The sequence below is a fragment of the Nycticebus coucang genome, chromosome 14 (assembly GCF_027406575.1).
Source record: "Nycticebus coucang isolate mNycCou1 chromosome 14, mNycCou1.pri, whole genome shotgun sequence".
Classification (NCBI taxonomy): Eukaryota; Metazoa; Chordata; class Mammalia; order Primates; family Lorisidae; genus Nycticebus; species Nycticebus coucang.
The window spans coordinates 5,833,975-5,904,194 of NC_069793.1; the positions used below are offsets into that span (position 1 = coordinate 5,833,975).

The following is a 70,220-nucleotide window of genomic DNA, read 5'->3' on the forward strand; positions in this document are numbered from 1 at the left end:
CGACAGCTAAAATTTACTGACCAGGTCCAGTGGCCCTGGTGTTGTGAGCTCTTCCCTGAATCTTGAAACCACCCTGGGGGGGGGGGGGCGCAGAGCCACTGGGAATGACACAGGCAAGGTCCTGCCTTCATGGGGCCTGGGCCCTCACGGTCACAGACACCATCTGTTCAATTGGGAGCTGGCAGACTTTCCTGCTGGGGATGCCTTACGCCTTTGCGAGACACATGGTCTCAGCCACACCTGGTGGGCCCCCCCACTGCAGCACCAGGTGCGTGCCTGAGTACATGATAAAAAGCTTCATCTGCAGAGGCAGCAGGCTAGATGGGGGCTGATGGTGGTCATTTGCCAAGCCCTGTTGAGGATGAGTAAACAGAGACCCAGAGAGGTAAAGTGACCGAGCCAGGGTCACACAGCCAGTGTGTGAGCTTGCACTGCTGTCACTGGGCAACACAGAGAAGCCAGGGCGCAGGTCTTCTAAAATGGGCCTGAAGAAAATCCACAAGCCTTATGGACTGTTTTCCCACAAAGGCTGGTGCACACAACTCAGGCCCTTCTTTGGCTGGGCTGACCTGAGGGCAAGAACGTGTCTGGGTCGGTTGGCCTGGCAGTGGACGTCTGAAGGTGATCAACTGTTTAAAAAGAAAACTCATGACTCATATCAATGCACATTAAAGGCTGAATCTCAGCTCTGCAGCCTTCGGGATGTGCAATGTCACCTCCCTAAGCCTCAGTTTTCATATCTGTAAAGTGGAGAAGACCTGCAAGAATGTGAGCTCATGGTGCAGGGTAGGAGGCCTCTCCATCCCTGTCACCAACATGTCTTTAGTACCTAAGATGATGCTGGGAACAGAACACGGGCTTGATGAAGCTCTGTGCAAAAAACGAATTCTTTGGGGGGTGTTGAGTATTAAATGGCTCAATGTGCATGAAGCACTTAGCACAGAGCCTGGCACGTAACTGTCACTAATAATGTCACTGTCATCTCATCTCATTGGTATAACTACCATCATTCCATGCATTCTCCAGGTCTGGAAGACCAGGCCCCAATATGCTCACTGGAGGGTGGCATCGGCCATCCTTCTTTCCCTCCTTTGGCCCATCAGGCAGACAGCTCTTAGTTTTACTGCCAGTGACAATTCCCCCTCCTGGTGAATACATCTTCCAGATTTTGCTCTCTGGGAGCCACCATTCCCAGCCCTGTAGGTCTTGGGTAGGACCATTCTTATCCTTAGCTTTGGCTCAAGCCTTTACAGGCTCAAACCCAACAGCACATCTGTGCCCACAGGAAGAGCCGCAGGTTCCAAGAGGGGTGTGAAATCTAACAGAATCAATGAGACTTGTAGAGACATTTTCCAAGTCTTCTGGACGAGAGAGCTTTCCCCCTTCTCAGGGCCCCTGGTGGGGGAGCAGGCCAACCCCTGCCGGAGAGCAGAGAGCAGGTAATGGGTCTCCAGACAAGCTGCGGGATCAAGCCTTTCCTGAAGTTCTCTTTTGTTCCAGGAGCTAATCATTGTCCTTCATTAAGTCTGCATCATTTAGTTTTTAGAGATCCTTAAGTGTTACAGCTTATGTGTGTTTTCTACATTCTCTAGATTTCACACGTTATTGGTATGAATAATGGGAGCCACTGATAAAACTACCCTTTGATCTTGGATTTTCAACATATCTGTCTTGCTTAGCCGGGGGTTCCACGTGGTCAGGGAATGGACTCATCTCTGGACCACAAGTGTCTGGCACAGAGCCACCTCAAAAGATGTGTGGAACTGCTGTAATTCTACTCCCGGGCCAGCATTCTCCTCCATGGCACACCGTGCACGCATAACAGAGCCCATGTGACCACGCAGACCTGGAGAAACTGCCTGACCAGGCCCATCACCCCAGGCCCCAGACACGAAGCCAGATGGTGCCTGGGGGCTACAGCTGGGGAGAGGCTCAAGCCAGCCTTCTCTCATGGGCTCTGTCTCAGTCCCTGGTTCAGGGCCAGAGCCAGCTGAGCCCCAGAAGGCGGCAGCCCCTTGGGAGAGGGGCCGAGTGCACTCCTGGTACCTTGAGGTTAGAGTCTTTCAAGGACACAGGTGCCCCTTCCACCTGTTCCCCAGGGGCAGCAAACAGCAGGGGAGCTGAGGCAGATCCCTCCAGAAGCCCTGCATGGCAGGCCGTAAGAATCTGGACCGCATGAGGCCTGCAGACGAACAAACAGGGAGAGGGACATTGCACCAGTTTCCTGGGGCTGCCATAACAAATAATTGCAAACTAAGTGGCTTCAAACAACTGAAATTTATTCCCTCCCAGGACAGAAATGTGAATCAGGGAGTGTGCAGGCCTGCTGTCTCTCTGGCTTCTGGTGGTTTCAGGCAGCTTTCCTCAGCTTGCGACCAGGCGACTTGCACCTCCGCTTCCACGTTCACGCGCCGGTCTGCCCGCTTACTCTGTGCCTTCACGCAGCGCTCTCCTCTTTCCAGGTGGCTCCTCCTCTTCTTAGTTCCAGCACTTTGGGGCACCAAGGTGGGAGGACCCATTGAGCCCAGGAGTTCGAGGCTGTAGTGAGCTGTTATCCTTCTACTGCATTCCAGGCTGGGTGCCAGAGTGAGACCCCATCTCAGAAAAATAAATAAATAAAAAGACACTAGTCACAGGAAGGGCCCCCCTGCTCTAGTACAACCGCAACTTAACTAATAACTTAATGAAATCTGCAAAGACCCTAGTTTCCAAATAAGGTCACACTCACAGGAACTAGGGATAGGGCTCAATACTCCTTCTGGGGGAAACAGCTCTCAATACTGGGCAGCAGGCACCTGTGTGCCCTGCTATTTTAGGGGTGCACAGCCACTGGGAACAGCAGAGGAACACAAAGGAACGTGAATCCTTACTGTCTCAGTGAGCATCTCCAGGCCACTCAGGCTCCACTGCCCACACACTCTTCCGTGGGCAGAAGCAAGACTCAAGTTCAGGCCCATCCAAGAGAAACTCCACCCCCTGAGGCCCAGCTGATCTGGCAAACGGCATTAGAAAGACCAGCCAAAGACACTGTCATAACAGGGGACACCAAGGCCGTCAATACCAGCTGAGGAGTTTATCATCCATGAAGAGGTATGGAAAAGTCTACTCACGAGGAGGGACCTTCCTTCCTGGAAAATTCATCTGAGCAGCCCATGCTAAGCCACTTAGCCATGCTGGCTTGGACAACTCACTGTACCTTTTAGACCCGTGTCCTACGAAGCACAGAACAGTGTCTGCTTTTCTCTGATAAATCATGGTAACTCGGTGACTTCAGTTTTCTGAGTTGCTAACCCGTTCCTCACCTCCCTCATGAAGGACCAGAACACGGCCAGGAATATGGCCTTACCTATTACTCACAGTTCCTGGTGTCTCCAGGTAACGTCGGTGTTTTCAGGTAGGATGGAAGAGACTTCTCCATGGTGGTGTGAGGTCAAATGAAAGCTCACAAAGCGATGGGGCGAAAGCCACCTCCTCGGGGAAGCCTTCCCTGCTCACCTTATTCCTCAGGCACAGCTGAACACCTCACCCCGCCTCTGGGCTCCCCGAGTGCTGTGTGGATCCCTGGGTGGGACCTGCTCACAGGGTAGGGGGCAACAAAGGGCCCATTCGGTCACTGCCACTCCTGCAGGCAGTTGGCACAGGCCCTTTTCCATCCATTCATCTGCTTCTGTCTCAGCCCACCAGAAGCAAGACTAGAGATGAAACCTACAGATTATCAGGAAAAAGTAGCTCTGATTTGGCAGAGAAGATGTAGCTTAAAAAAATGGCCTCAGGAAACAAGTCATTTAAGCAAACTGCCCAAGCCCTGCTGTGCCAATCAGGCCTGAGGTTGGCCACTCCCTGTGACCACTGACGTGTCACTCAATGGGCATGCCACTCCTGCCTCTCAGCATCAGCGGGTAACCCAGTGACCGGGGACAAAAAGCACTGGCCACCAGCAGCCACTCAGCACACAGGACATCTCGTTTTCCCAATCTCATTATTTTCTTCCCAATGGGCAGAGAAAAACAAAGAGAAAAACAAAATTTTAAGGAGTATGAAGTAAAGGAAAAGTTGTAGTATGTGCCTTGTTTTAGGACAACTTGGCTTTGGGTAGGTATTCACCTATGGCCACCAGAGTGACTCAGAGTGCGATTCTGAAGTGGATGCTTCAGCAGAGGACTGATTGATCTTGCTTGTGCCCAACTGCTAACATTCTAGAAAAACTGAAGTAACTTCAACTTTTCAGGGAAATGGCTTCCCTCTCTCTCAAGTCCCAAGGTAACCTGTCCCAGCAGCCACAGACAGGGTGCCTGTTCTGCTACAGGCCAAACTGTGTCACTGAAAAATTCCTCAGAATGCCACTGTGTATGGAGATGGGGCCTTTAAAGGGTAATTAAGTTAAAAAACGAGGTCTTTAGGGTAGGCTCTAATCCTCATCATTATGTCTTAGAAGGAAACCAGGACACAGACGCACAGAGGGACGACCATGTAAGGACACAGAGAGAAGGCTGCCGTTTGCAAGCCAAGGAGAGAGGCCTCGGGAGCCAGCCCCATGCCACTGTGACCTCAGACTTCTGGCCTTCAGACCATGAGACAACTGCCTGGTGGTTAAGCCCCAGTCTGTGGTGCCCTGTTGCAGCAGCCCCAGCAAACGGACACAGAGGCACAAAGTGTGCTGGGAGCTTCTGATGTGAAGGAAGGAACACCCTGAGCCTTGGAAAACCTACCAGAAGGGGTGAAATCCAACGCAAGGAGCTCCTAAACTCAGAGCCAATCTGCACAGAGGGTGATACCCATGGGACTGGATGGGCTGGGGAGGGAGCAAGGAGGGCAGTCTGCAAACAGTGGAAACCCAACCCATACAGCCTTGAACAAGAATGACACACTTGTCTGCTCCTAGAGAGTATCTGTAAGCAAGATGCTCAGAGCTGGTGGGTTCAGCACTCCAGGGTGACATCAAGGACCCAGGTTCTTTCTCACTCTGCCATGCTTGGCTGGTGTCATTCATAGCTGAGCAGCAAGCTGCCAGTGGTAGTTCCAGGTATCATATGCCCAAGGATGTCATCCAAAATAGAATGCTAGCACCCTTCTATGGAACAAGGTAACGTTTCCCAGAAGCCCCCTGCTAACAATTTATTATCCAGCAGAGACATGCTCATTCCTGATCCAACTGCTGAAGACAGCATCTCCTGGAGAGAACAGAAGTGACTGTTATGATGGCCTGGTCTACTATCATCTAGGTCACAGGTGCCCCTTCCACCTGTTCCCCAGGGGCAGCAAAGAGCAGGGGAGCTGAGGCAGATCCCTCCAGAAGCCCTGCATGGCAGGCCGTAAGAAGACCAAGGGATCCTGGAAACTGGGTCTAGTCCTCCAAAAAGGGGCCAGAGGAATCTTGAAGAAGGTGATCAGTGAGGCAGCTCTGGCTCCATGTGATAGGAAAGAGGAGAACTGGTAGCCTGATGCTCGGACATCTGGTAGTGAGAGGCAGAGGGAGAGGAGAGCAGAGAAAGGGGAGAGCAGGGGAAGGGGCAGGGCCAAGGGAGGGGAGAGGACAGAGAGAGACAGTGGTAAGGAGTCTAGGGGAGGGGAGATTGGGACTAACTGCGGACAGGTGTCTGGGCCAGAGTCAGCAGGAACTGGCCAGTCCCCAACATGAGGGTCTCCTCTCTCCCAGCAGCAATGGCTACTCTGTATTAATGGGGCATGTGGCAGAAATGTAACAGAAGGCAGCCCAGGGGCTGACCCAGGCACATGCCTTCCTTTGTACCCAGGTCCAAAACACCTTGAGAAAGAAATGAACTGGGTAAATACCATGTTATAAATGGTCCCATATAAACTTTTGCTCTAAAATATGCTATTTATTTTTTTCTCCAATTGTAAAAATAATACATTATCAAAACAGATAAATAACATAGAAAACACAAAAAGTCGCCAAAGAAAACCACAAGAAAAGCCCCTCTAAGCCCCACCCCAGCCCCACTGGAAGTCTGGCTGTCAGGTACAGGTCTGCTGGCGACACTAGGGCCTCCCTCACCCAGAGGCGAGGTGCAAATGAGGAGCACAGGTAGCAAACGCACCCTTATCACAGTTTAGGAGGATAAAGCCTAAGTCTGTTCCTCAAAAATGAAAAGCCCTTCTCTCCTCCTGAGTACACTCTCAAGGTCAGCCAGATTTGGGTGGGGGCAGCAAACGTCACCACCGTGACTGATGCAGGGACGCTCCTAACTGGCTCTCACACCAGGGCAGCATGATCCACTGAGACCCTCCAGAACTATTCTGGAAACTTGAGTGGATCTGTGGAGACCCCCTGAGTAATCTCACTCACTCCTTTCAGACTTGCCTTCCAGAACAGAAGAGGGGGAGCCAACAGCGTGTGGGGCCTGCAGTGACTCTGGGGACACCCTGGGGAGGGTGTGTTAACACGTGTCACCAAATTTGTCTACTTAACTGGCACAGAACCAAAGAAACACCCGTTCCAATGATCTGCACCTCACTGCCTATGTGTGACGTCTTTTAAGTTCTGTCAAAAGACAGGAATTCCATTGGAAGGAAGAATGCAGAGTCCCAAACACGAGGCTCCAGAAGTGTCCAAATAATGACAACAGCTTGACATTCAGTCTTTGGTTCAAGATATTTTCTCCATTAACCATTTTTTAATGCTACAAAGCTCATCTCTCATTTGGGGACATGGTGAAGGGCATACCTGGGCCTCCGGGATCAGCTGGCCTCTCTTCCTCTCAGCCAGGTGCTCCCGCTAACTGGCCCCAGTGGACTCCTGAGCTGCACCCTCCACTGTGGTGGTGACAGACCTGAGTCTAGGGAAAAGTCCTAGCTCTGCTGCTGGGTGACCTCAGACCAGAGAAGCCCTAAGGGTCTTAGCTTCCTCATCTGTAAAATGGGAATAAGACCTGCCTCATGGGCTCCTGAGGGCTTAAACCAAACATGGGCAGCACCAACACAGTGCTGGTGCAGAGTAAGGCCCAGCACATCAAGTAGCTCCTCATGACTTCCCATTAGCCTGGCTCACACAAGCCTGGTCTCTCTCATTAGAAAAAAAAAAAAAAAAATGGTTGCTCTGAGTCCAGGTTTCGGTGATCCTATCCAGAGCCAACCTCAGCCTAGGAGCAGCCAGGCCGACCCTATAGGAGAGGATGGGTGAAGGCCCCGACTGGCCAGCAGCATGCAGCCTGGCAAGGGCCCTGCCAGGGGCTCCTTCAGACAGCAAAGCAGACAGAGCCCAGCAAAGGGCAGCCTGTGTGCAGAGGCCCCACAGGGGTACTGCGGCAACACAGGCAGAAAGCTCAGGGGAAGGAAGCCCTTTCACTGGCCAAACTGGATCCCTCCTTACGGAACAATGAATACTCCACCATTGTTTGGCCTTTAATCACATTTTTAAATACTTAACATACGGACATCTGTTCCTTGATGTTTCGTCTTTGTTCATCTGTCATCCTCAAAATGAAAGTCCAGAACCTTCTGCACTAATTTTAAAGTCTGGCTGAACATTGAGTAATGAACAAAACTGAAAACACAGAAGAAAAAGAAAAGAGATGATTTTTTTTAAGTTTTGCGCATTTTTACTTACAAATTAGAACATGACTATCTCTAGCTGCAGCTTTTCTCGTCTGCATTGCCAATCTGACCCCTGCTCTCTAGACTGCTTCAGTGTCCTACTCGGGGGCACAAAGACGGTGTGCTTGTGCTGACCACTCCTACCCTCAACACAGTGAAACCCCCAGGGACTGCACCAGCAGTGGCTCAGAAAAGGAGAGGACCTAGCGCTTGAACCACGAGGAAACACGCAGTACACAAACCTGTTTAAATTTTCCTCTAATTTTGTCTAAGTCTTCATGGAGTTTATCATAAGTAGGGTCATCATACGGGAATTTCTGAATCATTTCAATCAATGAATCTAAGACTTTCATCTTCCTGCTGCAAAGCAGAGAAATAAAGACTCTTAGTCCACTGTACACAACAGGCTCTACTTATGTAACAACTACGCTGATTACTTAAGAGCTAAGAATGTCTTAGTTCAGACGCTGGGTGATTATTTTCTCATTACACTAAATAATATTTATTTACCTAGCAACATGCTTTTGCCCACACCCAGTGCCTCGGCAGCTTACAGGTGTGCCTCTATCCCAGCCACAGGGCTGAGCAGCTGAGACAACCCACAAGCCACTCTGGCCCTCGAGGTCACACATGGGATCAGACAGAACTAGACGAGAAAGAGAGTGACTGAGACGTGAGCAGGCCTGCTCTGGGTCCGGGGATTTTCCGGGATTTGGAATCTGTGCTTGCGGCCTTTGGGAGCTCAGCTGCAGATAAACCAACAAGCGCCCTCCCTCCAAAGAGCAGAAATCAGTGTCTGGTGTCTGAGGCTCCCTTCCCAGGGAAGACAAAGAGCTCTGCTGGGAAGGTGAGGACGTGCTACAGAGCGGGCGCATAATTAGGAGATGGGCAGCTGGGAGCACGACTGCTCTAAAACACTGGTTGACTTGGCTGAACCTGCGTCTTCATAGGTAAAATGCGGGGAGTAACAGCAACCTCACAGGTTTATAAGAGCATCAGACAATCTGTGTGAAGCCTGGGCTCGTGCACGGAGTAGGTGCTCAGTTAACATTAAGTCTCCTGGCTCCTGCCAGATCCTGGAGACCAGGGCTTGCACCAATGGGGGCTTAGAGATAATCCCGACATGTGTACACCTGGGTGGTCTGGGGATCCTGAGAAGCACACCTTCCTCATGCCACACTTGACTATCTGAGTGGCTGGAGTGTGCTAGATATTTGACAAATGGGAATGTAAAGAACTGATCATAGGGATAAATCAAATGCAATTCAAAGCAAGCACAGCTAGCTGCTAACAGTCCTTAGTGCTTTTAGACACGCAGATAAATGAGTTCCCCAATGGCAAACCACTTTTTAAGAACTCTTTGACAAACTTAAAATTGTGAAAGGTCAAAGCAGGTTAATTTAAGCAACAAAGCTCTGGGTTCCCAGAGAGGCTGAAGACAAATGCCAATATGTAGAAAATGCCACATTGTACCCTGATACAAACAGCCCCACCCATTTCCAACTTTGCAAGTAGTGACTTAACTCTGCTCTGGTCAATGACGCGCCTCCAAACACACCCAGCCCCCAGCTAGGCACAGGCAGTTAGAGGGTGTGAGCAGCTCATGGCCAATGACACAAGAATCATGGTGCCAGAGCCCCAGAGCCCAGTCTTAACCAGGTGCTATCTGTAGAAGGGCCCCACCAGACTACTGAGAAGGGGCTGGGAGCACCTCACACAGTTTTCAAAACACTAGTTACTCAGTTGAAAGCCCATCTTTTAGTCTGAGATATTTCTCTCTGCGGTTTCTTTGGTGTTAAAATAATCTTTTCTTTCTTTTTTTTTTTTTTGAGACAGAGTCTTAAGCTGTAGCCCTAGGTAGAGTGCTGTGGCATCACAGCTCTCAGCAACTTCAAACTCTTGGGCTTAAGCGATTCTCTTTGCCTCCCAAGTAGCTGGGACTATAGGCACCCGCCACAATACCCAGCTAATTTTTGGTTGTAGTTGTTTGGCAGGCCTGAGTCGGATTCAAACCCGCCAGCTCCAGCGTATGTGGCTGGCAACCTTGTTGCTGAGCTACAGGCATTGAGTCTAAAATACTCTTTTACTGAATAACAAAACAGATAAATGGCAGGTGTTTTTCTTTTAATATCCATATCTGAAAAAACTAAAAAATAGATCCTATATCAGCTCTTTACCATTTTTCAAAAATCATGCAGACTTATAAAATCTAAACATTTGTACACTATTGCTCTAGCATAAAGGCCTTAGGCTCCAAAGAAACCTCTGTGTACTGCTAGGTGGGTGGGGGCAGCAGCAAGGTGGGTCTGAGAGGGAGTCCACCAGCCCTTCTCTGCCCGTTAAAGAGACTGCAGGCACCACTTTAAGAAGTTAGGACATCCCTCCTCTATCTAATGGATAGAGAAAGACTGGTGGACAGCCTGCAAGGCCTGGCACCATTCACGCACAAGTGGAACACTTCTCCATGAGCCAGACTTTGAGAATGGGCAGAAGGGGAGGCAGGGGAAGAACTCCAGGGAAGGGCTTGGCCCTCTCCACCTCCTCCTCTCCTGGCCCAGGCTGAGCAGCGGGCTCAGCTCTGACTGCCACCCAGTGGTTGCTCAGGGGCCAACAGCCCTTCCATCTGCATCCCCAGCTATGCTGCACTCCAGCGACTGAGAGGAAAACCCCCTCCAGTGTCCCTCTGCTAACATGAGATTCTGGTCAGCTCCCAACTGCTCATCTAAACGGAGTGGACAGAGCCAGCCATGCTCAGCAGTGGGGTATGGCCTATTTTCTAGAAATTAAAAATATTTCAAATATAAGGACAAGTCCTGTGGACAGGGGTATGCCACCTTCCCTGCTGTTTGTCATCCACTCTCCTCATGCCCCTCCCATACTAGGCAAAACTACCAGGAGTCAGGATGATGCAAAGAGCCAGCATAAGTACAGTTTTCTGTCTCCCACAAGCAGCAGAGTGGCCAGACCTCCTATGCCTTTTACCTAAAGGATCCTTCTCAGCTTAAGGATGAAGATGGATGGAAGAATGTCACAGGGACTTTAAGTAGGTAGACATAGTAAGGACAGTGTTAAAGGACTAAAAATAATTCAAATAACATTTACTTAGTGATAACAAGTACCAGAACTGAGTTAAACACATTTTTTTTTCCTTGAGACAGAGGTTCACTGTCACCCTGGGTAGAGTGTGAACTGTGAGCATCACAGTTCACAGCAACTTCAAACTCTTGGGCTTAAGTGATCTTGCCTCAGCCTCCCAAGTAGCTGGGACTACAGGCGCCTACAACAACACCTGGCTATTTTTTCTTTTTAGAGACAAGTCTTACTCTGGCTTGATCTGGTCCCAATCCACCTGCCTTGGCCTCCCAGAGTGCTAGGATTACAGGCTTGAGCCACTGTGCCCAGCCGGGTTAAGCACCGGGTTTAAAAAGCATTGTCTCATTAATAGACTTAGTTGACTATATCAAAAAACTGATGACAATGGAGTCACCATTTCCAAGCCCACATCATCCCAAGACTACTGTAATCTGTTTACTAGAAGCTCAGGGGAACAATGAATGAGAAGATATAACCAATTTTAACACAGTTTTATTGGCAGGGTATCTAAAAACCACTTGGTACGCTCATGACTCCAGCTAAAAGGCAAGAAAATATAAGAATTTTTTGAGAAGTAACAACCTAACACCAAAACATCAACCTAACACCAAAACATCAAACACCTAAAATGTGCCCAGCACTTTCTAGGTATTATTTCCTTTAAATCTCCTGACAATATTCAAGTTTGACATTTTTATTTTCTCCATTTTCCAAATGAGAAAACAGATGAATTTCCCCAGGTCACTGTTAATAAGCTATGGAACTAGAACTCTTGGCTGAATACTACAGAAGTCTCCAACTTTACCTGTCTTTTTCAGTGGCACAACTGTGCAAGAGGCATTTCCATGCAAAAGCAAAGCCTTGATAGCACCCAATCTGTGAATTTAAAAGATATTTAAGAGTGAAATTAATAAGCAACTTGCTGTACTTTGTCTAATTACCAAGATCTCAAAACAAAAGGTTCGGGAAGCTGGGTGCCATAGCTCAGTGGTTAGTGAGCCTGCTCTGCACCATAGCTCAGTAGTTACCGGCAGGTTCGAACCTTGTCTGGGCCTGATAAACAAACAAACAAACAAAAAAAAAAAAAACCCACAAAAGGTGGGGACAGAGGGCAGTGGTGCTCCTTATATTGTTGTTCTGAAGTACCCACTAAGCACCAGGCAATGGAAGTTAGGTGTTCAAATCATCAGTGGGCCAGCCATCCTCCAAAATGGCTTCAGTGATCTTAATGCCCTGGCACTTATATCCTTGACACTCTAACAGGGGTAGAGGCTTAACAACCAACAGAATACAGAGGAAGGGACAGCACATGACCTCTGAGGCTAGGGACAGAAGACAATGTCACTTGTAGCTGGCTTGCTCTCTTGGACCACTTGATGCAGAATGGCATGAGAACACCCCCACAGGAGAGGTCCAGGACCACAGTCATGTGACTGGGCCACCTCAGAGGCAGGCCCTCTGGCCCCAGATGACACAGCCCAAGTTGACATCCAGCTGCAAATTCTTTTTTTTTTTGGCCAGGGCTGGGCCTGAACCCACCACCTCCGGCATATGAGACCGGCGCCCTACTCCTTGAGCCACAGGCGCCACCCCCAGCTGCAAATTCATGAGACACCCTGAACCAGAACCACCCAGAGAAGCTGCTTCTGACCCTCAGAGATGGTATGAGATAACAAATATTTGCTGTTTTAAACCCATACATTTTGTGGCAATCTGTTTAACAGCATCAGTTATCTAATATGGTCTTAACTGCCTCAACTTAAATCTTGCCACTTAGGGCCAGTTATCCATAAGTGAAGGCCACTCCAGGAAAAAAAAAAGCAAAAGAAGAAAAATGATCATACTTTATGGAATTTTAAGGTAAAAGTAAATGGAGTATCTTCACATAACAGAGGGCACTGATTTTTCAGGTGAGGATTCAGCTGGCCTAAGACTTGAAACAGCACCAGGATACTCCAGGGAGACCAAAGACATGTTCTCTCATTCTCCAGCCTGCACAATTTAATCATCTCCATATAGTAACCTACTGTTACTAAATTTTCCCAGGAGTTCAAGGCTGCAGTGAGCTGTGACTGTGTCACTGTACTTCCAGCCTGGGTGACAAAGTGAGCTGTCTCTTTAAAAAGAAAAAAAAATAATAATCTATTAAGTCCCATGCTGCAATTTTGAAAGGCTTGACATTCTGGCTCAATCATATTGAACATCAAAGTAAATTATAAACTGTACCTGAAAATGATTCATTTCCAAGTAGGGGGTTCCTGCTTACCTCAGATCCAATTTTAGCTCCATGTAAAGTGCCATATTGTCTTCCTTCAATTACACCCAAACTACTGCCTTCTTCATAGCCTTCTTGATACCCTTCCCCACGAAACCTGTGAAGAAAAAATACACTTCATCAAATAAACAGGAAAAAGAATATCCTTTCTAGAAACATCTTTCTCTCTTATATTACCCTGACTCAGTAAGACAAGGCAAAGTATAGCAGAAAAAGCCTCAAACTCAAGTCAGAAGACACAGGCTCCAGTCTCAGCTCCACCACTTCCTGAGTCTCCCCTCTAACAAGTCACTTTACCTCTGGAAGCCCGGTTTTCTTTGTCTACAAAAAATGGCTAGTGATTCTCAAACCTGGTGAAGTACTAGAACCACACATGAAAAATTTAAAGATATAAACTCAAAAGGCTCATCCCCTTGATATTCAGTAAGCCTGGGGTACCACCTAGGAATCTACTTTTCACAATCTTCTGGGTGACTCTGGTCTGCAGCCAGGTTAGGGAGCTAAAGTTCTGTGAATCCACAAGCAACACTACTAACTCCAGCCAGTAGTTTCCAAAAAACCCCTCTGTAACATACACAGGGCTCTTCATCATATTTCAGTAGAATAACTGAGAGAAATTTCCATCAGATCCTCCCAAAATGTATGATGATTGGTACTGGAGTAGCTCAGCGGTGGAAACAGCACTATCTTAACCTACAGTCACCAAAGATGAAAGGAGTTTTTTCCGGCACAACATGAGGCTGAGTGTACAGCTCCCCACTTGTTAATGTGTGACACTGAAAACTGATTGTGTTTCCTCATCTGCAAATAAGAGAACGGGGATCTACATCCTAAGAATGGCTAAAATAGAAAACTGGGTTAGAAAGAACATTTAGCTCAGTGTCTGACTCACAGTAAGTGCTAAATAAATGTCAGCGATCATTACATGTTCACTTGCTTTCTCAACTGACATCTATTGTCATTTCCCGTGGACCGGGTGCTGGACCTCGCCCATAAAGCCACTCACACGTCCCCCGCTGTCACAGCCCTAAGTGCTCCCCAGGGGCTCTCGAGGGGAAGGGGATGACGTCTGTGTCGCATTCATCAGCATGTCCATGAATACTGCCGTATGTGCTACGATTAAGGAACAAGAAAAAGTGGCAGCTCCCAGATGGCAAAGGTCTGTCCCACCAGAGGACAGGGCGTCCCCAGAGGAATGGAGTCGTCAACCAAGCAGATGCTAGGGGCAGCCCCCGACAGAAGAGGCGGGTCTGAGAGAGCAGCTGGGCACGTGGCCCAGCAGGAGCGGCCGAGGAGTAAAAGAGAATCAATACCATCTCAGCCCCACACTTGTCCCGTTTTCAGGGCCACAGGCGCTCTCCCAAGGCACTCGCTCGGGGACGCAGGGCACAAGCAGCTGCCCCAGCCCGCAGCCAGCGGCAAATCAGCCCAGCGAGAACCAGACCGCGCACGGGCGGCGGTGAGGGGTGGTCCCGCCTCGCCACGCACCTCTCATCAGCCATCACGATGGCGTCGAACATGTCCTGGCTTCCAGCCATGGCGGCAGCCGGCCCGCCCCCGCCTGCCACCCTGCGCCGCCGTTGCCAGCTCCCGAAGCTCAGTCACCGACTCACCGCTTCTAAGGAGCCCAAGCCCACTTCCGGCAGCCGCTGCGCTGAGCAGGCCGGGTAAGAACGGCATGCGCGAGGGTCCAGAAGGAGCCGGCCTGGAGTCGGGACGCATGCGCGGATACGGCGGTGGGCGGGACTGAGCGCCGATGAAGCCCCCGCCCCCTGGTCCATTCACCTCCGGGCTCGCTCCCACGAAGGTGCAGTCTCCCCACCCCCACCCAGGGATGTCCTCTGGGCAGGGTGCGGGGGTGGGGGGAGCCGACCCATATTTTTATCTTTAAAAACCCAAACCGAATTACCAAAAGTGGTTCGGAAAGAACCAAAGAAGAAATCGGAAAAGTTGTCCAAGAAAAGCACGTAGGATTTTCGGGGGGAAAGGGCATCTGGGGTTTTAGTTCTATTTTGTCATCTGCGCCGGAGATATTTTCTGAGCATGATTCTTAAAAAGCTATTTCAAACTGTCCGCGATGACGGAATATACATGTGAAACACCTCAAGCCTTCCCATGAAAATCAAGAGTAAAACAGTCTTTTATCAAATGACCATTGACTGTATTTACAAGACGTAGTCAAGGCCATAAAACACGAAGCAAAAAGTTTTACGTGTCAAAAAGAAGAGGCAAAGCATCTTGTGCAGGTGTGATGGCCCACCCAGAAAGCCCAAAATAATCGTCTAAAACAGTCTCAGAATTCGAGTGCAACAAGTAGCCATAGACATAGCAAAACAAAAACATTAAAAAAAACCCAAAAACTTTCTTCCTCTTAACCTGGGCAGGGGTGGTGATGGGAAAATCGCTTTATGATAATCATAACAAATTGTTTAACTGTAAGAATTTCTAACAATTTGAACAGGAGCTATCTAAAGAAAACTTCAGGGGCACCGTGATCCTGGAAGGAAGACTGCACTAATGTACCAAGCAAAATTCCATGGGATCTGGGAAAATGTGTCCAAATCCTACATTTCATCTGCATGAATAAATTAATGAGAATAACTAACACAGTTTTGAAAAACAAAATGATAAGAAGAAGTTGCCAGGCCAAGCGTGAAAAGATAGTGTCAACATGAATACTGTGGCATATTGGTTTAAGAAGAGACAGATGGGTTTGTAGAGTAGATTGGCCCACTCTGGCAGTTATAAAACCTTCTCACATGATTAAAAAAAAAAGTCACAAATTAATGGGGAAAGGGAATATTGATAACTATAATGGAAAAATTGAATGTTTAGGAAAAGTTGAATTTAATTTACATTTCATGCCATTTCATAAAAATAATTTCAAATGAATTAAAGAGTTAATTGTTTAAAAGAAGACATTAAAGGGAGGCACCTGTGGCTCAGTGAGTAGGGCGCCAGGCCCATATACCAAGGATGGTGGGTTCGAACCCAGCCCTGGGCTGCTACACAACAATGACAACTGCAACCAAAAAACAGCCGGGCATTGTGGCAGGTGCCTATAGTCCCAGCTACTCCGGAGGCTGAGGCAAGAGAATCACCTAAGCCCAAGAACTGGAGGTTGCTGTGAGCTGTGATGCACAGCACTCTACCGAGAGTGACAAAGTAAGACTCTGTCTCAAAAAGAAAAAAAAAAAAAAAGACATTAAAAAATGTAGTCAAAATATTCAGATGAGTGTAGCGATGCTTTTAACACACAAAATCGTAGTGGAATCACTGAGGGCAAAACCAATGTATTGACCATGAGAAAATGCAAACTTGTGTGTGCCAAAGTCGTAATAAACAAAATTAAAACTGAAATAACAATATGGGGGGATTTTTGTCATAAACATTGTAACTAAAGGAATCATATTTCTGGTTTATAAGGAACTGATTAAAATAGATAAGAATAAATGCATCCTAACAGGAAAAAAAGAAAAATGGGCCAAGGACTCAAAGACATAATTCACAGAAAGAGCAATGGCTGGCTGAGAAGGTACAGCAGAGAGCACCTACCAGTAACCAAAGAAATGCCAAAAAAGAACAAAGAGAGAGTCCACGCCTGTACCACCCTGAACGCGCCCGATCTTGTCTGATCTCGGAAGCTAAGCAGGGTCGGCCCTGGTTAGTACTTGAATGGGAGAACAAAGAGAGGCATTTTTTACCAAAACTTTTGTTTTGTTTCCTCTTCTTAAAAGTAAAAGAGATCCTAGTTGCCAACAGATGCATAAATTAAAGCCACCTATTGGTTGGGCTGTTCCAAAGGACAGGAAAGACATTTTAGATGTTTTTGCCCTTTGACCTACTCATTTCACTTCCAGGAAATAACCAGAGAAAAGTGAAAATTTTATGTACAATGATGTTCAATGCAGCATGATTTGTAAAACCAACATGGAAAGCAACTCACATGGACAAAATGGTCCAATAATGACAGGTATTATAGGATATTCGCATCGAAGGCTCTTGAGCAACCAATACAAATAATATTTGACAGAAAAATAATATCATGGAAGATGCTTATGATGCTTAAGGAAAAAGGAAGAAAAAGCCACATATACTTGGATTTCAATTATATTACACAATTATTCATTTACAAAGAGTGAAAGTAAGCACCCCAAAATGTTAACGGTGACTAGGTGTATTTTTTGGAATTACAGTAATTTTTAACTTCCTCATTTACATTTTCTGGAGCATCTCATGTTTGCACGATGAACTTGTTACTTTCATAAGCATAAAAAAACTATTTTTGAAAGATGAAAGTAAATAAACTTTGTGCTATTTGTAATTATAATGTCTTTTATTTCTTGGGAGGTTTTTTCCATAAGCAAATAAAATCATGAAACACTGATACAGGAAAAAGGGAAAAATAATTAAGCCAAAAAAAATCCACCCTCCCACTGGCTACTAATTAGATTTTGCTAATTTTTTTTTAGAGACAAAGTCTCACTTTGTCGCCCTGGGTAGAGTGTTGTGGTATCACAGCTCCACCAAGTCTTGGGCTTAGGCGATTCTCTTGCCTCAGCCTCCCGAGTAGCTGGGACTACAGGCGCCTGCCACAACACCCAGCTATTTTTGGTTGCAGTTTGGCCGGGGCTGGGTTTGAACCTGCCACCCTCGGTATATGGGGCCGGCGCCCTACTCACTGACCCACAGGTGCGGCCCGATTTTGATAATTTTGTTACATTTCTTCCTTTGAATTTTCACACAACATTATCTTTTTTTTTTTTCTTGAGACAGAGTCTATGTCGCCCTTGACAGAATGCTGTGGCATCACAGCTCACAGCAACCTCAAACTCTTGGGCACGAGTGATCCTCCTGCCTCAGCCTCCTGAGTAGCTGGGACTACAGGTGCCCACTGATGCCCAGCTAGTTTTTCTATTTTTGGTAGAGATAGGGTCTCACTCTAGCTCAGGCTGGTCTTGAACTAAAGTGCAAATTAAATTCACCAATGTTTAATATTAAAAAGTGGTTACTAATAAAAATTGATTTTTTTAAATTCTTATCTCTACAGCAAAATTCTAGGCAGCTTCCAAAACTAACCAAACCAAACCTAAAAATACATATCTACAGTTGTTAACCTGGGAACACATCCATTTTATTAGTACAAAAAAAGCAAATTAATAACAAAATACCCTTTGGTCTATTTTGGTTCAAGAAAACGTCTCAAGCACATCAACAGGTTTTCATAGATATATGTAGGAAAAATCCACAGCATGGGGTCCTTAAGTGACAGCGGGCATTTTGGGTGGTAGGATCTATTATTATCTTTATTTTTTCCATTAACTGTTTCTGTATTTTGTGACTTGGGTTTATTCATTTTCCTGTTTTTTTTTCAAGCAGGAAGCAAATATGCCTTTCATAATCAGGAAAAGAAAAGCTATTTTATTTAAATTCTGAAGAGAAAGTCTTTAAATGACAATTCACTTCAAGGAATTAAACCTTCGTGTTGTTTGCCGGGTCCTCCGGCAGTCGCAGTTGAGGGCCAGCCAGATCTCGTCCCAGGGGCTGAGCGGGATGGTGAGCGTCCACGGCCAAACAGGAACACACGGATCCGTGAATCTGTCAAAGCAGGAACTCAACGTTATTGCAACAAGCAGCCGCTTATATAGGGCGTGTGGAAGGGGCGGGGAAAGGAGGCGGGGACTGAGGTGGTGTGATGGGTGGTAACAGGGTTGGACCAATGGCATGATGTTACGTTAGCTGTATCTAGGTAGAGGCAGTTTCAGGCCGGGCCTTGCTGAGTCATTGCTACGCGGAAGTAGCTCAATTGATCTACTTCTAGTCAAGCTGGGGAAGTTGCACTAGGCCTCAGGCACATGGCAGGGCCCAACAGTTGTTCAGTAGTCATCATAAATAAATGAGGATACAGTTGGAAAAAGAGGCATTTGGGGGGGCTTTAAATCCAACTCTGACACTGTAGGGCAGGGTGAGGGGAATCCAAGATTAGTCTCGCTCCTCTTTATGGCTGAGTGTTCCTTCTGCTCCTTCCCTAACAGATGTGCTTACCGGGAAGTGTTATTTTCCACTTGCTTCTCTGAGGACCTTGGCAGCCACAGTACAGGAGTCTTGGGGGGAAGGGGTAGGGAGCTTGATGCTGTAGCCAGTAACCAAGAGCATGCCTCTGCTGAGCCTTCCCCTGGCTGCAGAAGGGTCCTGACCAGCAGGGGTCAGCTGCTGCTCTGTCTACCTGCAAGGCAACAGAGAGCCTGGGGGCATTAGCCAAGGTTATGTGAGATTTGGGCTAACCCTTGTGACCCAAGTTCCTAGCTCCTACTTACTCCATTTTTCTGACTCCGCTTTGGAATCCACAGGGACAGAGCCATTGCTTGTGGGCAGGTATTCCTAAAGCATAGGCTGGTCCTGGGGGGTAGAGGGTCTTCCTTATGCTTCTGTAGAAGTAGAGAATATTTGGGGAAAGCAGCACAGAGATCTGGCGACAGGACGATACTTCCACTGGGAGGGGACTGGAAGTCAGAGAGGAGACTTACCTTTCACTGTATAGCCTCATATTAGTCAGGTTAGGTGAGGCTGTGCTGCAGTAACATATAAACCCAGCCATCTCAGTGGCTAAACCAGGAAGGGCTATTTCCCACTTACACAAAGTCCCTATTGATCAAGTAGCTCTCCTTCACCTTGTAGGAACCAGGGCCTCCCTGGTTGCCCCACTGGGGGAAGAGAGACATGGAGGAAGCAGGCTGGCTCCTAACTGCCTTGTGCCAGGAGAACGCTTTTTCCAACCTTCTGTTGGATACATGGCCCTGAGCAAACTGCTAGGGATCCTGGGAAATGGACCGCCCACCAGTGTCTGCCACAACACTTTGGTGCAACTGGGATGGTTTTTTAACTTTGCGAATATGTAGTTTCTCCAATTTAAAAAGAAAAGGAGATGAGGGAGTTGTTATCTAATATATATGTATCTAACATATCTGATATAATCCGTGGAATATATTCATCATCTCTCCTTACCCAACTGAACAAAATAACATAGATGCTTTCAATAACTGGTGCCATAACCACATTTTACCAATAATCATTTTAAAAACTAGTTTTAAAAATGGTAATTTCTGAAGTAAATAAAAATTTAAACTAAATGATGAAAGTTTAAATATCGGCAGACATGAAAAGTGCAGAGCTTACTTTGCACAGGATCTAGCACATAGCAGGTACTCAGTAAATGGTTAGTGAATGAATAAGTGGGAATGTAATGTAGCAGGTGGCACGGAGGGCCCCTCTGGGACCTGGGAGAAGGAGAGGCTATGTTTGCCATGGTATTTGGTGATGGCCTTCCAGGGTCAGCCCAATAGAAAGGGAGACCAGATAGATGATTTTCTTTCCAGAGATCAAAGACCTTTTTTTTATTGAGACAGAGTCTCACTATGTATCCCTCAGTAGAGTGCTGTGGCATCACAGCTTACAGCAACCTCAAACCCCAGGGCTTAAGCAATTCTCTTGCCTCAGCCTCCCATGTAGCTGGGACTAGGTGCACTGGGTAAGTCTCCTCTCTGACTTCCAGTTCCCTCCCAGGCACCTGCCACAACACCCAGCTGGGTCTTTTTTTGCAGTTGTCATTGTTGTTTAGCCGACCTGGTCTGGGTTCCAACCCGCCAACCTGGGTGTGTGTGGCTGGCACCATAACCACTGTACTATGGGCACCGAGCCTCAAAGACCTTTTTCCAAAAACCAGACCCAGCCCTTCAGAGCTTAGTCCATTTCCTTGTTTGCAGTTGAGGAAGCAAATGTATATAGAAATGATTGGTCCAGGCTTGGCTTCGTTCTGTCCCGGTGATGCTCAGAGGTGGAGATCCAGCCCAGGCCACGTGGTAGAAGCAAGGCCCAGCTCTGCTCCATCGTGAGGTATCGTTCCTCTATGTGGGGATGTGTAGGGCCTCCTTGGGAAGGCTCTAAAAGGGTCTCCCCACATGACTGCCAGGCTTCATTTCCTCAGAAGCCCAAGCTGTGGGCCTTCATTGTCTACTTTTGGGGGGTTGTGGCCTTCCTCTGGCCTGACCCTGACCTGCTTTTACTCTTCTCTGCCCTCTGCCTGCCAGGTCGCAGCCCTCCTGGGTCCACACAGCCCCTCGGACCCCCCAGCCTGGGGACACCCCCTCTTTTCCCACCTCTATGGAGCAGAAATTCTTTCTGGGCTCCTCTGAAGCACCAGGGGCTGTCAGGGGCTGGCTTTACCATTTGCTTCTTTCTCCTGCTCTGGCCATTGCTCCTCCCAGCTGGACAGCAACATCCAAAAGGCACGGCTGTGGCTCCTACTAAACTCCCCTGTCCCAGTCGGCCTGGAATGGGGTCCCCCGCACGGAATCCGTTGCAGTAACGCCCGGCAGTGCTGCTCATCAGTTCCCACCTCCTCCTGAGGTCCAGGAAGCCACTTTTTGTGGCATCTGAAGTGTAGTCTGGCCAGCTGGACATGTTTCTGGAGGGCATTGGTGGAATTCACCTTCTGGCGCCTGTGTTTGCTTATCTATAAAATGAGAGTGATGCCAGCCCCCCCATCTCAGGACCCATCTGAGGAGGGGCACCTGAAATGCGGGAAATATGAGATTAATAATTATGAATATAATAAATTTTCCACACATTGTTAACATCAGGTTGTGGAAAGGATGGGGCCTGCCTTTCCCCTCCCTCCCCGGTTTCCAGGCACACAGGGAGCCTTTGTGGATGCTTCCTGGGGTGTGGGGGGTGTGCTGTGTGCAAAAGTGGGCAGGTGGTGGCAGCTGCCAACCATGAGATCCGCCCGCGTAAAGGGGCGACTGTAACCGCACAGCTGCAGGATTCGCTCAGGAAAGCCCACTCGGGACCCCCACCCCTCACCTTTCGCCTTGCGCGCGCCCTCTCCGAGCACCTGACACCAGAGGGCGCAGTTGCGCTTCGAACGGGCCGCGCCTCGGGGACCCGCCGCCGGGTCTCCCTCCGAGGCCGCTCCTGCCCGCTGCCTTCCTGAGGGTGTCTGGCTGCTGGGTGGAGCTTCTGCACCTCCACTGCCCTCAGCCCGACCGCAATAAGGCTAATTAGGACCTGCGGGGGCGGGAGGAGTTAGACTGTTTTCCTCCCGTTATCAATTGTAATTCTTAAAATCCTGCTTTGGAGAGGACGTTGCAGCACCACTTAGGGGAAGACACTGAGGGTCTGGGAGGTGTCAAGGCTGGGCCCAGGTGGCCCCTCCAGGCTGCATGGCTCTCTCAGTGGACAGCCCGCCCAGCCTCTGCCTACTCTGCCAAGGTTGGTCATCAATTCCTGCTCACAGCACTCAGGTTGCATATGGGGAGAGGGTGGCCTGGGCCCAGGAAGCAGGCTACCCAGTTCTAACTAGAGAAGCAAGATTATGGAGCCCTGCCTCCCAGGACCACCAGGGAGGACAGCCCTCACATTCTGGATGCTTCCCCCGCAGCAATCTGCTGCTGGATCCATCTGCTCCCTGAATTCCAGTCTGGCATGGCGTCCAGGCTTCAGCTAGGCCTGGGCACCCGTGTGCCACCTGGGCACCAGGAGCCACAGGGCAGGACCACTGACAAGGGAAGGGGCTCCCCATGCTCTGAGAAGGCCCCAGCAGCTGCAGGACTCCTTGAGGCTGGGGGCTGCCGGCCAGTCGGTAGGGGCACACTCTTGGCCTGGCTCCATCACAAGGAATTCTCAGTCCTCCCCAAAGTGAACTGAGTTCATGTGGTACCTGTGAGTCTGCCTCCGTGCCCAAGTGTGAGTTAACACTTTCCCTGAAAAAACTGAGTGCAATTTGGCAGCTTCTGGAGAAAGTTAAAATGTGTGGCTTTCCCGTCAGTGATGGAATGGTGTCCCCCCAAAAGATGTGGCCTTAAGCCTGGCAACCTGCAAATATGACCTTTTTTGGAAAAAGAGTCTTTGCAGATGTAATTGAGTGAAAGATCTTGAGATGAGATCATCCTGGATCACCTGCACAGGCCCTAAATCCAAGGACCAGCATCCTTGTAAGAAGACAGACAGACAGAAGAGGCCACATGACCACAGAGGCAGGGGCAGGAGCCATGGCCACAGCCAGCAAGTGCCTGGGGCCACCAGCAGCCAGGAAAGTCAGGATGGAGCCTCCCCTAGAGCCTTCGGAGGGAACATGGCCCTGCTGACACCTGACCTCAGGTTTCTGGCCTCCAGACTGTGAAGGTATACGTGTCCATTGTTTGAAGGCACCTGGTTGGGGGCTTAATTTGTATGGCAGCCCCAGGAACTTAATATACCACCCTAGAAGACATGCTCAAGGACATTTCGAGAATGTGATTGGTATGAGTGAAAGCAGCATCCTGTGTGCCTCCGACCAGGCCCTTGTGCCTGGAGCTCGTCTGCGGTGGAATGAAAACGGTGGGGGCCATGCCGGGCTACATTAGTCAGTGTGGTCAGGAAAGACTGGAGAAGTGAGGGAGTTGTGTGATGTTTGGGGAAAGAACATTCCAGACAGAGGGCGCCAAAGACCCTAAAGATAAGAGGTCAGGTTGGAGAAAGAGGAAGGAGCCCTGAGGGCTGCAGTGGAAAGATTGTGGGCTGGGGAGAGGGGTCAGGCCAGAGGAGAAGGGATTGTGGGTGCCAGGGACCCCTTGGTACCTATGTATACAGTGATATGCCCCCCTCATGGGGCAGGAAGAGTAGTGGGAGCCAGATTTTGCTTTGTAAGTGGGATTTGCTCTGTCACGTGAGAGTAATTCATTTGTTGGTGGTTATTAGTATAAATCAAATATACATCCTTCTAAAAGGACGCTGGTCCTAAATCTGATGTCCCATTTTACAGATGGGAGAATGGAGGCCCAGAAAGGGTCACCTGCAGGTTGGTGTCTGAAGTGTGGCTGCCAAGGACACCTCCTTCCCTCCGCTCACCTACGTGGCCTGGTGGAGGTGGGTTTGGTGGGCTGGACTTCTGTGATGATGTCCCCTCATTCAGTTCTATACCTCAAGGCAGGTGCAGCTTCCCTAGGACCTGTGAAGAAGCTTTCTACAACCCCCCAAGACTCTCGGAGATGAAGTTAAAATCCTTGGTTGAGCTAAGAGCAGCCCTCCTCACTTAGGCTTTCATTCCTTCCTTCCATGTGGGGCTACCCTCTGGGCACCAGGCCAGCTCTGGGCCAGGATACTGAGCAAGGAACAGTCCCTTTCTGCCTCCAAGAAGCTCAGGGTCAGGCAGAATTTGCAACTCTTCAGAGACCTGATAGCAGAAGGGCACACACTCGTTCCACTGACATGGGGTTCTGGGGCTGCAGGTTCTGGGCCTCGGTCTAGCAGGGATTGGACATTAGAACCTGCCTCTCAGTGCTTGTGTTCTGGGAAAGATGGGGCAAGTACAATCCATTCTCCATTTTAACAGATTATATGGAGAAAGATAACATATTAAAGTTTGTATGGGCTGCTATAACAAAGTACCACAGACCCGGTAGCTTCAACAACAATTTATTCTCTAACATTCTGGATGCCCGAAGTCTGAGATCATTGTGTCACAGGGCAGGCTCCTGCTGAGGCCTCTTTCCTTGGCCATCTTCTCCCTGTGTCCTCATGGTCCTCACGTGGCCTGTTTATTGTCTGTCATCTTCTTCTTTTTTTTTTTTATTCCTAGAGACAGAGTCTTGCTCTGTTGCCCTGGGTAAAGTGCACTGGGGTAGAGTGCAGTGGCATCATCACAGCTCACAGCAACCTCAAACTCCTGGGCTCCAGGGAGCCTCCTGCTTCAACCTCCCAAGCAGCTGGGGATACAGGTGCCTGCAGGTGCCAGCCATGACGCCCAACTAATTTTTCTATCTTTAGTAGAGATAGGGTCTTGGTCTTGCTCTTGCTCAGACTGATCTAAAACTCCAGTTCAAAGGATCCTCCTGCCTGGTATTACAGGAGTGAGCCACTGCTCTGGACCACTGTCTTTTTACATGGACATTGGTTATATTGAATTATAACCCTACTTATATGATCTCATTTAAATTTAACCAGCTCTTTGAAAGTCGTATCTTCAAATATAGTCAGGGAGTTAAGACTACAACATATAAACGTTGGGGGACATAATTCAGTCCAACATATTTATGTGTGTGTGTGTATATTTGTGTGTATACACTAGGTGCCAAAAAATGTATACACATTTTAAGCTAGGTAAAAAAAGCATATTAAATTTGTAATACTTGGCTCATTGCCCATAGCTCATGGTTAGGGCACCGGCCACATGCACCCGGGCCTACTAAACAACAAAGACAATAATAATAACAACAAAAATAGCCCAGTGTTGTGGTGGGAGCCTGTAGTCCCAGCTACTTGGCAAGCTGAGGTAAGAGAATCGCTTAAGCCCAAGAGTTGGAAGTTGCCATTGGCTGTGACGATGTGGCACTCTACCAAGGGGACATAATGAGATTCTGTCTGAAAAAAAAATTGTAATACTCAAGTTTGATTTCTGCAATTATAAAGGTGCTCAATGTGACTTGTATTCATCTCTTGTTATTGGTATATATTATTACAATTTTAATGCAGTTTCTTCCTTTCTTAAAATGTGTGTACATTTTTGGTATCCTCTGCGTGTATATATGTATATATACAGATATGCATATTCTCTGCATACATAAACATGTAAGTGTACACAACTTTTGAAACTACAAACTGTATCATACTACAATGTCCTGAACTTGCTTCTTCTGCTTCAACATACTCTGGAGATTTCACTTGCTAGAATGGGCCAGACTGTAGTAACAAACTGACCAGGAAATCTCTAAGATACCAGATAACGAAGGTTTGTTTCTCCACTGTGCTCCTCAAGTCCAGCACAGGCCACTGGGAAGGAGGTTCTGATACACATGGTCACGCAGGGGCCCGGGGGTGGGAGGGCCCACCTGTGTGGGGCATGCTCATTGCAACATTTTACAGAGAAAGAGAATGTGAAGAACACAGTCCGATTTTTTTATTTCTTTTTTAGTTTTTATTATAGACATTTCAAAAACATCTGAGTGTGGATGGTGCAATCAACCCCCAATACCCTGTTGTCCAGCTTCAGCATTGATCAACTTTCTGATGTTCTTTTTCCAGCTGTTCTCCCACCCCTTACCCCTTTTTGCTGGATCAATTCACCTTTAAAGACTTGAGTGCATATCTCCAGCAGATAGAGATTTTTTTTTTTTTAACAAAGTCTCACTATGTCGCCCTCAGTAGAGTGCTGTGCTGTCACAGCTCACAGCAACCTCAAACTCTTGGGCTTAAGCAATTCTCTTTTCTCAGCTTCCCAAGTAGCTGGGACTACAAGCGCCTGCCACCACGCCTGGCTATTTTTTGTTGCAGTTGTCATTGTTGTTTAGCTGACCCGGGCTGGGTTCAAACCCGCCAGCCTCAGTGTATGTGGCCAGCGTCCTAACCACTGTGCTATGGGCGCCACCAGATAGAGATTTTTTTTTTAACATAGCCATAATAGGGCCCAGTGCAGTGGCTCATGCCTGTAATCCCAGCACTCTGGAAGGCTGAGCTCACGAGTTCAAGACCAGCCTGAGCAAGAATGACACCCCATTTCTAAAAAATAGCCAGGCGTTGTGGTGGGTGCATGTAGTCCCAGCTACTTGGGAGGCTGAGGGTGGAGAATCGCTTCAGCCCAGGAGTTTGAGGTTGCTGTGAGCTATGATGCCACGACACTCTACCAGGGGCAACAAAGTGCGACTCTGTCTCAAAAAGAAAAGAAAAAAAAAGACATAGCTATAATACTATCATCCCATCTAGCAAATTGACACTATAATTCCATACCCAGACTGTTTCTATTTATTTTAATAGTTAAAAACTGTCTTTTTATGATATTATGTTGAGCTGGAAATCATACCAGGTCCATGCATTTATTTCTTTGAAATGTCTCTTAGTTCTCTCTGATTTCAACTTCGACAAAGAGTATACCTAAAGAGGAACCTAGCCCGGGGGGCACACCGTAGGCCTGGGACGGATGAAAGTTGGTGACATTTTGCCTTAATCCACAGATGAGAGAAAAAGGAAGGCAGCAGGCAAGCTTAATGTCAGTAAGGAAACTGAGGAAGATGGAGGGAAGGGAGAGAGGAGGAGGAGGGAGGAAGAGAGGGAGGAAGGAAGGAAGAGAGAAGGGTACAGCAAAAAAGTCCCAGGTCAAACCAAAAACGAGGAAAGTTCCAACCTCAGTAAGAACAGACAGTACAGAAATGCCAATGCTGGGATGAATCAACGGCAGAATGAAATTATCAGACAAGATTTTTTTCTTAATTTTTTTTTTGGGGGGGACAGAGTCTCTCTTTGTCATCCTGGGTAGAGTGCCCTGGCATCATAGCTCACCACAATCTCAAACTCCTGGGCTCAAGCAATTCTCCTGCCTCTGTCTCCATAGTAGCTGGGACTACAAATGCCTGCCACAATGCCTGGATACTTTTTTTTTTTTTGGAGATGGGGGGTCTCACCCTTGCTTAAGCTGGTCTTGAACCTGTGGGGTTAAACAAACCACCTGCCTCAGCTTCCCAGAGTGCTGGGATTACAGGTGTGCTGACAAAGATTTCTTTCTTTTTTTTTTTTTATTGTTGGGGATTCATTGAGGGTACAATAAGCCAGGTTATACTGATTGCATTTGTTAGGTAAAGTCCCTCTTGCAATCGTGTCATGCTCCCAAAAGGTGTGGCACACACCAAGGCTCCAACCCCCTCCCTTCTTTCTCTCTCTGCTCTCACCCCCCACTGTGACCTTAATTGTCATTAATTGGCTGACAAATATTTTAAAGCAGCCATCATAAAATGCCTCAACGGCAATTATGATTTCTCTTAAAACAAATGAAAACGTTGAAAAAAATCTCAGCTGTGAAAGTTGGTCATACAAATTGGGTTATTTTTGTCATACTCAACGAAAACAGAGTTGAGAGGCTGGGGAGAAAGCACTCAGGACACAAAACATTGCTCCAAGAATGTGGTTCTCTGAAACTGGCTGCTGTACCCTGTAACCAGTGTCATCTAATCACTACCAAAACAACCTGCTAAGTCTGAGACTAGCCTTCCTCCCTGAGAGTCTGCCAGCCCCCCAGAAACTAACTAGTGCCCTTGAACTTTCTTTCAAAACAGTACATGGCATTTCTCCTTAACATCCAACCTTCTCTTTGCTCTTTGGATGTACTAAGGGCCACCTTTGGTTTCAGAGATTTGTTTCTGTATTTTATTCTGTATTTCAACACAGCAAAGAAAAGGAAGTTACAAAAATTAGAACCAAATGGAAAATATAGAACAGAAAAATACAATGAAAACAACCAAAAATGTCTTGCTGGACGGGCTCAATATTAAAGTAGAGATGACAGTAGGTAGAATCAGTGACAGAGTGACAGAATTTATATAATCTGAACAATGGAGAGAAACCAGACTAGAAAGAAAGTGAACAGCCCTATGGGATGATACCAAAGAGCCAACTCTTGTCATTCGGGTCTCGGAAGGAGAAGACAGAAGAATGGGACTGAAATAATTCAGGAAAAATAAAGGGTTAAAAACTGAACCAAATTTGGTGAAAGACATAAGCCTACATATTCAAGAAGCTGGATGAACTCCAAACAGGGAAAAATTAAAAAAAAAAAAAAATGCATGCCAAGACACTCATCATTAAGCTTATAAAAACTAAAGACGAACTTTCGAAAACAGTCAGAGACTTAGCTTAACCTTCCTAATGCCACGGCCCTTTAATACAGTTCCTGTGGGTCAAGACACACAGATTGAGAACCGCTGGCTTAGAGGGAACACCAATTCAAATGAAAGTGGGCTTCTTGCTGGAAATCACGGAAGCCAGAAGGCCCAGGGTGGTGGCTCACACCTCTAATCCTGACACTCTGGGAGGCCAAGGCAGGAGGATGGTTTGAGTTCAAGAGTGCAAGACCAGCTTGAACAAGAACAAGACCTTGTCTCTAGTAAAAATAGAAAAATTATCTGGGCATTGTTGGGGGCACCTATAGTCCCAGCTACTCAGGATCCTGAGGCAGGAGGGTCGATTGAGCCCAGGAGTTTGAGATTGCTATGAGCTAGGCTGACACCATGAGATTCTAGCTTGGGCTACAGAGTGAGACTCGGTCTCAAGAAAAAAATATATCTAAACGTAGAAAATGGATAGAAAAAACACAGTATTGTAATCTTATGGGACCAGTGTCTTAGATGTGGTCTATCATCTGGCAATTGTAATACCCAGAACAATGGTTGCTACGAAAACTCTGTGCCTGTCTGTCTGTCTCCTCTCTCTCTCTGCCTCTAGTGACCAAAGAAAAAGACTTTCTCTTCCCTCTGCCCTAGTCAGGCTCCTTTCTGCTCACCTGGACAGTGAGATAGGGAGTCTAAGTCCAGAGAGGAAGGATGCTGTCTCCTGCCCTCCACAGCTGGATGCCCAATGTCTGGGTCTGGCCTTGTGCACACCCATGCCTCCTTTTGGGTCTTCTGGAACATTTCTAGGGAGCATTTCCCAATCCTGAAGGGGAAAGCTTGTCCAGAGGATGGTGACAAAAGTAGCAGATTAGAGGGACTTTAAACTCCCTGGGTTTTCCTCTGGGAAACCATCCCTCCTCCCTCTCGGTCCACAGAGTCCATCTGGGGCTGACAATTCCCTGGGCTGCAGGTGGTGGCACAGGTCTGGCCTTTCAGAGCATCCTGACACTGGTTGGGATGAGCAAGGGACAGAGGAAGGATTCATGAGAGCCGATCTGGGACTCCTGCTGAAATTGCTAGTAAGAAAAGGGAAGTGTCCACCATCTGGACTGCTGGAAAATCAAGGATGAGCCTGAAGCTTCTTGGGCCAGATCATCATCATGAAGGGAGAAGATGTCTGAACTCAGACAGAGGGACCGATGCCTGGCATGGTCTGAGTTCCCAGACCCAGCATGCCCAAAGCCAGCACCAGCAGGCCTTTTCAGTAGGGTGAGCCAAGAAGTTGGCTTTCCTTCTTTCTTTCTAAGTCAGTTTGAGTTGGGATTTCTGTCACTTGCAACCATGGGAGTCCTAATACCAGGTCTTGGGTTTCACCCCTTTTGGGATGAAAGTGTCACAGAGCAGGCCTGTCACGAGTACTTTGACAGAATCCCCATAGTGACAAGCACCGAGGCAGTGAAAGGATTCTCACTTTACAAATGGGGAAACAGGCCCAAAGAAAGCACAGGTCTCCCAATGCCTCCTTGCCCCTGGCATCTTTTGGATTCTGCTTCTGGCCTCTGACCACTGGACAGCCTTGTCCAGGTGAATTTTTTTCTTCCTGGTCTTCTCTCGTTATTTAAGCCCATGTCAGTGGTATGGGTCTAAAGCCAGCTTTGCCAGGCCAAACACTTGATGCCCAGTTACATTTCAGATGCCTGATGAATTTTTTTTTAGTAAACAATGTTTGGGACATACTTATGCTAGAAAATACATTGTTTATCAGAAATTCGAATTCGATGGGGTACACTGTATTTCTTGCTTAATTTGGCAACCTTTTCTAATGCAGCAACTGGAGATATGGCAAGAGGGCCAGGTCACCTTCTTACGAATAGCAGAGGAAGGGTGGGTTAGGATGGGTGCTAAGATGTAGCCTTAAAAATTAATCTTCCCCACTCTTGCCAGAATGTCTGCACCATCCACTGTTAGCCAGCACAGCTTTGCGCTTACCAGACCAAGCAAAAATGCAGCCTCAGAGACAAAGCCAATCAACCATCAAACACTCTAGTTGAATCAGTTTGCTCATTATCAATTGTACTGAAGGGAGGAGACTCCAGAGAGGAAGGTACTGATAAATCTTTTCCTCCATTTATTCCCTGAAATGTTTGTCTTCAGAGCACAAAGGATGGAATTTGAACTGGTCCCCTGAAATTCTCACCCTGGGCCTCAAGTGAGAACCACAGGGTGCTTGCCACGCCCATTCCAATTAAACCAGAATCTCTTAGGAATGGAGTCCAGCCATCATAATTTTCCCCAGTAATTCTAATGTGCAGCTAAATTTGAGAACCAGTGGAAATAACAGTTCAGGGCTGGCTATTCCTTCCTTGGTGAGGGCTGCTGTGGACAGCAGCCTGATCTGGGCCAGGTGCCCTAATACATCATTTCAACAGGCTCTTCCAACACAGACATTGTTAATCTCCTTGTCTGCAGGAGGGTGCCGGCTCAGAGAGGTGATCTGACTTTCTCAAGGTGACAAGAAAGTGAAGGGGCCCTGGACCACCCCTCCCGCCCACAAGCAAACAAACGCTTGTGGTTTTTTTGTTGTCAGAGACCAGGGTTGATTTTTGTTTTTTTAACATTGTGTTTTGAAATAATGCTAAATTCCCAGGAAGTTGCAAAGGTAGCATAGAGAGGCCCTGTGTCCCCTCGTCCTATTTCCCCCAATAGTGACATCTTTGTAGCTATAGTATAATATGGCACCAGGAATTGGTGTCAATTCAGTGTGTGCACACTTGTTATTGTCACACGCATAGATTTGGTGTGACCCCCTCTGCAATTGAGACAGAGCTGACTATCAGCACAAAGATCTCTCTGCTGCCCCTCTGCAGGCACACCCACCTGAACATCCCCACCACTCCCCTATCTTGTCCTCAGCAGCCAGGGACTTAGAATCCTTACAGTTAAGGTACCGTAAGGTGTCCAATCGCACCCACGTGTACTTGCATGTAGCATACGGGCCCACACTTAGCCCCCAACCCGGCATCGTCACTGCCACACCTTCCTTGCTTACAGAGCCCCCAGTGTGGCAGTGTGACCTGCTTAACATTGATACTTACTTCCCCAGCCTGCCTTGCCACTGGGAGTGGAGGGGGACACCCTGTGATGCAAGCTGTCTTGTAGGATGGAACCGGCATTTGACAAAAGCCTCTGAAGAGAAAAGAGCCCAGCAGCTAAATGACTCCCTCTCCGTCTTCAGCTGAGGGCATGGTCCGATGGGAACACCCAAGAAAATCACAGAGGACACAGCCCAGGCATCCCTAGGCCACCAGCAAACCTCAGTCTCCCCCGGATTTGTTAGTTAGGCCCATGCTTCTCCATCAGGACTGATTCTACCCCAAAAGGACATGCAGCAACTTCTGAAGATACTTTTGGTTGTCACAACTAAGGGGTTGCTACTGGTATCTGGTGGATAGACACTGCCGAATATTTCATAATGCTCAGTAGCACCTGTCCCCCAACAGTTATGTGGCCCCAAAATGTCAACAGTGCTGAGGGTGAGATGTTCTGATTTAGGCCCCAGTGAGCTGACTGTTTCCTGTAGTTGGAAATGCTCCTGGCAGAGGCTGTTCAGCCACTAACATTCCTAGCAGAAGTGACATGAGCAGCCAAGCTCTCCGGAATGGAGACAGAGCAGGGGGCAACCCAGCCCCCACCAGTAGCTAGTTAGCCAGAGCTTACTATTTAACCCACCCCAAGTCTCTCTCCCCTAGCATGGTTGAGGGCTGTCGCAACAATTAAGACCAAGGTACTATGGCATCAAGGACAAACGGGCAGACAGGGTTTCCTCCTGGGGACAGTGCTGCCACCTCTGACCCCTGCCCCACAGTCCACTTGGATAACAGAATGCGACTTTTGATACAAACATGTTCATACAAACAAACTCCATTTTAATGTACAAAACAAACCTCACTTACATACATAAATATAATCTGGGGGCATAAATAACATAAGAAAATAAGAGATGTACATATCAAAATAAATTACTCATAAATATCAAGTTGGAAACTAAGTGCTGGGAAAGGGCTCAGAATCTCCCCTGCTGCTGCCCCCAGCCAGGTCATCAGAAAGACTTGGGCCTTTCAGATCTTTCCTTTTTTGGTTTTTCAATGATACATACAGGTTGACATAGGGCGGGAGGCTGGGAAGCTTCAGTGCACAAGATGGCAAGTGAGGGGGGGCAGAGGGTTAGGCCAGCCGGGGAAATGGAGGCAAGTACACAGGAGGACAGTGGTCTGTTCTCAAGTCAGTACCCATAGCCCTAATTAAGGGGAAGAGTATAGGAGATGAGGAAGAGGTGTAGGCCTGTGGGTTTTCATGTCAAAGGGCCCTCTATATCCACCTGGCCTGGGCAGATATGATTCCCTGGACACGACCCCCCCCCCCCATGACTGGGTCCAGGATGAGCTGCTGGAATTGGCCATCTCCGCTACTTGTCCCTCTGAGCTGGGGGTCGAGGTGATAGCTCAGCCATCTACCTTAGAATAACCAGCCCTGGCTATCAAGAAGAGAAAGAAAAATTATCCATCCTAGAATCAGCCTCAGTGGGACTTGTCAAGATTTCCTGCAGCTGGAAGGCGGCTCTGGGGAGGGTACACTGTCCTTGGAGTTGAGATCCAGATCCATTCTCACTTGGGCTCACATTTACCTCATGTCTCACAGAGCTGATCACCTGTATATGAGTTTAAAAGGCTTGCTTGTCTCCTGGCTGCCCCTGCTGGAAATGATGAGAAAAAATTATAGAGAATTTCAGCTTGATATAAGAATTTTTCCAAAGGGAGTAAGTTCTCTGTCGGTGGAGGTATTCAAGCAGAACCAGGTTAACAGAGCAGCTTGTCCAGCAATCTCCAGGGAGTGGGATGGGGGCTCGGGTAGCAGCTGGGTGGGCAGAGGGCTTACAATTTTATGATCATACAAGAAACTAGAAACTGGCACAGCCAATGTAAAATTCTGCATAGGTACAACTTCTAAATGTTTCTTCCTAAAGCTAAACAGAACACAGACTCAGGACTGCCCTTGAGGCACGGCCAGAACCTTGTCATTTCTGAAAGCTGGGACTCTTCACCACGCCCAGTCTGGTGGCGATCCCAAATGGATCCATGCTGTCAGTTTCCAGGGGCAAAGAGAACATGTCAGATTCCAGGTGGTCTCTGAGGTCCCCAGGCTCGGCCGGGGTCACAGGCAACATGGGCAGGAAGTGAGAGAGCGGCAGAAAGCCCCTGCCCTTGTACAGCTGCCTCTGTCTGGCACTGCTCAGAGAGACCGGCAGGCGGTGCTTCTCAGACCAGTAGACGTTGTAGCCGTCTGGCCGGATCTCCTCCTCAAAGGCACAGTCTTCCTCCGAGTACTGAGGCTGCAAGAAAACAGGCAGCCTGTGAGCATGAGTGGGCAGGGCCCCCCAGGTCTGACAGAATCAGCAGTGGAGGAAAAGCACGGGTGTCCCTGGTGGTCGCCAGCCGTGGTCTTCGTGAGTTCATCTCGTATGCTTTTATATACACGTTACATGTAAGTATATATAGATTGATATAAGCACATATAATGCATGTATGCACATACTTCAAATACGTATAGTTTATGTATATAACTAATACTGTCTGTACACTTCATACAGATCCTTAATATTTTCCACTAAACCACTTTTTTTTTTTTTGGTTTTTGGCAGGGGCTGGGTTTGAACCCGCCACCTCCGGCATATGGGACCGGCGCCCTACCCCTTGAGCCACAGGCGCCACCCGCACTAAATCACTTTTTAAACTGAGTCTTGTCCTGCACAATAATATCTATAAAATCTGGCGGTGCCTGTGGCTCAGTGAGTAGGGCGCTGGCCCCATATACCAAGAGTGGTGGGTTCAAACCCAGCCAAACTGCAACAACAAAAAAAAAATAGCCGGGCATTGTGGCGGGCACCTGTAGTCCCAGCTACTTGGGAGGCTGAGGCAAGGGAATTGCCTAAGCCCAGGAGTTGGAGGTTGATGTGAGCAGTGTGATGCCACAGCACTCTACCGAGGGTGATACAGTGAGATTCTGTCTCTACAAAAAAATAAATAAAAACTAAAAAAATAAAATATATATATACATATACATAAAATCATATGCATGAGATGCATAGTTCTCTCACCCTTTACATTAAACTTATAGCTACCCTCACTAAACACGTTCCTGGTATTCCACTGACATCAGACTTTGAGAAAGACTGATAAACCACATTCTCATTTTAGGATCAGTCTTTTTCATTAAGATTATGTGTAATCCACTAGGCATTCCCCGTCCAGCCAGAAGTCACTGGGAGCCTTTCTAATTCCAAGGCTTTTTGTCAGATGCAGCTGTAGGAAACATCAGCTGCCTCTGGCTTTTTCATTCCCTCACCCAGAGCCTCCCAAGCGGCAGCCCCTCCCCCCATGCCAGGCCTGGGCCTGCACCCAGCAGGTGGCCGGAAGTGTGTGCAGAGGGAAGCTGGTCCCTGGTCCCAGAACATTCATAGTCCACAGGGTTGAGAGGTGCCAGTGGGCAAATGCTGTCCCAAGCTGGTGTCATTAACCCTTGGGGACACAGAGGACAGACTAAGGCAAGGGCCGGCCGGCCACCAGGCTGTAAAGACACTGCAGTCTGCTTTACATAACTCTGCAAAGGTCACTGAACTGCAGGTGGGTGAGCCAAGCCTGATAAGCCTGATAAAGAGTAATTGCAGGGACCACAGCTCCTGCTGGGCTGCAGCCAGGCGGCAGAGGAGACTTCTCCGGAACTCCCAAATATTGATAAACAAACAAGGGAGGAAACCCAGACAGATTTCTATGTACTCTGCCTGTTCTTTGGGAGAAATTAGTTATTACTCCTTCTCCAAACAGGAAATGAAATGATTTCCAGTGAGTCGAACAATGAGGAATTTCGATTAAAAAACAAACAAAAAGAAGGAACAGAAAAAAATCCTCCATTTGTGTTAGGCCAGGCACACAGGGCCAAGAGGCACAAAAGATTTTAGGTGACACCTCTACCTCTCACCCCAGTTTGGATTAGAGTAGAATGGTCGGTTGGACTCCATGTCCCCCGGCGGCCTCCCACTGTTAGTGCCCCCCCCAGTTATAAATGAGCATCAAAATAACTAAAGTTACAAGGGTGGGTCTGGAAGCGGCTTTGGGTGTCCGCTTTCAGCAATGCTGACCACCTCGGGTCTTTGCCATCTCTTCCGACAGGGCTCAGCCACCAAACTTGAAAGCAGTATTCTGAGTAAACAGAATGGACTCCGAAGCGCTTTGTCCCGCGATTCACAAAGGGGCTGGTTGGGCGGGGATGGGGTGGGGGGTAGGCCCCGCCTCTGCATCTTCTCCGGGGTGGGGGCACCGCGAAGGCCCCTACTCCCGCATTGGATTCCCGGCGGCGTGGGAGGCCTGCGGGGACCTCACACAGCCTCCTCTGCGCGCAGGGCGCGGGAGGGGCGAGGGCTGGTCCTTTGAATGCCTTTGTTCCCAGCGACCAGAGCCCCGGCGCTTCCGGCCCCGAGACTTCTGTGTTACCTGGGCCTTCTCTGCCCGCCCTCCAGCCTCCTCCCCCCCACCCCCCACCCAACAAAAGCGTTTACAGGGCAGGTGAGCCCAACCGGAGGACAAGCACGCCCCTGGAAAATTACTCCAAGTCAGCTCCATCTTAATCCATACCACTTTCCTCGGATATAAAAATTATTTTTTATAAAATCTCACCAATCCCAAATGCACTGTTCTCTTTTCTCATTTAGTTGATTGTTGGTTTTTTTAAGAGAAGATGTAAGTTACGGATATACTTTTTCTTTTTCCTTATACTTGAAGGATGGAAAGGAGGCGAGGACCACACACGCGCAGGCCCAGCTGAAAAGGCCCGAGGTGGGTTTTCCTGTTTAATATCAAAGGGAGTCAAATAATGGGTTTCTGCGCCCCAGCCCCGGCTGGGCCGGTCGTTAGCTCAAATGGAAATGCAAAGGCTGCTGCCGCCCATTCCCCAGCAACTAACTGAACCATACATTTCCGTAGAAATTAGTCGGACCTTGGCTTAATCGGTCCTAGCAATCGGCCCCAGTAAGTTCCGGGCCAAAGGCGGGGGAGGGGGGCCGCCCTTCCCCGCTAAGCCCCCGCCCTGGGACAAGCTTAGGTCCCGCGCCCCGGAGCATCCCGTCCCGTGGGGACAACTCACCAGCCCCTGCATCCTGCCGTCGGCGCCCATGCAGAGGTACCGCGCGCTGTGCATGCCCTTGATGGCCACGGTCCGGAGAGCGACGGCCCTGATTTCCAGCAAACCTGGGCGCAAGGGAAGCGATAAGCTGCAGCGAAGGCCTGCAGGGCCCGCAACACGTGGGTGCGGTCGGTCCACGCGCTCGTGCCCCTCCCTGGCTTCCCGTGCTGTCTAGGGGCCAAGACAAGGATTGTAACTCCAAGGTGCCAAAACCTGGGGTTTCTGGGAGTAGAGGGGTCTGTGGGAGCCAAAAGTAAGGAGGGGCGCAGGTGTGGGGTGTGGGTCGGGGGACGCTGCTGGCACTCACTGTGTGCGCTCTGGCCCCGCGCGCAGTCTACCGCGCCGTCGGTGCGGACGCGCAGGAAGCAGCTGGAGAGGCCGTGGGGGCCGGCGGTGTACAGGTGTCGAAGACGGATGGGCTCACCCCAGCCGTAGTGCACGTGCGGGCCCGCATCCGACAAGGCCAGCGGGCGCCCGGCGGCGGCCAGCCAGAAGCTGGCCAGGACCAGGGCGCCAGCCACCACACGCCCTCTCAGCCCGCTCGGCATGGCACCTCCGTGGGGCTCCGAGCGGCTGCGGAGGCAGGGGTGCTGGAGGCTTGGCGGCGACTGAGATGTGCGGCGGAGCTGTGTGTGCCGGGTAATGTGGCCGGGGTCCTGGAGCCAGCAGTGCACTCCGAGGGCCTGGACGCACAACGCTCCTGCTCCGACGGCTCGGCGGCTCCGGGCCGGCAGCTATATATAGCGTCTTCGTGAACCCGCGAGTAGGTGAGGGTGACACCCGAGCATTTCTTATCAGGATTGCATCAAGCCTCCGCCCCCCCCGCACACACCCACTCACACCCCGCCTCCAGCCCCTGCCCCTACCCCCGTCCCAGGCCCGGACTGGCAGGAGGCCGCTGTTGGTACCTCCCCTGGTGACCCCGCCCAAGCCGTTCAGATGAGGGGAGGAGAGTCGGGGGGAGGAGGCCCTGCTTTGAGGCAGACTTGGGGAGGACTCCTTTCCACTGCGCAGCGGCCCCGTCTTTCTTGTCTAGGCGAGTTTGATTTGTAAAGCAAAAAAGTAGACACCTGAGTCCCTCCGCCAGGTCACAGGCTCCCCAGTGGATGCGCCGGGGTGAGGCAGGAGTCCCAGGGGTAGAGGTTGGGGAGCACTGAGTTCTGCCTCCTTCACCCCTCGCCTCGGCTTTGGGGCCTTTCCTCCTAAAAGGCCATACTTACCACTTCTCCCCACATTCTCAACCCCGCATTATCTCCTGACGTCCAAACCATCCATTAGAACGTCCCCCTGCGGTTCGGACCTTCTCCGGTCCTCTCGGCTGCATGTTCTTGCGTTCCCGCCCCCTGGTCCCTTTTCTCCGGGTAAATTACCCCCGACGGGGGGCCGGGCGCGATCTCTGCGGCGGAGAAACAATGGGAGGGTCTGCAGCCCGGCGGGCGCTAGATGGCGCCGCGGCCTCGGCCTCCGCGCGCTCCGCCGCGCGCCCTCCGCTTGCCGGGTCTTCCTGGTGCCCCGCGGCCGCCTCTGGAGGTGGGAGCTAAAAGGGTGGTCCTTGGGGAGATGGCTTTCGGGCAGGGTAAGCTGGCAAGCTGTGGGGTTGGCAAACTCCAACTTCCCAACCTGGAGTCGGGGGTGCAGGACTCCGTTTTTGAGGTTCCTGTGTCGGTGGGCCGATCCTCGGGTCCCCTAACTGCGGGGGCCGCGCGGTCGCGGAGGTCGGCAGAGCCCTACGTGGTGCGGAGGGGCCGAGAATTAGTGACCGGCGCCTGCCCCGACGCCAGGTGGGGAACCGGGGCATCTAGGGAATACCCGGCAGGGGAGAAGGGGTCTTCCTAGGGGACTTTGGCTTAACCTGATTCTTTCTCATTATTTCTCCAGCCCCTCACCTCCTAAGTATGGGGCCTCAGGAGTCTGGGTTGGAGAAAGAGCCATGCTGGCCCCAAGCAAAGGCGAGGGGAGGGCAAGTGCTGGAGGCGCAGCACAGAAATGCCAGGACGAATGAATTTCAATGAGCAAAGGCCACATTCATACAGTGACTGGCGTTAATGACGGAGCACGCAGAAAATGTCACGGGGAAAGTCTTCACAAAAAGACATCATCCCGCAGGCTTTCCAGACCAGGGACCCTCACGCTGTGTCTGGGTTCAGAAAGCCATGGCTTCTGTTAAATCTAATTACTTCCTCCTGGTGCCTTTAAATCGACGGCGGCTCCTATTAAACTTAATTGCCCTCCCCTGCAGCTTTCGTTTTAAAGATCCGTGATAAATGCTTGATAAATGTGGGGCTTGAGGAGGGTGGCAGCCGCTGCTCCGGGGACATGACCCAAATCTGGCCGGGGAGGGGGTAGACGGCGGCCTCTGGCTCCACCCCCATCCCTCTGCTGTGCCTTCTTGGGACATGGGAGAAAGAGAGTGACCATGAGGTGCCCAGCTGAGGAAAGAGAAAGGCAGCAGTGGACCTGCCTGGAGGGCTTCCTCTATGCCACAGGCCCTGTTCTAAGCACTTTATGGGGTTTTGTGAGCTTAAATTTCCATGAGAACCCCCATGGTACTCTTGTCTCCCCACCCCCACCCCTCCATCCCCCCCGTGGAACAGGTGGGAAACAGGTCCCCTAGAGACATGGCCAGGCATCCCAGGGCCATCCATCCTGTAGGTGGTGAAACTGAAATTTGAATACAGTTGGGCTTGTAGACCAGGCTGCACTGAATCTCAGGAAGCATTGTGGCCTCATCTTGGGGCCTGAGCTCCTGGACAGATGCCCTGCTGGAAGCACGCACGCCTCGCCACTTTCTGGGCAAGTCATGAACTGCTGGCCCGTTGCCTCCTTGACTTGCTTTCGGGTTCGTCCGGAGGGTCATAGGGAAGGGGGACAAAAGGGCCTGGAATGTAGATCATGAAGTAGTGACACCCTGTCCTAAGGGTCAGCGAGGTACCGGGCATCTGGTAATCACAGCAGTGCTCTGAGAGTTTAGGTGAGATCCTGCTGCATGTGGGGAAAGGGAGGCTCACGGAGATGGTCAGCTGGACAGGAAGGTGTCCGGGTAGGCTAAAGCTTAAGCCTGGGTGTTTGCTGGGACTCTCTGGAGTGTGTGGCTGGAGGAAGCCAAGCGGGGCAGAGGCTGGCCAGCAGGGGGCGCTGTAGCCAACCACAAGAGTCCTCCCGTGCTTTGTGCGCACCTGGACCCCTGAAGCCCAGACGGCGCCGCACTGGGCTGGGTGACTTTGATTTCTCAGGATGCATTCGATTTGCTCCAGGTGGTTAAGCCAGCAGAATCCCCGTTCAGTCTCCATTCCCTGAGAAGTGTGAGCAATGGCGAGTGGGGTCCAGGGCACCGTCTGCTGTTAGCCCAAGCAGGAATCCAGGGGTCTCCTGCTCAGATGGTCAGAAGGGCTTGACTTGGTGGTTTTGTTCTGGATTTGATGTCAGCTGAGATTTTTTTTAACTGCCCTGTTGAACCGTGAAATCTTTTTCTGGGGTCTCCCCCCTTCCATCTGAGGGTGCTGAGTTTGCTCCTTTCTGATTGTGGCAAGTGAACGATTTTCATCATTTCTAAACCTGTGTCCCAACATCTAAGAAAATCTTGTTCAGCTTCATTTCCAGTTCTCACTTTGTGGAGGTAATAGTTTTAGTTTTAGAATTTTACATTACACTATCAAATGTATATTCTTAAGTACATAAGCACTCCCCTGGGTCCCTGTCAAATCTCCTGCCTGCACCTTGTGATAGAAAATTATTTTGTAATTGGAGAAAGGTCTGGGGGGTGAAGGAGGGAAGAGGACGGGGAGAAGGTGCTGGCGGAGGAAGGGTAATCAGGAAGGGGGGACCTCACCTATGGTGCATATTGCAAGGGGACATGTCCAGTCTATTAAGAGTAGAGTATAAATGTCTTAACAATAATTAAGTGAGGTGAAGGCTATGTTAACCAGTTTGATGTAAGCATTCCAATTTGTATATAAAATCAGCACACTGTACCCCATAAATGCATTAATGTACACAGTTATAAAAAAATTGTTAAGAGAAAAAAAATCTATCAGGAAATAAGGACTGTAGTAGAGCTTGGGATAGAAAGGGCTGTGAACACAGTGATGAGGACGCCAAGCCTGCGCTGCTGGCTCCTGACCAAGTTGAGGCTGCAACCCAGGGGCTCCTGAATCTCAGCCCAATTATTTTTGCTAGAACCTGTTGTAACATGCATTATTTCTCCCTAAAACTTTCAGATTCACCAAAACCTCTTCTCCCCCATGTGGATCATTCTTCAAAAAAGAGGCCACCCAGCAAGCTCAGAATTTGGCAGGGATTTGGTAGAGTAAAAAAAAGGAGGCTGTCTTGGAGCCTTCATTTCCTCATTTGTCAAGAAGTCAAAGGAATGCCTAATTCCCACAAGGTACATAGGAGTGTTCGGAGAGATTTCTCTACAGATTGGCCAATATCTATTCAGAGACCGTTTAGCACACACAGGTGTATAATAGATGGGTAGCTATTGTTGTTTATTTAAATGCTACTCTCTGGTTATTTTTGCAATATTTATAATTAATTTTAAAATTTAATGGCATTGGCTCAGCACCTATAGCTCAGTAGCACTGGGCTACTCACTACATACAGCAAGGCTGACGGGTTTGAGCCTGGCCCAGGCCTGGTAAACAACAATGACAACTACAGCCAAAAAATAGCCAGGTGTTGTGGCAGGTGCCTGTATTTCCAGCTACTTGGGAGGCTGAGGCAAGAGAATCACTGAAGCCCAAGAGTTTGAGGTTGCTGTGAGCTGTGACACCACAGCACTCTACCGAGGGTGACATAGTGAGACTCTGTCTCAAAAAAAAAAAAAAAAATTAATGACACTTCTATAGAAAGATGAATCAAAAAGCTAATCAGTGGTTCCCTGGGATGGAGATCAACTGAGAAAAGTTAAATGGGACATGAAAATGTTCTGCATCTAGATTGTGGTAGCAAATAAACAAGTGATGACATTTGTCAAAACTCATTAAATCGTGCCCTTAAAATCAGGGTACTTTGTCTTTGTTTGTTTCAAAGTAATTTCTATTAGAAATTAGAAATCATAGTTAAATTGTATCAGAATCTTATATATGTGTCAATATATATTGTTGTTGTTTTATTTTTATCATGTTAAAATACACACGACATCAAATTTATCATCTTAACCACTTTGACGTGTATAGTTCAGTAGGATTAATGCATTTATAATGTTGTGTTAAAACCATTGCTGCTATTCATCTCCAGAATTTTTTCATGTTGTAAAAATGAAACTTCATATCAGGTGTGTTTTATTTTAAATTATACCTCAATTAAGTTAAACATTTTCATTGTAAAAGTAGTGCACATTCTGACTTGGTGCTGTAGCACAGTGGTTACGGTGCTGGCCCCATACACCCAGGCTGGTGGCCAGCTAAACAGCAATGACAACTGCAACAACAAAAAAATAGCTAGGGGCTGTGTCAGGCGCCTGAAGTCACCCTTGCAGTGTGCCAAGGACAAGCTGCTGTCCCATTTTACACAAGAGAGACCGAGGCACAAAGCCTGGCTGGCAACTGAGACCTGCTGATGGCCAAGGGAATGGTCAGCAGACTCAGAGAAGCAAGAGGATTGCCTGTGGCCACCCAGGCCCCAGGGGACAGTGCTTTCCCTGGGCCTGGGCAGAGATAGTCAGGCAGGACAGATACTCCCAGAGGCTAAGCTTGAGTGCATACAGACCATGTTCCGCCAGTTCATCTGAAACAATGGCCTCAGAATTCCAGGGTTGGATAGGATTCTCAAGAAGATTTCCTTGAAGGTCTTATCCTCACATAAACAAAATAAAAATCAGAGGAGAGAAAGATTTGCCCAGAGATGCTTAGCCAGTGGGCAGGAGGGGAAGACTTGGAAGGTCTCTGAAACAGCTTCCCCTGCCCTGCCCACAATAGACACACACGGTCCAGTCCTACATTTAATTTGTAATGGAGGCTTTTATTTTTTATTTTTATTTATTTATTTTTTTGAGACAGAGTCTCACTTTGTCACCCTCGGTAGAGTGCTGTGGCATCACAGCTCACAGCAACCTACAACTCTCAGGCCTAGGCGATCCTCTTGCTCAGCCTCCCGGGTAGCTGGAACTACAGGCGCCCACCACAACGCCTGGGTATTTTTTTGTTGTTGCAGTTCGGCCGGGGCTGGGTTTGAAACCGCCACCCTTGGTATATGGGGCCGGTGCTCTACTCACTGAGCTGCAGGCGCCACCCGTGTAATGAAGTCTTCTTAAAAGGAAAATCCCATGCCCTGAAGGGCCCTTATTAAGAATAACTGCCTAGGGTGGCACCTGTGGCTCAGTGAGTAGGGCGCTGGCCCCATATGCCGAGGGTGGTGGGTTCAAACCCAGCCCCGGCCAAACTGCAACAACAACAACAAAAAAATAGCCGGGCGTTGTGGCGGGTGCCTGTGGTCCCAGCTGCTCTGGAGGCTGAGGCAAGAGAATTGCGTAAGCCCAAGAGTTAGAGGTTGCTGTGAGCCGTGTGACACCATGGCACTCTACCCGAGGGCAGTACAGTGAGACTCTGTCTCTACAAAAAAAAAAAAAAAAAAAAGAATAACTGCCTAAAGCAGATCAGAGGAGCAGGAATAATCTTATAACGAGCAAGGAGCTTTCTTTCAGGGTGATGGAAATGTTCAGAATATAATCATGGTGGTGGCTGGGAACATACTACATGTCACAGCGAGTTTTACACTTTAAAGTGGCTCATTTTAGGGGCGGTGCCTGTGGCTCAACAGAGTAGGGTGCCGGCCCCATATACCAGAGGTGGTGGGTTCAAACCCAGCCCAGGCCAAAAACTGCAAAAAAAAAAAAAAAAAAAAAAGTGGCTCGTTTTATATTATGTGTATTTCACTTCAATAAAAACAAATCATGAAAAATAAAGGAAACAGTTGTAAAGGATATTACCAGGACCTCAGGAAAGTCTGACGAAGGACTGTGCTTTTGGATAGATGGCAGCTGAATTTCCTGGGGCTGAGACTTGTATTGGGATTGTGCAGGGAAGGTCCTTAGGAGACATACACTGAGGCATTTGGAGAAAAAAAAGTGTCACATCCACAATCAGACTCCAAATGGTTCAGGAAAACGTGTGTGATGAGAGAGGATGAATGAAACAGGGCAAAGTTAGAGGGATGAAAGTGAGGGGTCTGGAGATGTCCCTCAGACTGTTCTAGAAACACCTCTGTAATTTTGAGGTTTTTCAGAATAAAAAAGTTGAGGGGAAAAAAGCCAACCCGCCTGCCTGGTTCCAGCCCGTGACTTACTCATCACAGGCTGGTACCAGGGTCTGCGGGGGTATGCCTCCCACAGAGCAGGCTCCCAAACACAGTCTGGGCACATGTCACTGCCACAGTCCCAGAGCCAGAAACTGAGGCTCAGAGGCGCAGCACCAAGCAGCTGTAGAGGGAAAGTCAGGCTATTGGGGTCTCCTCAGGTGCATCTCCCAGGTAATCGGGAGTCATGTTGTGTCCCAGTGTCAGGCAAGGAACACAGTTTCCAAGGCAGCCCATCCCTGGGGACTGACCCCAAACTCGTCAGACCCTCCAGGGCATTCTCTTTTCCCATCCTACTGTGTACAAGTAGGTGGTGACTCAGTCTTTTCTCAGTCCGCAGCTTCCTTTTGGGTCAAAAGTAATTTGTTTTTCTTGCACAGGAAATTTTTATAAACTTGGGTATTGGGTCTTGTTCGGTGTCGAGGAGAGAGCATCCGACTGGAAGTGGTTGCTCTCAAGGACAAAGCTGAGACGCAAAGCCATGCAAGCTGCGCAGAACAGCCCTGTCAGGAAAAGAGAGCTTGAGAAGGTGACTCCCCCGGCCGCGTTCCGGGGCATTTGCAGTTGTTACTGATGACAGCCACCGTTTAGCTGAAGGTCTGCTCGGGGCCAGACTGTGTGCGTGTGTGCTTGTGCACGTGAGTTTGCCTGTGTATGTGTGCATGCACGTGTGTGCACGTGAGCATATGCATGTATGAGTGTGTGTGCTGTGCATTCATTTGCATGCATGCTCGTGTGTGCTCCTGTGTGCATCTGTGTGTGAGAGTTCTCGTGTGCGGCTGTGTGTTCCTGCAGCAGCAGCTCCGAGAGCTCAAGCTCCATTTTACAGATGGGTACACAGAAGCTCAGAAAGGCTCAGAAAGGCCCCTTGACACCTCTGTGGCCCTTGCTGTAATTGTCATAAAATGATGATTTATGCAATTACTAGCCCACGATGTGCCTCTGTCCAGTGTTACAGTGTGTATGCTCTGTAGAGGCGCACGTGTGTGTATGTGTGTGACAACCATGTCCAGCGTCACCCTGGCTTGGCAGGGGGTGATACATCTCCCTTTAATGCAGGAGGGATGGACAAAGTGGGGTGTGGGGCAAAAGGAAATGGGGTCCTCAGCCTCCTTCTAGCCCCTCCTTTCTGGCAGGTCAGGGGAGACCAGGGGTATTTCTGTTCTGAGGCATTTAAACAGATGGTCCAGGCTCAGTCTCAGCTGGGGTTTTAGGCACACATGCCACAGATGAGGGGACCGGAGAATTCCTGCTTCAGGCTCCCACTGTGTGCCTTGGGATGGCCCTTGACCCAATTTCCCCACCTGAGAAATGGGATGGAGATGCGCAGGTGAGGGGCCTCCAGGAGTGGCCAGAGGGGGCCAGGGCTAAAGGAGCTAGGATGTGGGAGGCCATTAGGGTTAGTCTGTGAGGGGAAGGAGCCTCTCCCCAAAGCCCCATCAGAGCTGCTCAGGACCTGACCCTGCCCAGCCCACTCCAGCACAGGCGTCCTCCCCCAGCTCACTCCAGCACAGAGTCCTCCCCAGCTCACTCCAGCACAGAGTCCTCCCCAGCTCACTCCAGCACAGGTGTCCTCCCCCAGCTCACTCCGGCACAGAGTCCTCCCCAGCTCACTCCAGCACAGAGTCCTCCCCCAGCCCACTCCAGCACAGGTGTCCTCCCCAGCCCACTCCAGCACAGGTGTCCTCCCCCTCAAGACAAAGGGGTCTCATAGGCCCCCGGGTTGCCATCCTCCACCCCAGAGTGACCCCTGCCCAGTGCCACTCCCCTCTCCCACCTGGCCCAGTTCTCTGTTTCACCGTGACTTTTAGACATGCATATGCCCAGGTACCAAGCCCAGGCTGTGTGCAGGACTCCTCTGCAGCCCGGTCCATCATCTATCGATGGGAGGATGGAGGAGAGGACAGCCCTGGCCAGGGAGGGTGGAGGGGAGCTCTGCCTCCCACCAGCTCCTCCTGCCTCTCCCGCCCCTCCCACCTCCTTCCCTCCTATGTCCCCCCCTCAGCGCTGGCCCAGTAGGTGTTCAGGGTCTTTGGGCAGAGAGTCATGCGTGTGGCCCTGGCAGCAGCCGGGGGCCTAGTCCCTGCAGCCCGGCAGCCAGGCTGGAAATAACACGGGTTTCTCTTCACCCCCAGCTTCCTTTTCTGCTATCAGTGTCTGCTTCCCATGGTTTCTGTTTGTTTTAAGGGTTTCTTCCAGAAACTTCCACACAAGACAGTTGGAGTCACAGTCTCCGCTCCTCTTGAACTTGGGACCAGTGACCCTTAGAGTGTTTATGTGACTTGCCTGGTGAGACATGGCTGAGCTCTGGCTCCTCAGCTGAGCTGGCCCCTCCTCCACCGATGGGAGCTGCTGGGTGGCCGGTGGGTTGTGGCAGCTGCTGAGTCAACTCATGCAGCCCCCAGAGACCACCGCACCACCAGGCATAGTCACAGGACTTCTCTGGGTGGTGGCAGCATGGCACCTGCGTTCAGCTCTCTGGCTCTAAATTAGCTTCTGCTAGGGCAGCAGGAGCCATTCACTGGGCCCCTGCTATGTCCCTGGCTTACTGAGTATAACAGCCCACAAGGGGGCAGCTTTTCCTGCTCAGGGCCGCACAGCTCCGTGGGGGCAGGAGGGGATTGGAAGACAGATGACTGCATTCGCCTCCTGGGGCTGTCCAGACACACGGTTACAGACTGGGTGGCTCAAACCACAGAAATTTATGACCTGCAGCTCTGGAAGCTGGGAATTGAGATATAGGAGGGTAGGTCCTCTCTGGGCATGGGTCCTACCTGCCCCCAGCTCCTGGAGGCTGCGATCCTCCCTTGCCTGCGGCCACCTCCTCTAGCCTCGGCCTCAGCACAGCCTCCTGCTCCTTCCCTTGTCTGTCTCAACACTCCCTCTGCCTTTTTCTCTTAAGGACATTTCCTCTTTTAAGGACACTTGTCACGGTTTAGTAGCCACCCACTCCAATCAAGGATGATCTTATTTCGAGGTCTTTAACTCAGGACATGTATAAAAACCCTTTTCCAGATAAGCTCACATCCACAGATTCTGTGGACCGTTATTCTGTCTGCTGCAGCCTTTGTCACCCCGTGACCCCTACCCAGGGAGCTCCTTCTTTGTTCCCACAAGAGGGCAGTGGTCAGTGGTCCCCAGAGCATCATTGATCACAGACTGAGGTATGCCCACCTGCCCTAAGGCTGGACTCCTAAGGGTTGCCCCAGCAGAGGACCTGGGATGCTTTTCAACATCAATTAACTGAGGGCATCCTGAGGGCCCATGGGCTAGCTGGCCTGGTCCCCCCATTGACCTGGCAGGCCTGCACTGTTGCCCTCAGGCCCTGCCAATCACAGCCCTGGTGTGTTCCCATCAGATGAAACCCCACCTGGGCCTTGGCTTCTGCAGCAGAGACAGATGGTGGTGTGGATAAGATCCCATCCACTGGCGTAGCAGGTGGTTCCTGCAACATCCGTCACCATCCCTCTTCTGTGGGAAGCCATGGACTGGATATGGAGTCCTCACTAGGGCCTAGGAGACTCTGCCTGATGTCCATGAACTTTGTCAGCTGGGGCCCAGCTGTCTCGGGCTGAGACTAGCTCAGCAGAGCACAGCCTGGCTCGTGGGGTCCCACTGCAGCCCCCTCATGGCTTGGCACAGTCTGCTGATTGTCCAACCCAAGAAACAACCAAGCTTCCAACTGTTTGTGCCCTGTAACCCTGTGACTCTACCTCTAGGAGTTTATTATAAAGAAGGTCCTTGAAGAAGTGTGCAAAGATGCTCACTAGAGCCCAGTTTAGAGGAGGAGTCAGCAATTTTTTTCCTGTAAATGGCCAGATAGTAAATATCCCCAGATTAGAGGGTCCATAAGGCTATAGACAGTGCATACAAACATGAATGGCTCTGTGCCAATAAAACTTTATTTGTAAAACTGAAATTTGGCTTTCATAATATTTCATGGGTCACCGAATATTCTTCTTTGTTTTTTTAATGGTTTAAAAATATAAAAAGTGCATGGGCTATATATAAACAGGCAGCAAGCTGGCCCGTGGGCCACAGTTTGCCACCCTGATTTAGGGGAGGAGACAGATTGTAAAAAGCTAAATTTTCGGCAATGGGCTTATGAATAAGGTACTTGCAAACAACTGTGTGCTTCATTAAAATCGTCACCCTATGAGGCAAAGTGAAAAAAGCAGGACATCCGACTCTTCAGTAAACTTTTGATTTTGTAAAAGGAAAAGAACAAAATATGCTTAGAGGTACATTGTTTAAAAGTAAGAGAATCCCCCCCACTCCCCCTTATTTGCCCATATCTCTTTTTCTCCACATTTCCTACACTGAAAATGGATCACTTTTAGAATCACAACACAGGAGCTATTAGACCAGGAGGAGATACCTTTTTCAATGTTCTCTTGGGGCCACAGACAAAGGGGGCTGTGCCGCGGTTGAGTGACCCCCATCAGTCAGCGCTGAGTGACCACATGCAGGACGCCGTGTGGCTCCAGTGGTCAAAGGTGTGCAGGCAGCGCTGTCTAACACATCCCCGAATGTCACCTTCCTCCCAAACAAATCCCCGGGGCTCTGGCACAATGCCTTTCTACTCAAGCTCCTCCAGCCGGAACCAGCTCAGTGTTTTTCTTAGAGGGTCAGAGGAGCTGCCCTCTTGGGACAGAATCCAGGGCTCCCTGGGCTGCCCGAGGCTGTGACCTCGCGGAACCAGCCTCTCTGGACCACTTTGTGCGTGCAAGGGAAGGAGGCTTTTAACTTTTCAAATGCTTTTCTCGGCTTGCGGTGGTGTCTTCTCCAAAGGACTCCATGAAATTCTCGGAGACCTGTCAAACCTGGTGAGTCGTAAGTGCTTTGATTTACGGGACAGATGTTTGCCAGCTGACACTTGAAGGGACCAAGGGAGGCGGGGTGGAATTAAATAAGAATAGGGGGTGTCAGCTCCCAAAAGGTGGCATATCTCTGCTCTAATTCCTTAACGCCCAGTATGGTTCAGAGGTCGGGACTGCTAATGGGTGAGGAACAAATTGAGGGTTACCACTTGCATTTCAGCCAAAGGGGGGAGGAGGACCCCTTTACAGTTCAAGGACTGGCTTACTCAGAGGCCAGCAATGCCTGTCTGCTCCTGGGTCTAATATTGACTGCTTGGTGACACTACTTGTCCCCTATGAGCCTCAGTTTCCACACCTGTAAAACAGGACCACTCTGGAGAATAAACAAAATGACAGATGGAAGCCCATAGCACTGGATGGGGCAGAGCATAGTTGCCATTATTCTCTAGTTGTGTCTCCAGCAACCCAGAGAGGCCATCACAGGCCTAGAAGGGTTTCTTTATGATGAAGAAATTTCTAGGAAGGGTGGGCTAGAAGACACCGGGCTTTAGGAACCTTTGTTTATCAGCTTCCCGTTTCTGAGATGAAGGGACCAGGCAGGACAGGGGCCTGATAGAAGGCCACCATCACAGCGGCCCAGGCTGTGCACTGCACAGCTCCACAGTTGGTGGACAGATTATGTACGTGGTGTAATATGACAGCCCTCCCTAAATAACTGGATGGGCGGAGGGGTAGAATGGACCCCAGAGTGCCTGACTTCTAGCCTCAACACAGCAGCACAAGACCTATTTATTTGTGCATTTATTGACTTGGTGACTTAGAGTGCTTCTCCTGCTGAAACAGTCACCTTGCAAGGGCAAGCAGGGATCTTGTCACCCCAAATCCTGCTGTTCTTCTAGCACTGAGCCCTGTGCTTGGTGCATTATAGGTGCTAAATAAATATTTGTGGCCTGATGGGGGCAGGGTGAGGGGTGAAATTGGAGAGAGGGATGATAGAACAAGCACCACGCAACCCTCATACCCCCAGGAGAGGGGCTGGCGGTGAACAGGCCTGGCATAGGCCTGGGCATAGGATCAGGGATGGCAAAACACAGCTTTAACTGGAAAGTAAGAAGATCCCTGCGGGGTGTTGTCCGGAGCCTCTCAGGGCCTGGGTTCTGAGCAGCTGGGAAGTATGTGTGGCTGAGGACACAGACCCTCCATGCAGCAGTGAGCAGGTGGGAGCTCCTGGGCAGGACTGGACACAGACCCAGCGTATCGGGCATTGGGTGCTGGCCTCTGCCTGTCTTCTCTTTACCTTTTTTCTAATTTCCATATTTTCTCTAAAGACTGTGCATTGCTTTTATAATATTTTTTAAAAAACCAGTCTGAGTTGGGGCGGAGATCACATTGCGTATAAAAATGTCTAGCTGGATAGCTGGGTAAATTTTTTATAAACTTGTTTATCATAGTGAAAAATCAGAACCAACCTTAATGTCCAACCTGGGAGGAAAGCTTGGGTGGCCGTGCCAGACAGTAGCAAGGTGAATTTGGGGACGCAGACAGATGTGCCCAGCATTTCATAAAACCAGGCTGCAGAACGTCACTTGCCATGTGAGCCTCAAACCACGTGCCTGTCATGATGTGATGAACAATGAGCACGGTGAAACACAGCCCTCATCCTCGGGGGTCCCATTGCTGACAGATTTGGGTGAATGTCTCTTCTCAGAATGGCCTCTGCCTCTGCAAGCATTCACGAGGGGAGAGGGGCTTTGGCTTTCACACCCCTGTGGGCAAATACCAACCCTAACTTTACTTTTCAAAGATCTCTACATATATGCAGAGCAAAGAAGCCTGCTCAACACACAGGTTGGCATCTTCTGGCAAAGCTGAGGGTCTACTGGGCCCGTGACTACTGGGCACATTCCTCTTGTCATTGAGCCATGCAAAGGAGCCATGTCCTGATGGCCCCAGACCAAAACGGTCTACCTGTCTCTCTACAGAGGAATGGACAGATAAGTTGTAGTACAGTCACACTGTGGAGTATTATACAGCAAGGAAAAGGGAATAAACACACCAATGCAAATAAGTCTCACAGGCCTAAGGAAGAGGGAAAAACCAAGACATGCACAGGGGAGGCTAACGGACATTCTTGGAGAGGGATGTTCAGGCCACAAACCTCTAAAGAAAGCAAGGAATCCCCTGAACAGTGGTTCCCTTGGGGACAGGAAGATAGACGGCCCCAGGAAGGGCTTGAGAGGGACATCTGTGTGCTGACTGGGTCTGCCTTGCCTGGCTGGCCATTGGTTGTGTGGGTATTTGCTTTGAAATTATTTATGAAACTGCCATGCACCTCTTATGTGCTTTTGAGTATGCATGACATTTTCCACAAGAGGAGAAGAAACATATCTTCAAGGAGAGACTGCAGCACGGCAGCCATGCGTGTCCCTGAGAGGTGAGATTCCTGGTAACTTCCACTGTGACGTTAATAAAATCCTAACCATTGATCAAGCATCCTCAATGGGCCATCGCTTGGCAGCTGCCGTCTAATTTTATCCTCAAGACAATTGTGAAGAGTGGCTTTTGTTGTCCCCTTTTCACACCTGAGAGCCTGAAGCCCAGAGAAGGTGGGATTCCTGCCCCCGCCCCTCTGCAGAGCCAGGTGCTTGGATGACCAACAGAGATGCCGGTAGGGAGGGAGGACTGGGCTGGTGTCCTGGCTGGACTTAGGGCAGATCCCCAGTCTGCCCTGACTGGAGTGCCAAATGGCAGGGGCCACCAGGGCTTCGGGGCTATCTTGGGGGCCTTGTCCCTTCCTTGGTGCTATAGGCAGGTTGTAAAGCACTCTGGAGGCCAATTGGCACTAGGACAGGGAATTGCACCCTTGAGGTGGTTCGTGACCCCATAAATTGCCCAGAGGTGGGAGGCAGCTGGGAGGCACCTCAGGCTGGTTCACTGGGGGCTGTTACTCTCTGAGGTGTGGCATTCCACGGCGCTGTGGCCTCTGGCCCCAGGACAGAGACAGGAACCCAGAGAAGAGGTGGCCGTGGGAGGAGACCCCAGTGGGGCAGGCAGGCCGTTGTGGGTGGGCGTGGCCCTGGCACCTGCACTGCTGGGGCCTTTCCCGGTGCTCCCAAGGCTGCAGCGTAGGGGATTTGGATTTCAGAGGCCTCTCACATCAGAGGGGCCACATCAAGCTCCTGCACCTTCCAGGTGTTAATAAACCAACGGGGGTGCTGGGCGTGAGCTCAGGGTAGCAAGACGGGGCCTGGCCACCACCTGCCATCTCTACCTGGGAAGCAGGCAGAGGCATCTAGCGCCTCCCTGTCCATGGAGGCGTCTGATTTCCTGCATGTGGTGCACCCACTGCGTGTGGAGCCCTGGCTGCCGGACATTTGAGGAACGAAGAAAAGCTCATAAGCTCATCCACCATCAGAAAGGGAGGGACCCCCGGGTTCCTGATGGGGAAACTGAGGTCTAGAGAGCAAGCCCAGCACCCCCAAGGCCAGATTTGTGTCACAGCTGAGCAGGGTCCAGGCCCGCAGCCTCCTGTTCCCTTCACAGATGCTGCTCCAGCCTCCCCAGCACATCAGGCGCCCTGGGCTTTTCAGCTGCCAGGGGCACCTGCAGGAGCTCCCAGAGCCCCAGCTGGTGACACAGCCTGCCTGATGGCATGTTCGGGGTGGAAAGAGCCTCATGTCAGGAGTCTGTCCTCTGCACCCGCTGGGAGCCTGCACCTCACTCGCCTCTCCATGGTGGTCAGTGAGGGCAGGTGTCTGGCCCTGACCTTTGGCCATCTCCTGAACAGAGCCTCTGGAAGCCAAACAATACATCCTCCTCTTGTCCCCAAGGCCACCTAGCCTGCCTGTCCAAGCCAGGCCTAGCGGGGCATGGAGACCAGGCATGACTTGCTTCTGCCCCACAGCTTAGCTGTACAGGCCCTGCCCGCCCTTCAGGACACCTGGACAGATAGGGGTTCGGAGCTAATGATGGTGAGAGGTTGCAGAATGGAGGGTGGGTGGCTGTATGGCTGGAGTGACAGGCGTGAGGGTGGGTGGATAGCCAGAGTTGAGAGGGTTGAGCCTTAGAGCCAAGAGAGCACTGGCCTGGAGGAGAGGGCCAGCAGGGGCTCCATACACACCAGCATCTGCAGCTCCAGCCGCTACTAGCGTCTTTGTGCAACAGAGAAAAAGATGCCCCTTGCTCTGTGCGTGCAGCTTGGCAGGCCACAGGAAGCCGGGATATCAGCCAGGATGCGTCCTCGTGCAGGGTTCAACCTGCACGACTGTCCAGGGCTGGCCTGCCTGGACTTGTGGGCAGAATCTTATTCAAATGTGTGTGTGCACATGGGTGCATGTTGCCCAGAGAAATGCCCCCATGTGCACACACACTTCTGGGGCACGATTGGGGCCCAGAAGTTCCCTGGGCCAGTTAAGCTCAGTGTGTGGGGTTGGCCTGGGGAGAGACACAGTGGCTGTAGAGCTCCTGAGAGCTGGATTAACTCATCCCTGTGTGTGGAATCACAGACCCCTCATGCTACACAATCCTCAGAACAATACCACAAAATTGCCAGAGCTATGACTGTCCCCACTTTGCAGATGAGAGACTGAGGCCTGAAGATGTGTACGGACTTGCCCAGCTCCAGCCAGCAGGTAAGAGGTGGGGCCCGGCTGCAACCACACCTCACTCCTGCCAGCTGAGCCTCGAATCCATGATGGAGGGGGTGGAGGCCTCTGGCTGGGGTATTGTGTCTATCCAGGCTTCTGTACCCAAAGAACTGACGTTTGTGGCAGTGTAGAAGCAAATGGTGCCCCTGGGAACACTGGCTGTAGGGGAAACTCTAAAGGTTCCAGCCCGGAGGGCCTGTCTCCACACTGTATCCGTACATTTCTGGTTGGCCAGGTGCACTGAACCCCTTGGGTCTGAACCACCAGGTTCAGGTTTAAGAGCTGAGGGTCAGAGGTTACCCAGGCACCCATGCCAGGCCAGAGGGCTGAACTTTATTTGACCACGCCAAAGGACCCCCAGCACCCTGACGAGGGGCTTCAGACCTCTGGCTACCATCTGAATTGCTGCTTGGGAGTTGATCTTAACTGCCCCTAATTTAAGGGGCCAATTAAAGGACTCTGCTTCCCTGCTTTTAAAGAAGCAGAAAAATGACTGGAGGAGACAACTGGGCACAGCTAATGTCTCTGCATTGGAGCTGGCTGGGGGTCTGCCAGCCAGGTGTGGAGGGAGGGTGGCTGCCTGCTCCTGGGACACCCAGAGTCCCAGCAACATTCCCCAAGGGTCACTATGAGTCAAGCCCCCTGGGCAGTCACATCAAGTGACTCAACACTCACGATAATCTACATGTCACTGAGATCCTCGGCACATATTCAGACATCATCCTAGGTGCTGGGGACACTGCGAGGAACAGAGTAATGTCTTTGCCCTGAGGAGCTCCAGTTCTAGTGTGTGAGGCATGGGTGGCAGATGCTCTCACCTGTAACCCCAGCATTCTGGGAAGCTGAGGTGGGAGGATCCCTTGAACCTAGGAGTTTAAGACCAGCCTGGACAACATGGTCCACTCCTAACAGCCACTAAGTGGCTCACTCCGGAGATCCTGTCTCTAAAAAAATAAAAATATTAACTGGCATGGTGGTACACACCTGTCCCAGCTACTTAGGAGGGTTGCTTGAGCCCAGGAGTCAGGGCTGCAGTGAGCTATAATTGCACACTGCGCGCCAGCCTAGGCAACAAGAATGAGACCCTGTCTCAAAATAAAACAAAAATTATATGAGGTATTGCCACCTTCCCAAACAGAACAGCTTCACACAAAGCCATAGTATTACTCAGAATTCAGTATCTAGGAACTGGGGACTTGGCAGGGTCAGCCTGTGTCTGCTCTCCATGGCCCCTGGGCCCCCTCAGGGACTCAAGTCCCCTGGAGGGAGCCGATGTGGCTGGGGGGCCTCTCCATAGCAGGGCTGCTTAAGAGCAGTGCCACAGGGTGGCACTTCCAGCCCAGGTTTCTGGGGTGGGGCATGGCCTCAACTCCCAAGGATGAGTGGGTGCAGAGGAGGGGCTGGGTGGGGCAGTGGCTGCCCACAGCAGGGTCCTAGCGTCTCTAGTGAGGAGATACCTATGTGGAAAGTTGAAGAAATGAGTGATGTGCCCTGAAGATGTCCAGGTAGCCAGAAAAGGAACTCACTGAGGAACTCACTGAGGGGGAGAAGGATGAGTTTGGAAAGGAGGGAAGCCAGGGCCATACCTATAGGGCCCTAAAGGCCTGGTAAGAACACTGGCTTCCGCCTGGGGAGAGGCATCCCAGTGGGCCAAGCAGGGAAAGATGGTGGGGAGGAGGCGCAGGTGGGCTGTGGGGACGGCTGGGACCAGGTGTTGCAGCCGTCCCTCAGGGTGTGGACAGGGCCTGCTCTTGGCTGGGGAGGAGACACTGGGATCCTGGCCCTTCGGCCGCAGGTGCAGTGGCTGTCTCCAAACTGGGGAGCAGGTGAGGGGAGCAGGTTTGAGTGGGTAGCCACTACGATGTCTGCAGTTGCAGACTCAGGGATCCCACAGGACACCCACATAGTCCATCTGGGGCAGCTGGACACGTGAATCAGGGCTAGAGGCGGACATCAGAAACTGGCAGGGCAGGTGAATTTTAGTGTGAGAGCATGGAGTGGGAGACAGACCAGCAGGTCCTTGAGTTCTGGGAGGTCAATGAGTGCAGACAGAGGAAACACCAAAACCCGGGCCCAGTGGCTCACGCCTGTAATCCCAGCCCCCTGGGAGGCCAAGGCAGGTGGATTGCCTGAGCTCAGGAGTTCAAGACCAGCCTGAGCCAGAGCAAGACCCCCTGACTCTAAAAATAGCCAGGTGTTGTGACAGGCACCTGTAATCCCAGCTGCTCAGGAGGCTGAGGCAGAAGGATCACCTGAGCCCAAGAGTTTGTGGTTGCTGTGAGCTATGAAGCCACAGCACTCTACCCAGGGTGACAAAGTGAGATTGTACCTAAAAAAAAAAAAAAAATAGTACAGATGGAGAAAGTGGGTGGGAGTGAGGGTGTGATCCACGGTCCCTAAGCAGAGGCCACCGGATGTACTCATGGAGGAGGCTCAGATTCCTGGGGAGAGGCCCCCCTGGCTGGGCTTCTCAGGGCAGAGGAGGGAGGAGGACTGACGTATAGGAGTGGGGAGATAAAGGGAGCCCTGTCCCTGGTCAGGCCATAGGCAGAGCCAGGCAGACAAGGGCCAGGGACTGGCTCAGGGGTGGAGGTGTTCTCTCCTGAGTTCAATAGCCATGGCTGCTATTGTGTGTGATTGAGGAGGGAAGTATGATGCGAAAGCCTCTTCTGGAAGGTTCTATAGATCAGATGCTGCAGCTCAGAGGGAGTAGGTCACTGGTCCAAGGTCTCACAGCAAGAAAGGGGTGATGTGTGAATGGGCCCTCCCTCCCTGAGGCTGTCCTGGGAAATCCTGGACTCTGCGGGATGAAGCTGAAGTGATGGAGGGAAGAAGGTGGTCTCACCCCACTGTGCTCCGGCCTGTGCCCCGCCTGCTCACAGACACCCTTCCAAAGCACAGGGATGCCCCCACGCCTGTGGCTGATGGACCCTGCTCAGGTGACTCTGGGCTATGCACTTTCTGGTCCCTCTCCTGCAAGTCCCCTTCCCCTGGGTCATTGGCCCTGACCTAGGTCCTGGGGGTGGTGGTGGTGAGGGTGGTCTCCTACACGGAGAGGCTGCTGTTTGCAGGGTGCCCCTCCATCCAGTGTGGCCAGGGTTCATTTCCTGCCACCCCATCTGCTGTGAAGATTGTGACGACAGGGCCCACCAGGCTGGGTGCAGGCCTGGCACCCTCGCCCTGAAGATGAGTGTGAGTATCTGGTCCACGGCAGCCTGAAGAGGTGGGGGCACAGACCAGCCCTCCCCTCTCCCCACAGAGGCCAACCCCAGGTGAGGGCTCCTTGTTCCTGGCAGGACTCCGGCCTCCTCACCATCTGCTGAGATGGGGATGGGGTGGAGAGCTCTGGTATTGGATTCCTCCAGCTGGGCCTGAAGAGCAGGGGGCAGGCTCCTGCTTGGGAGTGGAAGGTTCTGGGCATCCACCAGGTGAGACTGTCCTACATATGTGGCCTGTGTTCCCCTCGTACCCCCCATATGTCAGGAGGCTCTAGGGGCAAAAGCCACACTCTGCTAAAACCAGGAGGTTCCTGCAAAAACTGGGCAAGATGGTCACCTTATTTGTAGTCTGACCAGTGAGCGATCCCTGGAGGGATCAAAGCACTGGCCTCCCAGGGCTTTGATCCTTTGGGAAACATCTCCATTTGTAGATACCTCAAGAGGAAGACCCTCGGCACCTCACGGACACAGAAAGGACCAACAGCTATTGCTTAGATGACAGTCTGGCCACCTCCCCTGCTTGGGCAGTTTTACATGTGGCTAAAGTGTATGTGGCCACAGGTAAACCTGCCTAAGAGGGGCCTCCAGTCCTGGCCAATACAAGGGAACAGAGGTCTGGCTTGACCCAGGGGCTGCCCATCTCTTCTCTGTGACTAGTCCATTGTCCCAACGTCTTTGGGGATCAGCCCCAACTCCCTGAGCTGTCAGAAGCTTTGTGGTCCTAGGGTCTTACCTGTTGCTTTGTGATTGAAAGTGATTTGTTTTGGCCAAAAGTGATTTGTTTTCTAGGCTAATTCAATTATAGGGGGAGCTTCCTACCTGGGGCCCCAGGCTCCTTGGCTGCTGCTATTACCATCAATTACCATAAAGACCCTCTTCAAAGGGCAGGACCCCTGAGGCTGGACCATTAGGACAGGGCTGAGCCCCTTGCCTGCAATAAACTTTCTGATGTTAAAGGATAGCCGAAGTGTCAGACATATGTGGTGGGGAGCTGGGCCAGCCTCTCTGGCTTGTCGGGTGAGATGCCTGCTAATTGGCAATTGGGACTCTGTGGGGTGTCCTGCAGCCCCTAACCCCGGACTGTTAGACAAAGCTCATCTCTGCTTCCCTATCTTAGGCCCCAAAGTGGACAGGTCCTTGGAAACAGCTCCCTGAGGCTTGTTAATAACCCACAGGCAGGGGTGATTTGTACTCATTTTACCCATAAGGAAACTGAGGCTCAAAGAGGTGAGAGACCTGCCCAGGTCATCAGAGAGTGGAAGATAATGGGGTTGAGAGCTGGGCCTGAGGACCTCCCACTCCATCCCTAGAGCTCAACAATGTCACCGGGGCAAGGCACATGAGAGGCAGCCTCAGCCTCAGAGCATTTGGTTCTGAGGTTGGGTTTGCCGGGCACCTGCTGAGGGGAATCAGGCTGTGACTCACCGGCCAGGTGTAACAGTCCCAGCACCAAGCACAAGGCTCCATGAGGTGTCCGAGACCAGAGCAGGAGGCAGGTCTGAGAAGCAGCTTGGCCTCTTTCCCTGGGGTGCATGTCGGGTGGCAGGATCTCCGGGGCTGGGTCATTACTCTGCAGGGGTGGGCCTAGCCTCGGGGGAGGGGAAGGAGCCGTGACTGCTGAGCACAGGGAGTAGCTGCGACTTTGCTGGATGGGGTCCAGCCCTGCCAGCTGTGCCTACCCCTCGGCGGGCCCAGGGGCTTCATGGTGATGACCTCTCCGTGTTGTCTCCCAGCTCCTGGAGGTCCTGGAAGATCTTTGGAGATGGCCTGCAGGAACCTGGAGTCTCGGCCTGGGGTTGGGGGAACGTTCATGTTATATAAACATTAAAAATTGTATGTAACAAATTTCATATAACAAAAGAAAAATTAGGAAAAGGAAAAGAAAAAGAAAAAAAGAAAGAAAAGCCTCTTTCTCCCCCACCATCCCAGGGCCTGATTCCACCTTCCACTACAGCAGTAATTGTTTGGGTGGTGCCCAGAGAAGAGGAACAAGGACTTTCTTAGAAGCTTAAGGCAGGGAAGGAATGCAGAAGACGGGGTGACCTTTTGTAGGAAAAATTCTCCCTTTTCAGTCCCTCCAAGGCCCTGCTGGCTTTTCCTGTGCTTTCCCAGGGTTTCCTATAAGCCACTTCCACCACCCCCAGTCCCAATTGGACTATCTAGAAAGGAAAGGCCTCTGTCTGGGGACCCCTTGGCTGGGTTTGTGCCAGAGACCCTCCCAGATCGCCTTCCTTGAAGATGAAATGTGCTGATGTCCAGTGCCAGCTTTTTGCCCCAAGTGGATAAAGATTTGACTCTGCTACCCACCCCCCTCAAAAGAAGAGCCCACTAGGAGGGGTGTAGATGTGGTGTGACCAACTTGGCTGTGGGACAGGGGAGCCAAATAGCAGGCGTGTCTAGGGTAAGATGAGGCTCAAGGTTTGCTTTGATTTCCTGACCAAATTTGAAGGGTATTTACAGGATGGCTAATGTTTCCACAATCACTTACTACATGGTAAATCACCCCAAAACTTAGGAGCTTAAATCATCTACCATTTATGAGTCTTCAAAAAGCTCATGGGGGCTCGACACCTGTGGCTCAACTGGCTAGGGCACCAGCCACGTACACCTGAGCTGGCAGGTTTGAATCCAGCCTGGGCCCACCAAACAACAATGACGGCTGCAACCAAGAAATAGCCGAGTGTTGTGGCGGGCGCCTGTAGTCCCAGATACTTGGGAGGCGGAGGCAGGAGAATCACTTGAGCCCAGGAGTTGGAGGTTGCTGTGAACTGTGATGCTACGGCACTCTACCCAGGGTGACAGCTTGAGGCTCTGTCTCAAAAAAACAGACAAACAAACAAAAAAAAGCTCATGGGAAACGTATCTTACAAAAAACCTTTGCGTGGATTTCAAAAAGGCTTTGCACCATAATAAACTTGTACTAATGTGTTATAACTGTCTGGGCAGTTTTCTGATGAGAAAAAAGCCCCCCCATTAGAGCAACGTGAACTCTGCTAAAATTGAAGAAGGAACATCAAATTTATGGCAGAGCTTGGGGGGAAGAATGGTGGAATCATTGATGCTCTAAGAGAAGTTTTGGGGGATAGCACCCCAGAGAAATCCAGCAGACCATTCCCATCAATTTTCAAGGAAAAATTAATCTTGTCCATGCCCTAATTGAAGAGGCTTGACAATTAACAGCAGAAACAATGGCCAGCACCACAGAGGTCTAGCAATTGGTTCAGTTTCCCTGATTCTAAGAATCTTCCCTTCGCATGGCAGGTGCCATGTATTTTTTGCAGGTCTCTCACATTTTCAATGTTAAGTCCCTCCACGTGGTTGGGGAAGCCATAGAGGGCACACTGCCCCATTGCACCATTCTCTCCGTGGAGGGAGAGAATATCAGCAGGAGGCTTCTGTGGAGGGACCCCACTCCCTGTTGGCTCCCGTTCAAAGATCCAAAAAGTCAAAGTAAGTAGGATTTAGAAGCATCAACTCTTGCCTGGGCTGCAAATGTAGAAGGACCCAGGGTAAGCAGTTGTGGCTGGAGACACCATCCATTTTCTGAAAGGGGGGTTGGGCCCTTGCCTTAGACTCTGCATTTTTAGGCAACTCCTTCAGTTCTATTTTTTAAAAGTCTCCAAAATAGCTGAAACTTAAGTTAGAAGTTTTTATATTTTCTTTCCTCATGTAATGGTCTGAGGCAGATGGTGGCTCAGGTCTTTGGGATTGCCCAGAGACCCAGGCTCTTTCTATCTTGTTGCTCTCCCATTTCTAGGGATTTTTGTCCTCTCCCATGTGATACAAGATGGTTCCCCCACACAACCACATTTCAAGCACTAGGGTGCACAGATAGGAGAAAGATGCCAAGGGCATCCCCTTCACTTTAAGGATATAATCCTGAGGTTATCTCCACTCATAGCTTATAGGTCAGAACTTACATGGCATAGCTAGCTGCAAGGAGGCTGGGAGATATAGTCTTTGTTCTGGGCAGCCATGTGCCCAGCTCAAAGTTGGGGCTTCTATTACTTTATAACAGGGATTCTCAACATATTTTGAATCATGGACCCCTTTGGGAAAGCCTGTGGACCCTTTCCCTGAACTATATTTTCAAATGCTTAAATTACACCACATAGGTTGAAAATAGTATCAGATTATACTGAAATGTAGTTGCCAAAATATATTTAAAAAATAAATTTGTGACTTAGAAAAATGTGTGCTTCTTTACTGATACATTCTCAAAATTAGAGAAATGAGCCTGGTGAGCAGCCCACCTAATTCTCTGGGGGCCGGTGGACTCCTGAACACTGAGTGTAAGGTCCAGGCTGCATGTCTCTGGAGAGAGAGAGCTCTGTCTTGCTTGCCCTTGTCAGCAGAGGTCTAAGCCAACACGCCTTGTGATTGACTGGGTTTCTAATGTGGAAAGAGCCCAGCAGGGGAGACTGCTGGTTCTTGAAGGTCCCAAACATCAAAGGCCCTAACTCACATCGAAGGTGACCCCCAGGGAACTGGAGCTGGGGAGAGACATGAGCAGTTTTAAGAAGACACACTGACCTGCTGGCCACTGGTGAGAGTGAATTAGTGAGAGCCCTTTCTGTCCAAAGTGAAGGAAAACTCGAACCAAGCTATTTAGAATGATGAGAGAAGGAATTCATTGACTCCTGAAACAAAGATGTCAGTAGGTAGGACCACCTTCAGGTCTGGGGGATCCAGGATATCACTAAGACTTAGTTTCTCTCTCTCTTATCTCTTAGCTCTGCTCCTTCTAGACTGGCTCCATTCCTGGATGGCTATCCCTAGGAGTGGCAAGGTGGTCCAGCTCCAGGACTCAATGGGTAGCCAGAGAGCTTCTTTGCAAGTTCCAGGATTCCCTCTGATTGGACCACCTTGGGTCATGTGTCATTTCTGAACCAATCACTGGGTGGCCAGTAGAATATAATGCACTGATTGGCCAGACTTGTGTCACATGATTTACTGTGGGACTGAAAATGGGGGAGGAGAAGTTTTCTAAAAGCCAATAAAACTTTTCTCATTAAAGGAAGTGGGCAAGGCTTACCGGATAGGGACACTGCAGAGTGAAAGATACTGGGGGAGAAAGACTTGAAAAAGAGGGAGGGAGAGTTCCTTCCCCAGCACAGCCTTCCCTCCCAGGCCTGGTGATCTCCACTTTTGGGAATCCCACATCTGTAGTCCCAGAGAAGCTAAAGGGGCTCTGAAGATAATGGGCCTGGGCCAGGCTCTCTGGGGTCCTTCCTGCTTTAAGGCCTCTGACATGAGGGTCTTTTGCTTGGCCCATGAGGCGGAGGGAGGTGGGTCCAGCCTCTAGAGGTCCCAGTGGAAGGGACCCAAGCTCTGTGGGTCCAGAAGGCCATTTCGCATTCCCTCTGCCTGGAACACTGTGTTCCAAACCTCAGCAGTCCCCTCACCTCCTCCATTGGTCTCTGTCCCAATGCCTCTTCTGACGGGCCTTTCCTGACTCCAAATTTCTAATTGTGGCTGCCCCCTTTAATACACGTACGTGGTCCTGATCCTTTTCCATATGTGAATTCCCCTTCAAAAAAAAAAGTGTTGTTTGTCTCTTCTCAACTGCTGTGCTCAATAAATGACTGCTGAATGATTGAGAGAGTAAGAAGAGAGAGCCTGAAGGCCCGAGAGTCCTAAAACTATGAGAAAGATAACAGTGACCTTTCCTGAGTGCAGCCTGGGAGCCTGGAGCTGTCCTAAGTGTTACGTGTGGATCAGCTTGATTAAATCTCCCAACCCAGTTTGCAGGTGAGGCTCAGAGACAGATGTCACCTGCTTGCAGACAAACAGCATGTGGAGACAGAGCTGCCTCAATCCTGAGCCCACATTCTCCCTTCTTAACCTGCTGTCTCCTCAGGAGAGCCATAGACAGCTAGGAGCAAGCGATGGGAGTCACCCACTCAGTGTTAGTTCTGCAAAGTGGGCTATAAAAATATGCACCCTTAGGGACTCTTAGATATCCCTGATGGGACTTTAAACTGGCAGAACTGAGTCAGAAAAACAACTTGGCAATCCCTGGTACAGGGGAAGGTGTATGTATGTAATCCCTCCACCCACCAAGAACTCAACTCCCAGGTACATATACCCTTAGAAAACTGTATGCACTGGAGCCAGCAAGTGTTACTAAGAATAGCAAGAGGACAAAAACAAAAAGAAATGATCTGAGCATCCCTGGCAGGAGAATGGTGGCATGGTGTGTGCTACGGTCACGTGGTGAATTACTAGGCAGCAGTGAAAGATGAATTGCTAGCCATTTGCAGAGGTAAACCTCCAACACATAATAGTAAGTGAGAAAAGTTTCCAAATTCAGAACAGTGGTGACTTCTGGGGGAGAGAGGCCACATGGGTGGTCACCCATTGGTGGTGTTTTGTCTGTTAAGCTGGTGGTGGGTAGGCGGGTATTGGCTTTATTGATGCTCTTCACACATTGTATGTGTGTGCCATGTGCAGTGTTTGAATTTGTGGAAATGTCCCTGGGGGACCAGATTCCAGGCGTGCTGGTACACACCTGTCCCTACACTTACCTTCACGTGCAGGCTTGCACACAACACGCTCACATGTGCACACTGATACAACATGCTCGTGAAACGACTATAGGGCCCCTAGCAAGTGTCTAAGACACATCCCCTCCTGGTCTGCCTGTTGCCCCCGAAATGTTCTGGGGCCCTAAAGCCTGATGTGCCTCTCTATTCTTTAGGCTGGGCTCCCAGGAGAAGGGGTTAGGCCTCCAGGTGGGCTTCTGACTTGAGTTCTGGGCTAGACATCCTATAGATAAGAGCTTTGTGACCCAACAAAGTGGGGAGAAAAATGTTGGACTTGAATGCTGCGTGAGGGACGCCCACTGAGACATGAGGACTGAGATAAATAAAATTACAATTCAGTTGCAGGGCGGGTGGCCACATTAGCCTCCCATCTTGTGGGAAGCTGGGTCCAAAGGCAAGTCTGAAGAGTAAAGCCTCCTGTTAGAACAGGCTCCCATCTGCCAGGGTCTCCAAGGATATCTCAGTCTTCTCAGACACCATAGTCGCCAGCCTCTAACATGGCCTGCAGTGACGCCACCTCCTGGTGTTGGTAAGTTCCTCCCTCATTATGTCAGGGTTGCCCTGTGTGACAAAAGTGGCAGGGTGACCTCCACAACATTGCCACTTGCACCTTGGTCTCTCTTTTGGATCACTAGCTCTGCAGGAATCCAGCTGCCATGTTGGGAGGACACCTAAGCAGCCCTGGTGGCGAGGATCTGAAGCCTCTGCACATAGCCCTGTGGGGGAGCCACTTTGGAAGGGGAGCCTCCGGCCCCAGTCAAGCCTTCAGATGAGATGACAGCCCCAGTCAACCTCTTGATTCCAACATCATGAGAGAACCTCGGCTGGAAACATTCAGTTAAGCTGCTCCCACGTTCCTGATGCAGAGTGACCATGTGAGACAGTAAATGTCCACTGTTGCTTTCAGCCTCTAAGTTTGGGGGTGATTTTCTATACAACAGATAACTAACAGACACCATTTCCACCCACTGAACATGAATGCCTTACAACTTGACCTGATCGCATCATCACAGAATTCCCGAGGGAGGATATAATGGTCCCCATTTCATAGATGAAAATTCAGAGGACCAGAGAGGAGCCGTGACTTGTCAGAGTTCCATAGGAAGGCAGGGGCACAGATGAACGTTCCAGATGGCCAACTCCCAAGCCTCTTACCCTTGTGTTTTGCTCTCTCTTTCACTTGCTCTGGTAGAAGAGGGGGCTAGTTTCCTGCTTACAGAGGGCACTGCCACAGTGCAGACCTGTTGATGCATTTCGGTGGCACAGACGATCCCGCAGAGCAACAACTAGAAGAACAAATCGTGGTTTTCACCATCAGTAGTTTCCCAGGCCTGCTGTAACAAACAACTGAAAACTTAGTGTCTTAAAAGAACAGAAATTTGGAGGCCGAAAGTCCCAAATTAAGGTATTGGCTGGGCCGTGCTCCCCCGAAGGCTCCCTCGGAGAACTGCCTTGCCTTTTCCAGCTTCTGGGGCTGCTGGCGCTCCTCAGCTTGTGGCCACGTCACTCTGATCTCTGCCTCAATCTTCACCCAGCTTCTCCCCAAATGTCTGGCCGTTTCTGTCTCTTTCAAGGTTCCTTAGATTGAGGACCCATCCTAGTCCAGGATGATCTCATCCTGTTCCTTCTTGTAATTACATCTACAAAATCCTTATCCCCAACAAGACCATATTCTGAGGTTCTAAGTGGACATCTATTTATGGAGTGAGGGGAGCACAATTCAACTCATCCCTCATTTCTTTGGTGTATTACCAGTCACAAAATGCCTGGACTTGCAAGCAAACCTGCCAGGTAGGCTGTAAGCAAGTTGGTTCTACTCAGGTTCTATGCAGACAATTGTGAAACAGACTCAGCCCACAGTGTCACATATAGAGGTGACAAGCAGGTGGCAGAGTTAGGATTCACATATAGACAGGATGATTCTGCAGCCCAGGCGGGTGAGACTGGGCACCAGAGGCCCTCAAAACCACAGCTGCTGATTCGCAGTCCAGGTCTGCAGCCCTGATGGGGTCCTGGCCTTCCCCAGACAAGAGCTCACACTGCAGGTGGCTGCCCCCCCTCGGGCCTCTCCAGGTGGGCTCGAAGGCCACCAGAACCTGGTAATGATCGGGGAGCTCCCCTTGTAGTGTTCCCTAATGGTCCATTAAAGACAAGTTGGGGCCAAATGATTACAGGGAAAGTTCAACTAGCTTCCCCTTTGAAATACACAAAGGCTGCACAGGTAATAGGCTTGAGGCCTGGCGTTTGAAGTGGCAGTCCTCTTAGGGAACATCTGGCAGGCTGTGTTACTGTACTACAAACGCTCCCAGCGTGGCTGGCCCTCCGAGGCTGTTCGGGCCAAATATCGGGACCGGGTTCTGCTTTTTTCTTTGGTTTTGACTCACCCCTAAACCCGAGGATGCCTGCTTCTGCCTTTGGTGGTAGGTGTGTGTAGGGGGGGCTTTCTTTTTATTTTCCTCCAAGTAGAACTTCAGAGAATATTAACACCAAAGAACTAGTGTTGCCTCATTAACTCAGGATTAGTGCTGAGCCAAACGACCACTGCAAATTCTCAGAACAGGTAAAAAGTACGTGTTACAGAGCAGAGTGCTGCCACCATGAGAGCCCTGTTGCAGGAGTCTCAGCCGAGTTTGGGGGATCAGCAGCCCCCTCACTTACTATTCACTCATGCTCTCGACAGATACTTACCAAGCACCTGCCATAAGGTACTCGGTCCCTGTCCTAGAGACAACAGAATCTGGGAACAGAAAAATAATCGGCAACAGAATTGATGCACATGATGGCTTCAGGGTAACAAATGCTTTAAAAAGTCAGGAAAAGGCAATTACAGTGTTTGGGGGACATCGCTGTAGCTTGCAGAGGTGAGAGATGCGAACACTTGAGCTGAGACCTTCATGTGAGGGAGCCCCAGCCCTGCAGAGAGCTGGAGGAAGACAGGAGCACGTGCAGAGGCCCTGGGGGAGGAGACCCTCAGAGTCCTGCAAAGCCGGCCTGGGGCTGGGCGGTGGCACAGGCCTGACCCACTGGCTGCCTGGCCCTTGTTCTGTGTGTTGGCTGCCGCTGGAGCTTTGGGCAGGAGAACGACTTCGGTTTGAAGCCTCGTACCTGGCAGTGTCTGGTTTCTCAGGTGGCTTTCCCAGAGCACAGTCAGACAGGGACCATCTAGCAGGGCTGGTGTCTGACTCTCATCCATAGTCCCAGCCTGGCGCATAGTAGGGCCCCAGCTCAGTGGGGCGGGGAGTGTTCTCCCAGGTGGATGGCAGAAGATGTGGCTGGTTTGGAGAAGACTCAGCCCTTTCCCAAAAGAAAGCCCGATGTAGCCAGCTCCCCTCCCTGTCCTGGGGGGAGGAATGGAGCCTGTGGAAAGGGCTGAACCCTTCCCAGGGCAATCTCCAGGGCTTCCCAGACCCTCCTGTGGGGCTGAGGGGATACTCCCTAGGTGTCAGGGAAACAAGGGCATGAGCGAATGAAGAAATGAATGGGCAAACGAGTGGTCCCTCTGGTTCAGGGAGGAAACTGGCTGGTCTCCCCTGGGCCTGGAATACCTCCCCCTCCTCTTTGTAAATCCCTCCTGGGCTGGCTTCCTGGCAGGAAGGGACAATTTGGGGAGATATGCAGACCATTTGGGCCGGTGAGGGGGCTCCCCTGCCCGCCCTGTCCCTGCTGCTGCCCACGGGGGCTGGAGAGGGGGCGGCACACCGTGGCTCTCACTCCACGCCTCCGTATCCTGGGATGGGCTGGCAGGCCTTTTAGAGAAATCCTGATGCCTCTTGCTTCTTTTTCCTGCTCTGTAACTTTTTCTGGTTATAAACATTTGCTGTAGAAATTTTGGAAATACCAAAGAACAAAGGTGCAGACACAGAGTCACACACACACACACAGAGTCCTCAGTTGTCCCATCACAGAGATGGTCAACATGAGCGTTTTCTTTTTTTTTTTTTTGTAGAGACAGAGTCTCACTTTATCACCCTCGGTAGAGTGCCGTGGCCTCACACAGCTCACAGCAACCTCCAACTCCTGGGCTTAAGCGATTCTCTTGCCTCAGCCTCCCAAGCAGCTGGGACTACAGGCGCCCGCCACAACGCCCGGCTATTTTTTGGTTGCAGTTTGGCCGTGGCTGGGCTGGAACCCGCCACCCTCGGCATATGGGGCCAGCGCCCTACCAACTGAGCCACAGGCGCCGCCCGACATGAGTGTTTTCTAATCTGTCCTTCCAAAACTTGGTCTAGGCATAATTACATATATTTGTTTTTAAACACCTTTCGATTCTAACCATTGCTAACCTGCTTTTTTGCTTCATGTCTTGGGGACATCTTTCTGCATCAGCGAATATCCATTTACGTTATACTTTATGCTACGAATATAAACCACAGTGCTAATAGTTAAGTCGTCCCCTTCCAGTGGTCATGGTTTCCTTTTTGGAGTGTAACAAGTTTCTTTAATTATGGAAAATACAGTAGCATAAGATTTACCATTTTATCCATTCTTAAGTGCACCCTTCAGTGGCATTTAGTACATTCAGGATATTGTACAACCACCACCACCTAGTTCCAGAATATTCCATCGCCCCAAAGGACCCCCCACATTTGTCATTCCCTCTCCCCCAGTCCCTGGTAGCCACTAGCCTGCTGGACACTTCATACAACTGGATCGTGCAAGATGCAGCCCTCTACCTGGTGAGTTTTGCTCCACACCAGGTTTTTTTTTTTTGGTTTGTTTTTGTTTTTTGAGGCAGAATCTCACTCTGTCACCCTGGTAGAGTGCCACTGCATCATGGCTCACAGCAACCTCAAATTCTTGAGCAATCCTCTTGCCTCAGCCTCCCGAGTACCTGGGCCTATAGGCACCCGCCACAACGTCCGGCTTTTTCTATTTTTAGTAGAGTTGGGGTCTCACTATTGTCCAGGCTGGTCTCAAACTCCTGAGCTCAAGCAATCTACCCACCTTGGCCTCCCAGAGGGCTGGGATTACAGACGGGTCCACATCACAGTTTTAAGGCTCATCCACACTGCCACACGTGTTGGTGCTGCACCCCAATAACGCTCCATTGCATGGAGAGACCTTGTTTCATTAGCCATGCTCCCACAATGGCTACTTGGGTTATTTCCACATTTGCTTATTATGAATGGCGCTGCGGTCCACACACAGGCTCTGGTGTGGACAGATGTTTTCAGTTCCTTTGGGCACCATCCAGGAGTGGGATTTCTGAGTGTGACAGTGTGGTGGGTGTCCACAGCCATTCCCAGGTGGAAGACCTTAAGCATGAGCAGCTGGATGGGCTCTGCGCTTTCCTCATTTTGCCCTGTCCTGCCCTCCAGAAAGCCTATGCCGGTTTACACCAGCCGCTGGGCCTCTCTTCGGTGCCCCAGGGCCTTCAGCACCTTGAAGTGACATGGAAGAGCCTTGGGGGCTGGGGACATTGTGTTACCCTGTCCGGGACCCCATTTCAGCCTCCACGGTCTGGACTGGCTGTGGATCATTGGGAGGCTGGCCTGAGAGTCCTCAGGGCAATTCAGGGAGAACTTGGCTGGTCAGGGCTCCAGCAGGCGGCCTGCGTGTGGGCTGGAGAAGGATGGCAGCTGGGGGCAGGGAAGGCTGTCAGCCACACTCTCCCCTGAACTGCTGTTCTTTGTAAATCTCTGATGTGCAAGGCTGGGATAGGCTGGGGGAGACGGGGAGGAAAAGGAGAGAAGGGTCCTCAGCCCCTCTGGGTGGTGCTTGAGGGACTGAAGCCAATTGCCACAGGGGGAAATGAGATGTGTCATTTTAGCTGACATTTCCCAAAAGCAGGGGGCCTGGGCTAAGAGCAGGGGCAAAGAGATGAAGAAGAAGAGTGTGGAATAGTCCAGAAGATGGGATGTTTGTTTCTGGGTAGAAAGATGCTTCAAAAACCCTGTGATGGGGCACAGGCAGGCCAGGAGTTTGGGATCAGCCCCCCAGGGCCTGAGGCTGGCGGTCTCCATGTATGTGACTTCAAGGACCCCAAGGATGAAGGGACACATGTGTGGACACTCCTAGGCAGGGTCCTGAGCCCCGTGAACTGCAGCAATAGAGGTCAGGGATCACCTTCTGGTGGTAGACAGGGAGTCTTCCGGAGCTGGGCCTCCAAGGGCAGAACGGGAATTAGGAGGGAGCAGTGGAGAGGGACAAGGCATGGAGATGGCCGTATGTGAGGACAGCAAGGGCAAGGCTGGAGGGAGACCTCCTGTCCAAGCCTCAAATGCTGGTCACAAGGTTTCAATCCATTGCTGTGTCCAGAGTATACCAGCCTTGGGGGACTGAAACACCAGAAGGAAACCACCACATAGTCGCAAATTTGCTTCTGTCTCTATTCAGGTGTCTGTCCTGGACACTTCATATAAATGGCATCAGGCTGCCCAGTGAGGAACAGAGAGGGCCAGGAGGGGGTGGCTGCCGAGGCCTGCAGCTGAGAGGCCACTGTCCAGGCCTAGTCTTGGTGGCCCCAGGGGCCAGCCTTACATAGAGCTGACCGGTCCGTGCTTGGAGTCAAATGACCTTGGCCCTGTCTTCCTTCTTCTTTTATGGGTTTTGAGTCTTGCCCGGGACCGAGAGAGTTACGGGGAACAGAGCTTTGTACTTCAATAGGCACTTTCATCTGTGGCCCTCTGAGGACTTTGCAAACATGGTTTAATTAAGGGTCCCGGCCCCTCCAGCCTCCTAAGTACTGTTTTGCAGCTGGATGGCACACAGGACAGAGGGATTAAGTGATTTGTCCAAGATCGCACAGCACAGCTGGGTAGACCCTCCAGTCCCCGGGGCAGGGCTGCCCTGGGCTTCCCCTGCCACCTTCTTTCTCTGCTCTCTGGGTCTTGCCCTGCTGGGGCCCCAAGCGGAATGCTCAGCTGATGACCTGCAGCTTCCAGAAATCCAGGCTGCCCCCTGCTCGCC

General features: G+C 50.4%; 2 protein-coding genes across 3 annotated transcripts; both read right to left on the minus strand.

Annotated features, from left to right (window-relative positions):
- Positions 1-2,264: 2,264 nt before the first annotated feature.
- Positions 2,265-14,549, minus strand: LTO1 (LTO1 maturation factor of ABCE1). Of its 2 annotated transcripts, XM_053560475.1 has the most exons (6): positions 14,411-14,549; positions 12,914-13,019; positions 11,453-11,523; positions 7,797-7,914; positions 7,392-7,504; positions 2,265-3,572 (listed from the first exon to the last, which is right to left on the minus strand). In XM_053560475.1, exons 1-5 carry the CDS (start codon positions 14,458-14,460, stop codon positions 7,436-7,438), a joined length of 414 nt encoding a protein of 137 aa, XP_053416450.1. In that variant the 5' UTR covers positions 14,461-14,549; the 3' UTR covers positions 2,265-3,572; positions 7,392-7,435. The 2 variants fall into 2 exon arrangements, with proteins under 2 accessions (XP_053416450.1, XP_053416449.1); XM_053560474.1 differs by lacking the exon at positions 2,265-3,572 and having other exon boundaries at positions 7,350-7,504.
- Positions 14,550-32,493: 17,944 nt separating this feature from the next.
- Positions 32,494-37,477, minus strand: FGF19 (fibroblast growth factor 19). Its single transcript, XM_053561436.1, has 3 exons — positions 37,097-37,477; positions 36,751-36,854; positions 32,494-33,943 (listed from the first exon to the last, which is right to left on the minus strand). Exons 1-3 carry the CDS (start codon positions 37,335-37,337, stop codon positions 33,629-33,631), a joined length of 660 nt encoding a protein of 219 aa, XP_053417411.1. The 5' UTR covers positions 37,338-37,477; the 3' UTR covers positions 32,494-33,628.
- Positions 37,478-70,220: the final 32,743 nt, after the last annotated feature.

What these genes read in the sequence shown, in the direction of transcription:
- LTO1 (XM_053560475.1), bottom strand. Translation starts at nt 14,460, where the DNA reads ATGGCTGGAAGCCAGGACATGTTCGACGCCATCGTGATGGCTGATGAG. An exon ending in GAGCTAAAATTGGATCTGAG is followed by an intron (nt 11,524 to 12,913) that starts GTAAGCAGGAAC and finishes TTAAATTCACAG; the next exon opens with ATTGGGTGCTATCAAGGCTT. An exon ending in TGTGCCACTGAAAAAGACAG is followed by an intron (nt 7,915 to 11,452) that starts GTAAAGTTGGAG and finishes TCTGCTTTGCAG; the next exon opens with CAGGAAGATGAAAGTCTTAG.
- FGF19 (XM_053561436.1), bottom strand. Translation starts at nt 37,337, where the DNA reads ATGCCGAGCGGGCTGAGAGGGCGTGTGGTGGCTGGCGCCCTGGTCCTG. An exon ending in GCGGGGCCAGAGCGCACACA is followed by an intron (nt 36,855 to 37,096) that starts GTGAGTGCCAGC and finishes CCTTGCGCCCAG; the next exon opens with GTTTGCTGGAAATCAGGGCC. An exon ending in ACGGCAGGATGCAGGGGCTG is followed by an intron (nt 33,944 to 36,750) that starts GTGAGTTGTCCC and finishes GTTTTCTTGCAG; the next exon opens with CCTCAGTACTCGGAGGAAGA.